This window comes from Octopus sinensis, linkage group LG20 (genome assembly GCF_006345805.1).
Source record: "Octopus sinensis linkage group LG20, ASM634580v1, whole genome shotgun sequence".
Classification (NCBI taxonomy): domain Eukaryota; kingdom Metazoa; phylum Mollusca; class Cephalopoda; order Octopoda; family Octopodidae; genus Octopus; species Octopus sinensis.
In genome coordinates this window covers 15,330,483-15,399,268 of record NC_043016.1, presented here as the reverse complement: position 1 = coordinate 15,399,268, position 68,786 = coordinate 15,330,483, and the positions used below count along the sequence as shown (strand labels likewise).

At 38.5% G+C, this 68,786-nt stretch overlaps 2 long non-coding RNA genes across 2 annotated transcripts; both read right to left on the bottom strand.

Moving 5' to 3' along the window:
• Positions 1-14,300: 14,300 nt before the first annotated feature.
• Positions 14,301-55,687, bottom strand: LOC115222633. The gene is made up of 6 exons (XR_003882738.2): positions 55,530-55,687; positions 44,719-44,743; positions 30,771-30,824; positions 19,410-19,487; positions 17,321-17,414; positions 14,301-14,479 (listed from the first exon to the last, which is right to left on the bottom strand). It is a non-coding gene; the product is annotated as an uncharacterized LOC115222633 (long non-coding RNA).
• On the bottom strand, positions 28,235-28,635 carry LOC118767269. Its single transcript, XR_005003173.1, has 2 exons — positions 28,457-28,635; positions 28,235-28,415 (listed from the first exon to the last, which is right to left on the bottom strand). It is a non-coding gene; the product is annotated as an uncharacterized LOC118767269 (long non-coding RNA).
• Positions 55,688-68,786: the final 13,099 nt, after the last annotated feature.

Sequence of the window (68,786 nt, the reverse complement as noted above, 5' to 3'; positions counted from 1 at the left end):
GAGGGAAGGGGAAGAGGGAAGGAGGGAGGGAGAAAGAGGGAAGAAGGGAAGGAGAGTAGGGGTGAAAGGATGAAGGACTGAAGACGTAGGGGTTGGGGGAAAGGTAGGTGAGGAGGGAGGAGAGGGGGGGAGAGTTGAGACCAAATGGCGTATAAGAGCGAAGAGAGAAGATTAATTCCTGTTCACAGCGCAAACGGGAATCCGGATGGCCTCTGTGTAAGGACAAACCGAACACAGATAGGTGTTGCAAGGAGTGACCGGTGGAGCGGAAATGGCGTGAGACCGGTGTGTCGTTCGCAAGGTGGATGTCACGACGTTTGTTCCGCGAACCGGTCAAATATTAAATTGAATTACTCTCAATAATTAATTCATATATATCAAAATATTGTTAGAGATAGAAACACCCACAACTTCATCAACTCCAAACGATATTAACTCTCCCAAGCCATAAAATGTTAAATAATATATTTACTATTTATATTCATAATCCCAAATTTTCCATATTACGGACTACACGTGTTCCATGAGGGTACTATGGTATTATTAAGACACAAAGTCTCATTCAAAAACTCTTATGTTTAAGCACTCCCACGTCAGGAACAAAATTGATATGAAATACAACTAAAAAATAGGAATGAAAAAAAATGAAAAAAAATTCGAATTAAAAAATATGAATGAAAAATAAGTCCAGATAAAAATTACGAGTAAAAAATATGAATAAAAATACGAAAAAATTAATAAAGTAATATAAAAAAAAGAATAAAAACGGATATGAAATACGACTAAAAAATACGAATGAAAAAATTTTTAAATGAAAACAACAGTGAAAAAATATCAATGTTAATTTATTGATGCATTTGGGCAAGTCTATGTCTGTATTATCAAACAATTGCAAAAGATTGTTTTAAAAAATTCAAAATTCTGCAAAAACCCGGTACAAATTCTTCATGGTTCAAAACATTGCTTACTTTTTACTCAACCTGACATATCATGCCTCCTAACTTCATGACAACCAATTTTAACAGACATTTTTCCATGACTGCACAGAACAGAAGACCTTCTCCTGCGCTGTGTGTCATCAATCAATACATTCTATTGTCATCATGTCCATGAGATGCCAGAAGTTTAGATGATTTCTCACCTTCACATCCCAAGTTTCCCAACTTCTTCAACAGGTTCCATTTACTATGAACGAATAGCATTTCTCCACATAGCTATCCTCCTCAAAATGCATCACATGCCTATACCAACTCAATCTCCCATCTATCACACAACATCTGACTCTCCTTATGTTTACTTTTTCTCTCGGTTCATTTGTACTCTGTCCACAACGTTACATATCCAGCTAAGCATGCTCGCTTCATTTGTTTCTCTTTGCAAATCCTCTGCTTTCAACTCCCGTGTTTTACTACAATGCTGCATCACTCTTCACATTCAAGTCTCATGCAATCTAACCTTGACCTTGAGGGAAAAGCTTTTTGTTACCGATGGCTCAGTGGTTAGAGCGTCAGGCTCACAATCATGAGGTAGTTGAGTTCGATTCCTGGGTCAGGCTTTGTGTTGTGTTATCGAGCAAGAGTAAAACACTTTATCTCACATTCCTCTAGTTCACTCAGCTGTAGAAATTAGTTGCGACATCACTGGTGCCAAGCTGTATCAGCCTTTGTCTTTCTCTTGGATAACACTGGTGGCATGAAGAGGAGAGGCTGGTATTCATGGGCGACTGCTGGTCTTCAATAAATAACCTTGCCTGGACTTGTGCCTCTGAGGGGAATTTTCTAGGTGCAATCGCATAGTCATTCGTGACCGAAGGGGATCTTTACCCTTTTACCAACAGATGCAATAACTCCCTCAACGTTTTCCAACCTCTTCTTACTCAGGCTACTATGCTTTAAGAACACCTATCCCTACTACCACACAGTGATGACTGTGCCACTGGACATGGCCCTGTACAGCTTTCATAAACCATTTGTCAACTCCTAGCTTCCTCATTGACCATAAGACCAGAAGCATGGCACCCAATCAAAGGCTTTGTCTAAGCCAATAAATGCCAGTTATAGGGACTTGCTTTTGAATAAGTTCTTTTGCAGAAGGTAGAGTGCATCTGAAGCATCATCTCCAAATTGTATCACATCCTAATCGATTGCTCCCGAACATTTTCGATAATTTTTATAACCTGATCATGGTGCATCTCCTTTAGCTTTCTAGCATTTAACAATGATGCTACTGCACAGTCACTGAGTCTGTACTGTTTCATTTATTTTGTGAATGACTCTACCAAAATTTTTAAAATAAAGAATAAATGCTGATGGACCAATTGCTTTCCCTTCTTAATCATGTCCTTAATCATGCTATATTCCCAAACTGTTGGCAGCTTCAATGACTGGTCTCTCAGCTGAATCTACTTATAAGGGCTCTCTCTCTCTCTCTCTCTCTCTCTCTCTCTCTCTCTCTCTCTCTCATCTCTCTCTCTTCCTTCTCGTTCTCTCTTCCTCTCTCTCTCTTTCTCTCTCTCCCTCTCTTTCTTTCTCTCTCTCTCTCTCTCTCATGTATCCTCTCAAAGTTAAGTATTTAGTAGGAGAAATCTTGATATTTCCGTGCATGAGAATTACGCCGTTCTCATCAAAATCCGCATTAGCTGATAATTTACTTTGCATTTATGTATACATACTATACTGCCTCGGTATTGCACCTGCTTGTATAATATGCATTGTTATATCAACCATTCGAAACAGCTGTAAAGATATAGCATAAATGTATCAAGTAAATTGTATACACTACTTTTCATATAGATACATTTCTCTATGCCTGTATCGTGTGTCTATCTTCCTGTTTATGTCAGTATGTACATACACACACATACATACATACATACATACATACACACACACACACATACATACACACACATGCGTACATACAAACATCTATGTGTATGCACAATTATGTGTGTGTGTGTGTGTGTGTGTGTGTGTATTCAGACAGGCGCGCGTATGCAGGCACACACTACACACACACACACTCACACGAAGCAGAGTTGAATAAGACATATCCATGTAGTGATATTCAAGAGGTCTGAATGCATTTCAACATGTTAAATATGACTTTTATTTTATCCAACGCTGCTCCATGCAACTTTATTCAATCCCAGCTTGAGCAAGCTTTTCTGCACATCAGAAAACGTACAATATGCTCTTCTTATATCAATCAATTCATTCTTATCCGAGCTATGAATGACAGATTTGACGTTCGTAGCTGATGAAGCAAAAAAACTCAGAAAGCCATGCATCCTAAAATCTAATGGCGTCAAGTCGCAACCCAGAATGTTTTTCACACATGCACGGGAAGATAATTTTCTCCAGCGACTATTTCTACAGTGGAAGGTCTTTTCGCATCCAAATGCACTCGAACATGTTAAATATGACTTTTGAGAATGTCTTTAACCCTTTAGCATTTAAACCGGCCATATCCGGCCAAAATATTCTCCCCTGTTTTATGGTCAAACTGGCCAGATCTGGTCTCTCACACCAACCCTACAATATCGTTTTAAAAATTAACAGCTACCTCATCAGAATCTCATAGCTACAAGATTAATGAATGATTAGTTCAAAACAATGTGGATGAAAAAGCATTAATTTTGGCAGAATAATGCAAACACTAAGGGTTAAAATCTTCACTGTGCCACTAATAGATTGGATTTAGAGAATCCGCATCAGTTTCTTCTGTTTATTCTTCGCGAAACCGAGTATTTCTAGGTTTTAGTGAAAATTTCTTGGTACATAACCTAAGGCCCCAATGATGATAGGTAAAGATGAGAATTTATAGTCAGAGCACAAGAGCTGTAAGTTCCGCATTAATTCACCATACATGTTCCCTTTTTCCTGGACTTTTGATTATACATTCACATCTGCCGGGCAGCTGACATCTACAACAGTGCATGACTTTTATTCCCTGTTCCACGGAACAATATCAGGTCTGTTATGTTTGCACTGAAATAATGTTTTTATTTAGGGGTTCCACCAGTATTCCTTGTTTTTAAAGGTATAAATACATGTTGGTTCTGACATGGCTTTTTGATATATGTGCCGGGGTGGTCCTTCCTGCAGATAGCTTTGCAAATAGTCATGCCGCAGGGGCGGATAATATCTCGTAGACATTTTTGGGAAGCTGCTGATGATGTGGGTGATATCTTCCACACTGGTATAGTAGAGCTGGCACTTTCTATTACAACGTGGTGGTTTGGTGGCATCTTTGTCCCTTTTGTTTACCAAACAAGGCATATCCTTCTAGGTGGGGTATAATGTATCTATCGAAGATATGTATGTGTGTGTGTGTGTGTGTGTGTGTGTGTGTGTGTGTGTGTGTGTATGTATGTAGTATGTATGTATGTATGTATGTATGTATGTATGTATGTATGTGTGTGTGTGTGTGTATGTATGTATGTATGTATGTGTGGGTGTGTGTATGTATGTATGTATGTATGTGTGTGTGTGTGGTGTGTGTGTGTTGTGTGTATGTATGTATGTGTGTGTGTGTATAGTTACTTCAAACATGAACAAATAGAAAACACAACAACGTAAGGACGTGGAACAAGTATAGTGTTATTGGACGCTCGGGAAAGGAATAAAGAAGGAGGATTTAACGTTTCGAGTGGAGCTCTTCGTCAGAAACATAGAAAAAGGAAAGGTCACAGAGTGCGAGAGGTATTTTAGGACATATGTGGTAATTTAATAAAACAGTCTAATCTAGCAAAAACCAAATGTATTTTAATAAGAATTTTTGCCCAAGTTCTCCATAGGCTTTCTTATGCGGTTATTCTATGACTCCACCTTCAGCTTCGATGACTGTTTCAATGCGGGGCCATGTGAAAATATTATTAAGCGATTATCACACATATAAATTATGGAACCTTAGTCTGTCATCTACGACAGGGGAGTCCAGTATACACACACACACACACACACACACACACATACATATATACTTACATACACACACACATACATACACTCACATAAATGCATATACATATATGCATCCAGTCATTTTCACCAACTATAATTCTTGGGAGGATTGTCGGGGTAGAATCCTCAAGCACCTTCTCCAAGAGGTGCTTCTGCCTGAAGAATCCATCTTGCGATCCTTTCCTGCGGCATTCTAACCACATGTGCTGAGTACCAAAGTTGTGACCTCTCAACTACCCGACCTGGTGAAACTCCCTCGTCTCCGAACTGCTCGCTGTCGGGTAACGTTACTCAAAAGATCCTTTAGGGGATAGACCATTTCGGCCATTTGTATCTACAATCGTTCTCTTTTAGTCATTTGTCCAACATTCATGCCCATTGGTGAAGATAGGCATGAAAACGGAATTGAAGGTAGTGAGTTTGGCTTTTTCTTTTATGAGCCTCTCCCCTTCTGAGATTCAAACACCGAAGCTGGTGTATAACTGTGGCAGAACCTGCAATTCTAGCATCCAATTCCTCTTCCTACCTACAATCACTCATTAATAAAGCCCCAAGATATTGAAACTTCTCCATTTGTCTCAGTAGGAAGACTTTCTTGAGAGGACCAATGTCTCAGTCTTTGCAACATTAATTCTCATCCCTGTCTTGCAGCACTTGGCATCTTGAACCCATTCAATGTATGCTTGAGATCACCTTCTGATGAACCAAGTAACACCTTGTTGCATTTAAATATCAGCCGACCGATCCTACACACACCAATTGTGATACCATTTCCACAATGGTTGTGCATGTCAATCCAGTTCATAGAAATTAGGAAACGGATAAGTGAGAATACCCCTATCAAAGCATGACACCCACATTGGGAGGTTTTCACTTAGCATGGTTTACTTGAAGACAAACATCCGGGCATTCGCACAGAGACATTACGGCAGTCAGAAATCACTGATAGATTTTGCTATCTTCCTGCACCTCTGGTAAATCCGGTGAGAATCACTGGTGAATGATGGGATCTGCGGACACTATTACATCCAAATACAGAGACCTTCCTGAACAGACTGAGAATGTCGAAATGGGGTGGAAATCTTGTTTGGCAGTTTCTTCTTCGGTCGTACAATGCTTTGAACAAAAGCGGATCAGTGCGACTCCAGCTGGTAAAAGAAATCCTTGGTTTAAACAAGAAGTTAAAGATGTCATCCGAGCAAAGAAGGAATCTTACAAAGCTTGGTTTAGAAACAAGTTTCCCCTTCTGCGCATGAGGTACACTGAGGCGCGGAAATTTGCAAGAGACTATAAAAACGTCCAAAGCTAAATCATGGCAGGACTTTGGATTTAAACTGGACTCTGACTCAAAACTGGCCAATAAAGTATTCTGGCAAACTATTTCCCAACTTTGTAAGAAGCCTTCTTACATTAATAACTTGGTTATAACCTTGGTGCCACAGTAATCCATTACAACACTTACCTAGCGCATCGAATCGCTTAGATCACCACATGCACACACAAACACAAACACATACATATACATACACACTGAGACCTGTAGTGGTTTGTTTTAGTGATGATGGTATCAGGTGTTAAAGGAGGAGGAGGTAAGATAGAGGAGGAGGAGGGGAGGAGGATGTGTGTGTGTAATGTATGCATTTATGTTTGAGTGCATGTATGTATATTATGTGATGTAGTGTAGTGAGATATGAATGTATACACACAGAGACGTGTGTGTGTGTGTGTGTGTGTGTGTGCTTGAATGATGAATAATGCCATTATACCATACAAGAATTTTGATTTATCGTAATTATCTCCCCTTCCAGAGAGGCTAGAACAGTCAACTTGATGGCAACTGGGAACAACTCTAACATAAGAGGGGAGATAATCTCAGGAATCAAAAAATGTTCAAATATTGACCAAAGATCTGATTCTTTTAGAGACAAGATGACTACTTAAGGCATGCGTTTCTACTTCAAAAGCGTCATCAGCACGGCAGTTGTACACCCTTATCTCTGACAGACACATATATCAAAAGATTCTTCCAAACCTACAGACATTAGACTGAGTCTTATCCTGGATCTGAGTAGTGACTTGAAAGCACAAGAATTCTCTCTAAACTGGATGTGATTCAATTGCAGCATTAAACCTTTCCCTCAACTGTCGTCAGCTGTAATTTTCATTCTCTCTCTCTCTCTCTCTATATATATATATATATATATATATATATATATATATATATATATATATATTATATATATATATATATATAGAGAGAGAGAGAGAGAGGAGAGAGAGAGAGAGAGATACCCCAGGTAAATTCTATAAACTACATATAAAATATTTTAGTGTAATATAACATAATTTGGCCGTCCTGTAAATATTAGATATATTAAAGAATAATTTCCCAGGCGTTAATATCATTTTATATCAAAATGGCAAAGTTTAGCAGTGTCACTCGACAGTGACAGCCATATTTTATAAATATCAAAAGAAGACTTTATGAGGAATTTAAAAAATATTATTCAAGAATAAAAGTAACTGCAGCATCACATTCTCTTCTTGTATATTAGCCATAAACTCTTAACAATAACCACTGCTATATGCCAATTGTGTGTGGAGCTAAATTGACTTCAATCATACCACAACAAGATGAGAGCAAGTTTAACCCTTATATGAAACACAGGACATATTTCCTTGGAGTGCATACATTTGATATGATACACGTTCCCAATTTTTTCAACCACCACCAGAGTAACTTAGGGACTTATGAAAGGGAAGATTTGAATCACTCAGAACAAACGAAACAAAAGCTAGCAGTTTGGATACCAGTGTTGGCGTTTAGAATAAACCCAGGAAAATGCTTTGAACAGGCAAACTGTTAATCTATGTGGTTTTAACCATGTCATAACCTTCAAGTTCATCAATAGGCGAACTAGTACTCTGCCCAGGGTCGGCTCTGGGGTTGCTGGCGCCCCAGGCTATCTGAACTTCAGCATGTACAAGCTGACGGTCAAGGAAATTTCCATGCCTTTGTCACTCCCACTTTGGCGCCCCGGGCGACTGCCTGAGTTGCCAGTACCTTGAGCTGGCTCTGATTTTGCTGTCAAAATACATTTGGAAGCTGAAGAGGCTTAATACAAACTACCTCATCAAATGAAAAGTTCTACATAAAAGAAACAATTCATATTCTAACATCGTCAAAAAGGCCATCATAAAAGAGTTTAAGACTGGATGTCCATTGACATTCCTATATACTAATGATCAAGTTCTGATAACTTTTTTTATAGTAGAATTAGGAAATTCCAGGCATGAAACCTAAATGTAAAATTGAAAGACCTTAAGTTAACTCAGCAAGGATGAGGTTTTTAGTAAGTACAATGTAAGACAGGACCCTGGTATTATGAGAGAAATGGCTTTGCTCAATTTGCAAAAATGGATTGGATATAAATTCCATATGCTGTACCCAATGTAAGATATGAATACACACGAGATTTAGTGCAATCGCAGAAAGACTATCAGAAACATACGCTTTGCATGTGATACATTACATGCACTAGATGGCTCACTAGAAGCAGCCAATAGCTTTTGTTACTTAAGAGATGTAATTAGCAACGGGAGTGATTGCTCTGAATGAATAAGGGTAAGAACTGGCTGGAGACATTTCGGTGAATGACTACCACTGTTGGCAACAAAGATCTTTTCCATAAGGGTGAAGGGAAAATTGTACAATGTTTCTGTTAGAACTGTAATGCTGCATGGTAGTGAGACATGGACCTTGTATGCAGAGGACATCAGAAGGCTGGAAAGAAATGGAGCATGCATGCTCTGTTGGATGTACAATGTAAGTGTGCATGAAGGACATATTGTGAAAATTCTGAGAGAAAAACCAGGCATAAGGGGGATCAGTTGAGATGTACAAGAAAGAAGATTACATTTATATGGACATGATGCCTATGGATGAAGACTGCTAATTAAATAAGTGCTGATTACTAAACATAGTTGGAACTTGTGAACAAAAGTGACCCAGGAAGATATGGGATGAAGTTGTAAATGCTGATCTCGGGTCTTTGAGCTTCTCAGGAGAAGTAACAAAACACGAGGACGATTGGCGATTTGTGATTCTCAGGGAGATTCACCCGTCTCAGCAAAACTGAGTTGTGGTAGAACTGTGTATTTATATTCACAACTGGAACTGTTGCCCAACTTCCTCCTTCCTCAAGACACCCACCACAACCCATCACCTCCCTATCTGCAGTTCTTCCTTGATACCATTTACTTTCCTTTCCATCCAGAACCATTTCAGTTATTATCCATCCTTCATCTATTAATACTCTTCTCTCCACCCACATTTTCAATTATCCCTGCCCCCATTGAGCTGCCAACTATCTCCCCTTCCCCATCACCATACATCTCTCACCCTTCTCATACTCTACGCATGCCTCTCTCTCCGCCATCCTTCTCTTCAACTGATGCAGCATCCTTCCTTTCTGGTCCTGAAGCAGATCTGCAGCAGAGAATGCATGTCAGTGAAGAAGTCACGAATGGTGACAAACGGATTTTGACAATTGATTAACCAATTATTAATCAAAGAATAAATTAATTAATTGGTTAACCAATTAGCATCAAAGAAGTGAGAAAGAACCAGTGAATACAATTATTATTGGTATAACAAACCTCCCAAAATACAAAATATGTATGTATAATATATATATATATATATATATTGTGCCTGAGGAGGGTCATTGCATTAATAATCATAGGGGGGGTTGGGATGCGCAGGTGTGGCTGTGTAGTAAGAAGTTTGCTTCCTAACCACATGGTTCCAGGTTCAGTCCCACAGCATGGCACCTTGGACAAGTGTCTTCTTCTATAGCCTCAGGCCAAACAAATTCTTGTGAGTGGTTGGTGATAGCAAGGGCATCCAGCCATAAAAAACATGCCAAAACAGATAGGGAAGCATGGTACAGTCTCCTACCTGGCCAGCTCCAGTCAAACTGTCCAACCCATGAGAGCATGGAAAGCAGGCATTATATAATGACAATGATACATACATACAATATATATATATATATATATATATCATCATCGTTTAATGTCTGCTTTCCATGCTCTCATGGGTTGGACAGTTTGACTGAGGTCTGGCAAACCAGATGGCTGCACCAGACTCCAATCTGATCTGGCAGAGTTTCTACAGCTGGATGCCCTTCCTAATGCCAACCACTCTGAGAGTGTAATGGGTGCTTTTCGTGCCACCAGCACGAGGGCCAGTTGGGTGGTACTGGCAACGACCATGCTCAAATGGTGCTTTTTATGTGCCACCTGCACAGGAGCCAGTCCAGCGGCACTGGCAACGACCTCGCCCAAATGTTTTTTTTCACATGCCACCAGCACAAGTGCTAGTAAGGCAATGCAGGTAACGATATATATATACACATATATATATATAAAAATGTGTATATGTATATATATATATATATATATATATCATATCATCATCACCAACATCATTTAATATTCATTTTTCCATGCTGGCATGGGTTGCATGGTTCGATATGAACTGACATGCCAGAAGGCTACACCAAGCTCCACTGTCTGCTTTGGCATGCTTTCTACATCCAAATGCCCTTCCTAACACCCTCAGCTTACCAGCACTGGTCAAACCGTCCAACACATGCCAGCATGGATAACGGACGCTAAATGATGATTATGATGATATATATAGAGAGAGGTGGGGTTGAAGTGATGTACAGATATTGTGTGTGTGTGTGTGTGTATAAAAAGATCGTTTCTCCATCCAAAGGTTATTGCAATACGTGTGTGTCTGAGTAATACACACACACACACATTTTGTAATCCTTTTATAATGACTGAAGAGACAATTGTAGATGCAACCATTTCAAAATTTGCAATAAGGCCATACAATGCTTTGTGAAATTATAAATCTAAGGGAAGTAACTCAATTTAAGGGACGTAATCTCGCAAATTTTTTTTTTTTAATGCAATACGGATATATACTATTCTTTCTTCAGTTCATAATACAATACAGCTTTACAAACTTTTAACATAGAAAGGTATCCTTCGATTCTGGCTATTTCATACAATAACTTCAGCAACCAGGACCTTTGTAATGCAGTAGCAGACTTCTAATGCAGTAGATATTGCTTCCACAGGGGTTATTTGCAAAGGATGGCATTATCACATGGCAGAAATTGTGTGGCTCAGGCTCATGATATACGGTTGTGGTATAAAAGCAAGTTCACAATGCATAATCTATTGAAAATTCAAGATCCACAGGTTCAGCAAGGATTCTCAGTTGCTCAATATGGTGTAACAAGAAGTACTGTCTCAAAGGTAATGACAGTCTTTGAGAAAGAGGGGAAAACCTCCTCATCGAAGCAAAATTCCAGAAGAAAACCAAAATTTTCAGATAGGGACCGTCAGACTCTTACGTAAATTGTTCGAAAGGATCACACAAGTACAGCACCCAGAATTACTGCAGAGCTTAATGACCACCTCGAGAACCCAGTTTCCACAAAAACTGTTCGCCAGGAGCTGCACAAAGCTGGATTTCATGGAAGGGCTGCAATCAGAAAACCACTATTTTCGAAAACAAATGTTGCAAAGCGTTTAGAGTGGAGTAAAAATCTATAGAATTGGTCCCTAGAGCAGTGGAAGAATGTTATTTTCTCGGACGAGTCATCCTTTACCTTATTTCCCACTACGGGCTGAGTATATAGGTGAAGACAGCCAAAAGAAGCATCTTATGCTCAGAGATTACAGGTATTGACAAAGATAAACCTGAGTTTATCAGGAATCAAATTTAAAGTAAACAGAAAATGGAGAAATATTGATCAACAACGATTGACTTACATCGATTATTACTAACTGCTTGATCAACCCAGCCAAGTCTGAGACTGGCCAGGAGAGTAGGTACATACTGAGGAAAATCAATATACGACGAGAGACTGTCTTACATCAGCACAGCCTTTCACTGCCACCACCACCCTAGTTTTCGAGAACTTTGTGAAGGGTGTAAACAAAAGGATCTTGAATCTACCCTAGAGCCAAGATATCTTCAACACCACTTTTTCCCTACTACAATGAGGCACTGGCATCAGATGGGTTTAAGGACTGCATCTTTTACATGCCTGGCCCTAGCACCCAGAAAAGGAAGCGCTGCAGAAATGTCGTTTGGTTTGCTCCACTCTTATCACTCGTCAAGATTTTCCTTAGATTAATAGACAAACATTTTACACAAACACATAGATACAGGCATTTGTTTAACAGAACAACCTAAGAGTTTCCTTTGTGTACCTAACAATAAGAAACATTTTATCAAGTACCCACAATACAGTGATACCCAGACCTAATATCCGTAATAACAGTAATGTCACATCAAATGGTAATATTATTAGCAGATTAACCAGGCCTCACACCAATACAATTACCACGTCCAGAGATAACAACCAAGCCGGGACCAGCATCACAGAGAGCGTCACTGAAGACCTCGGTACCACCGCCCCAGACAGTGAACGAAACATAGATGCAGATAGAGTGACCGGTACAAATACTGCACCTGGAAATAATGACCTATCCAGAAATGACTTGGAGGAGGTATCTGAAGTTCCCAGTTCCACCACCTTAGATGAGGACCATCATTGATCTTTAACACTGATGGGATGACCAGCCCCGTTCCATATGTTACCAGGAATGCACAAATAGGACCACATCCCATGTTTATAAATATATGGTTCTGTAAGTACTTAATTCAAGAAACGTTTTCTTAACCACCAATCATTCTTCAGAGTCCCAGAGACGGTTTGTCACATCCCTGGTTCGCCATGTGTGGGATCTCTCAGACCAAAGAACCACGTGTGACATCAGGTGGAAATTAATTGATTATCCAGGCCCCTATATTAATGGAAGTGACCATCGCAAGATCTGCATGGCGGAGAGAACCAAAATTCTTAAGGACTATAAGAAGCTTGGCACATCAAACAGTTGTAAAGAAGTGTTTTCTAAATGTATCCACTTCAAGCACTAATTACTAGAAAATTGGATCTCCCCATTTACTCATTAGGCCTCTCCGAGTCTATAAATTTTTTCCCCTCTAATTAAAGAGAAATAACCTGCACTCATTAACGTTTTTTCGTATTCCTCCACACACACACACGGATATACATATATATACATGTAGGTATGTATATATACATACATATGTATAAAAATATGTAGGTTTGTGTGTGTGTATATATATGCATGTAAGTAGGTGGCACATAAAAAGCCCCCACTACACTCACAGAGTGGTTGGCGTTAGGAAGGGCATCCAGCTGTAGAAACTCTGCCAGATCAGACTGGAGCCTGGTGCAGCCTTCTGGCTTCCCAGACCCCAGTCGAACCGTCCAACCCGTGCTAGCGCGGAAAACGGACGTTAAACGATGATGATGATGATAAATATATATATTAGATGAACTGAAGTAGAATTAAGAGGAATTAAACTCATTATTTTGAATTGTTAAAGAGATTCAAAGTCAAACCGGTATCGTCATTGCTGTTCACTGGATTTGAGTGCACACACACACATATATATAGTGTGTGTGTGTGTGTGTTTGTATGTATGTATGTATAACTAAGCCGTCATTCACAAACTAGAATGAACTTGTAACATGTTCTTCACTTTCATTACTTATAGAGTTGTGGACAGAAACAGACAACCTGTCTGTTCTTCAACCTTTGCCCAAGCAAAGGAGAGAGAGAGAGAGAGTGAGTGAGCAAGCGTGAGAGAGGGGAGGGGAGGAAGGGAGCTGCACTAACAGTGAGTTGGAACTCGTTAGAGCAGAGCTCGATTGGATTAACGTGAAAGGATGTAGTTTGTCCAAGGATAGAACACACAACTGATACCAGGAATCAAATCCACAACTTGATGATTGTGAACACAACAACTCCAACCACCAGGCCACACATGCACATCATCATCATCATTATCATCATCATCATTTAACATCCACATGCCATACTGACATGGTCACCAAGTAACTTGCAAAGCAAAGACTCTTCAATTGATTGGTGAGGGAAGTGGCTTTGTGCTAGGAGGTTGAGGGACAGGAACCAGTGTGTTGCTATAAAACGGATACAAGGTTAACCCAATTTGGAAAGGAAAGATGGTGGTGATGAAGTGTCAAGTTGTATCCTCAATTTAAAAGAAAGTGGGTATAAGAGAAGATAGAGAGAGAGGACTGCAAAAGCCTAGGGGAGGGGTTATATAAGTTCATTTAAGAGAGTAGAAGGAAAATGACAGACAGTTAGAAATGGTGGGGGAGGTAAGATGAAATAACGAACAAAACAAAAATAGATTATAATTAATATTCATCATTTATTTGATTTAAAAAAGTTGTTCAAAGAATTTCAAACTCGTCAGCATTGGTTAACTTGTTCGTTGAAAAGTATCATATTCATGTCATTCCCAAAAAGGGTTTTTTCCATGACTATTCATGAAGCAACAACCAAATAAACCAAAACCAAGTCATTTGCTGAAAGATAAAACAAAATAAAGTAAAAAACACTGAATTCATAAGAAATATTTCCCATGATAAACATTCATTAGAAAATGTATTATTAATCATGGGGAAAGAATTAAGATGGCTTCTTATAAAATCTAGAAATGATTTGGTTAAATTCAAAATGCTTCAAATAATAAACAAAGTTAGGTTTATGAAAACGTTTTGCAAGATTCTTGATGTGAAATTGTGTGTTGAAATAGATATTGTTATATTTGGGGGTGGTCATTTTTTAATTTTTTTTTTCCAATTAACCACATGGACTATATACTAGGTCTTCAGTTTTTTTTGTTTTTTTTGTTCTTATTTTAGTGTTCTTTGTCTGAAATCTTTCATCACACATTCTGTGACCTCTTCAACGACTCGACATCCCAAGAATGGACTAAACAAAACAGGAGGAGAAACAAAGATTTCAGGCAAAGGACACTGAAATAATAATAATTAAATCTGAAGTGAAGACCAAGTATATAGTGCGTGTAGTTAATTGGTAAAAAAAAATATGACCATCCTCAAAGATAACAATAATAAACAAAGTGTAAACAAAGAAAGGTAGGTTTTTATCACACTTCACATTAGCATTAAAATTGGTCAAATTCAGCCCAAATATTCTAACTGTTTTATGTTACAACTGGCCCAATTAAGCCTCTCACACCTATTGTAACAATGTCATTTTAAAAATAAACAATCACATCATTGAAATCTTGAATTTATTAGATAATACACAATTAACTCAAAACAATGTGAACAAAGAAGCTATGAGATAATACATGATTACTGTATTTGATGGCCTATAAGACACACCTTTTTTTACCAAAAATGGCTTTAAAAATCTCCCTGCGGTCCAATGCACTCAATGTAGGCTCAAAACTCATGACTGTCATCATCATCACCATCGCTTAACGTTCACTTTCCATGCTAGCATGGGTTGGACGATTTTGACTGAGGGCTGGCAAACCAGATGGCTGCACCAGGCTCCAATCTTGATCTGGCAGTGTTTCTACAGCTGGATGCCCTTCCTAACGCCAACCACTCTGAGAGTGTAGTGGGTGCTTTTTACGTGCCACCGGCACAGGCAGTACTGGCAACAGCCAGTACTGGCAACAGCCATGCTCGAATCGGCCAAAATTATACATCAGAGATCACATAGATGTAGCCTAACCCAACTCTAGGCTACGATATTGTAATAGCCTATTTTTTCAAAAAAAAACATTAGATTATTATCATTTATCATCATCACGATTACTATTGCTAATGTTATAATTATTATATATATTGAAATTAGACTCATGTTCTACTTTCTTTCCCCAATTGTTGTTTGTATGTACCATACATTACTAATGATGGCTTGTTTTTTATTATTTTTTCCCTAACTTTGGAGATAAGAGTTTTTATGGAACATTATTATTTTTCCAATATAATACTGTTTTTTTTTTTGTCCTATGGTATAACTATTGGATTTGTTAGTTCATATGATGCAAATAGCAACTAATGTTTACCATAATTTGGGGGGGAATATACCGTAAAATATAGTATCATTTATTATTATTATTGACAGTAGTAAAAGTGCTTGTAACAGTAAATAATTTACATAAAGATCTGAGTAAAGAACTGCCAATCTCTAATTGCAGAGGGAACCTGTGGAAGAGGTAGACCCAAAAAGACATGAGGCAAGGTGGTGAAGCATGATCTTTGAACTTTGGGCCTCACGGAGGCAATGACTAGTAACCGAGACCTTTGGTGATGTGCTGTGCGTGAGAAGATTGGTCAAGCCAAGTGAAATCGTAGTCGTAGCTGATGCTGGTGTTACGTAACTGGTACTCATACCGGAAGGACATAAAAAGCACCTTTTGAGCGTTGGCTCACATGGAGACAAGTGACTGATGCCGGCGACACGTGGAAAACTCCTTTCGAGTGTTGGGCCTCATGAAGGTAATGAGTGAAACCTTTAGCATTATGTCGTGCTTGAGAAGAGCCACGTAGCCAAGCAAAAGTAAAAGCATTCATTACACTCTCGGAATGGTTGGCGTTAGGAAAGGCATCCAGCCATAGAAACCATGCCAAATCAGACTGGAGTCTGGTGCAGCCTTCCAGCCCTGGTCAAACCATCCAACCCATGGACAACGGACATTTAAATGATGATGATCATCAGTGACAAACAAACAAGAAAGGTATCAGGTGGTCGTAAGATGTGCTAAAAATACCAGCTAAATCTTCCTTAAATCACACACACAAAAAAAAAAAATCACTTGTTTTTATTCATAATTGTATGAATATCTGTGTGTAGAACACAAATTTGCAAATCTTTTCTGAAAATTCCCCAAAATAAATAAGTTGTGAGTGGTTATATGGGGTACTTAACCCAAAATTTGATTTTTAAAACCCACAGCTTGCCTATAATACACCCGATGGAATAGACCCGAAATACTTACCTTTTTATGATTAATTAAAATGAACATAGTGTTTCTCAACCATTTTGTTCTATATGAACCCCCTTTGATCCCTATTTAATTAAAGTGGACCCTCTTAGTCATTCAAGGTTTTGAAAACCTATTATATTTTCATAATCAAATATTAGGAATTGTATTTAAAAGACTGTTACAATATTTTGTGTCTTGTAGCAGTACAAGCAATTTATTGCAGATGAATTTTAACAGCAAAATCATATACGGATCCCCAAAGGGCCAAATGTAATTCGGTTGAGAACCCCTGGTTTAACTTCTTTTTATTTTTTTAAATTACATTCCTGGATAACAATTACACGATTCTCACTGATTTTAAAACACATCAATAAATGTTTAAATAATCACAACTTACACTTCTTTTTCAAAAAAGCAACTCACGCAAGTGCTTTCGTGATACCACTTGCTATTTTGTCATATTTTGCTTCATTGATGTAACCATCTCCATTCTAAAAATAACAAAAAATATAGACTAAATAAGAATAATATACAAAATAATCTACATTATAAACTTTAAACACTGAATTCATTTTAATATTTGTTTCAACTGAAGTTTTTTTTTTTTTTAAATTTAGTGTAGAGTAAATTATTGTTAAAATTCTAAAATAAAAAAAATTTAAAAAACCTGTATTGTCATTGTTTTAGGAGTTTCCTCCCCCACCCCCATGTTGGTATAGGGTGGAATGGACAAGTCTTCTGCACAATATATCTTCAATAACCTCAATTTTAACTAACCTTTATTTCTTCTCTATAGCAACACTAATCAGATCATTTCAGAATTATCTGCAACATTTTTATAAACCAAATGAGTCGTCCAAAAACTTTTTGGTCATTCTTTTTTACTGCTAACAATTCAATGAACAGCTAACACAAATTTTGGTTCCTAACTAATTAATTTGAGTCGTTATTTTTGTGTGGATCTGTATGATTTAAAATGATTGATTTCCAAGCAAATGAAGTTTTTTTTACATAGATTCAAACACTGCCAGAAAGGACCAATTGGATTAGTCCCTTCAAATGAAACGGTAACTATTTTCACTTCAGAATGGAGTACGAGTTACAATGGCTGTAATACACAAACATCATCATCATCATTTAATGTCTGCTTTCCATTCTGGTATGGGTTGGACGGCTTGTTTGAAAACTGGTAAGCTGGGGAGCTGCACCAGTTCCCAATCTGATCTGGCATGGTTTCTACAGCTGGACGCCCTTCCTAATGCCAACCACACGTGCCATTGGCACAGGTGCCAGTTATGCAGCACCAGCATCGTCTACAACTACAATCTCAATACATATATAAAACAGCCAATTTATAACTTTTACTTTTACTTGTTTCAGTCATTTGATTGCAGCCATGCTGGAGCACCGCTTTTAGTTGAACAAATCGACCCCAGGACTTATTCTTTGGAAGCCTAGTACTTATTCTATTGGTTTCTTTTGCCGAACCGCTAAGTTACGGGGATGTAAACACACCACCATTGGTTGTCAAGCGATGTTGGGGGACAAACACAGCAACACGAACATATACAAACACACACACACATATATATATATATATACGACGGGCTTCTTTCAGTTTCCGTCTACCAAATCCACTCACAAGGCTTTGGTCGGCCCGAGGCTATAGTAGAAGACACTTGCCCAAGGTGCCACGCAGTGGGAATGAACCCAGAACCATGTGATTGGTAAGCAAGCTACTTATCACACAGCCACTCAAATTTACAGAATCATCTAAGCTATAAGTACATTGTGAAACATCTCTCATTTCACTTATTGGAGATATTCAACTCTAAGAAGGTATTCTAAGAACCAAAATGTGTTGACTGATTACTGCAATTGATAAGAATGATCAGATCTCAATCAATGATTGATCACTGATAACAATATAACTAGCAGAACGGATTTATCACAAATTTTCAATCAATTTACTGCTCAACAGCATTTTAATATAATCACTTTTTATCTGCTTTATGTATCAGATATGAAAGTGTTGTATTGCACATTTGACATACGATCTAATGGGATAATAATAATGCCTCGCAAATCATTCTTCTCAAGATACTGATAATAACCCTCGACAATACGCAACTTTCAGCTTTACTCTGCTGAAGGCTCTCTGCATATGTCCATTTATAATTGTGGCACAGTCCATTAGGAGCCAACCAATAGGGGTGTTCTACTTCCCCACAACAGAAAGCTAAGGAAAAAAGTCTGAGCTCTTTTGCTACCATATTGCTATTGATTTTCACTGCTTTGCTCTGATTTATTTAGAAAATAAAGTATTGAAATAAATTTGTCATTATTAAGCTATCAGAGTTTGAAATGTAAATTAATGTGTGATTTTGATGGAAGATTTTACTTTAGATCATTTATAAAAAATGTATTTGGGTCAGAGAGTCAGGGGCAGATTCAAACAGATTGGTATGAAAAGGGTTGAAATATACCTTTTTGGAATGAAGAATTGTACCATCTTCTAAACTCACTTCAAGCCAACCAGTTTGACTCCGAGTGGCTTCATAACTCTGAAAAACAATTTGATTCACATTTCAATGTTTGTTTTTATAAAGCTTATTGAAATTGAAATTATTACAAAGCTACAACAACAATGAGAACAATACATAATCAATTAAGGTATGTTGGAAGGTCATCGATGCTTTAACCTTTTAGTGTTCGCATTATTCTGCCACAATTAATCCTTTTTTATCCACATTGCCTTGAACTAATCAGGCATTATCTTGTAGTTATGAGATTTTGATGAGGTAGTTGTTAATTTTTCAAACGATATTGTAGGGTTGGTGTAAGAGACAAGATCTGACCAGTTTGAGCATAAAACAGGCAGAATACTTTTGGCCGGATATGGTTAGTTTAAATGCTAAAGGGTTAATCATAGATGGTCCTCCCAAGTAAAGAATGGCAAACTGATAATAGAAATATATACACTGAAAAGCTTAGGTAATATATAAATTTAATAATGAAGAAAAAAATTTACCTCAACAATATAACTAACAAGAGCACTGAGAGAGCACAAACCTCCTCCAAGGCAACACCAACGTCCCCTCAATGATTAGCCGGAGATGATTTTTGAAATGAGAAAATCTGAAATAAACTCAACTGCTCTCACAAACGAGAATACTAAAAATGAACACGACCGTTCTCAAAAATTAAGTAAAAAGACAGGAAAAATAGTCCAGAATCCTTGTCCGGTACCTGATCAATTCCAAATGTAGTCATGGAATGTGAAGGTGGCCATGCGGGCAGTGTTTGTAATGCTGTGTGTCATCTGCAGTGGGAACAGGGCCGTTTTTTAGTTTGTCCACTGATATAGTGTCTTTACGACCATTAAGGTCTATAGTGAAACATTTATCCACGCATGAAAGAAAACGGAAAGGACCTGCATATGGTGCTGTTAATGGAGGTTTAACATCATTGCGTACAAAAACGTGAATCCAAGAAGTAAAGCTTCCTTCAAGGCAGAGCTAGTAAGGCAATTGTCAAGTAGGTAAGAGGTTTTAAACAGAAATGATGTATTCAAAATCGGTAAAACTAAAAATTGTCGAGGATAAATTAAGTATATATTATTGTTACTGAATATGTTAGTGTTATTTAATTTCCAAACAGTTTTGCTGCCGTTTGTTTATGTAGTTTGATTTCTTTATCCATCAGTTTCTACTAAGATAGAGGCGGGAGTGCAATTAATAATAGAGAAACAGCAACACTGCCACAACTTATGTGAATGGTTTCAACGGAGATAATCAGAGAAAGACTTGAAAGTGAAAGTAAGATCATAATACTTCATGGAAAGTAAATATAACAAATGATCCAGAATCCTTGTCCAGTACTGGATTGATCTCAAAATCTAATCAGTTCATGCCAGTCATGAGGCCAAATATCCCTGAAAGTTTCATCCAAATCCATCCAGTGGTTCTTGAGATATCTTGTCCACAAATAAACAAACGACTGAAAACAATACTCCTGCCATCACTAAGGTGGAAGTAATAAAGGAAATATATACATGGATATCCATGCTAGCATGGAAGGCAGATGATAAACAATGATGATGATATATATATTCAGAAAGGAGCATTCAATGCATTAGTTATGTCTTTCTGTCCATTTGTTTATTACTATATGTGGCTGACTTCTGAAAATATTTTTCGCATAATGCAATGCACTCCTTATTTTTTACCTACACTTATATATGTATACACACACACACACACACATGCATACAGGGTGCAATGGGTAAATTGTTGCCATTTTATATTTTTAGTTTCACACATGCACGTTGTTTTTAATTTTGTTGACTACACAGTATGGTAGGGTCAGGTGGGCACCATTTGTGAGCAAAACAGCACCATGACGTAATTTTAACAGTATGGTAGGGTCAGGTGGGCACCATTTGTGAACAAAACAGCACCATGACGTAATTCACTCCACCAGAAATTTGGAAACGACAAGCTGTACTGCTTGGTATTCATGCCAGAAGCTCTAAGATGAACATGTGTTTGTGTGTCAATCTGAGGACATGTACCGAGAGTGATAGAAAAAAATCAAACATCCAGTCAACATAGTGGTATTTGGAGTGATCACTAGTGATGGCAATGCTATGCCTCCTTTCATCTTCCCACATGGCTTCAGACTCGACATGGAGGTCTACATCAAGTGCCTGGAGGAGGAAGTGCTGCCCTGGGTCAAGAGTGGGTAACAGGACTGCACCATACCACACAAACAGAACCCAGTCATGGCTGTCAGACAATTTCTGTGACAACATCACCCTGGCCACCTAACTCCCCAGATTGCAACCTCTTTGATTATTATGTGTGGGGTGCAGTTGATCAAGAGTAACAAAACTCCTTGTAACCCCAAAGATGAACTGAAGGCAAGAATTATGGCAGCATTCACCAACTTAAACAAGGAGACCATCCAGAAGAGTTGCTGGAAATTCTGAAGCCGTCTGGAGGCCATGGTTGAAGCCAGTGGCGATTTTATTAAACAAATTTGCTCTTTAGTATTTCAAGATATTTTTATGCTAAAATGAGATGTGTTATTTTCATTTTTGCATAATTTAGACAACAGTTTATTTCACTGCAACCTATATATATATATTCTTTTATTTTTTTACTTGTTTCAGTCATTTGACTGTGGCCATGTTGGAGCACCACCTCAAAGGGTTTTAGTCAAAGAAATTGATTCGAGGACTTATTCTTTATAAGTGTAGTACACATGTTATCAGTCACTTTTGCTGAACTGCTAGATTACGAGGACATAATCACACCAGCATTGATTGTCAAGTGATGGGGAGGAGGGGACAAACAGACACAATGACACACATACACATTTATATATGATAGGCTTCTTTCAAATCCTGTCTACCAAATCCACTCACAAGGCTTTGGTCGACCCGAGGATATAGTAGAAGACACTTGCCAAAGGTGCCACATGGTGGGACTGAACCCAGAACCATATGGTTGGGAAGTGAGCTTCTTACCACACAGCCATGCCTGCCCCTATATGTACATACTACTCTGCTCCTGTAACCTATCCGAATGTCCTCTCTCTCTCTCTCTCTCTCCTTCTCTTGAACCATGCTGTTACTATCCCTGTGATCTCCCCAACTTGTAAACCTCTCCTTTCAATCCTTACAGACGTTGCCTGCCTCCTTCTGCCACTCCCCATATCTCTTTCCCCCAACACACTCCAGAAACCCAACCATTCCACCAAGCACTACTACACCTGCTACCCGAGGAGCAACCTGGAAACCTCATCACCACTGTCTATTTCCATGGTGCCACCTCTAATTCATTCTCACTCTCTTACCCCTACATGTGAGTAGACATGGAGATCCTCAACTGCATGAACTTGCTCTACTCCGACCTCTTCTCTTCCATTCCTTACCCTGCCCACCTAGCACACAGAGGCAACATCTTCCTTCCATTGGGATTGATGTTTTGTGAACTACATAGTGACCTCATTAGCGCCAGGGGTATGCGAAAGGCATTCAGTACACTCCATAAAGTGGTTGGCATTGGGAAGAATATCCAGCTATAGAAACCATGACAAAGCAGACATTGGAGCATGATGCTGTTCTTTGACTCACTGAAACCTTGTCAAACCACCTAGCCCATGTAGACATGGAACAAACATGAATGCTAAATAATGATGATGATGATGTGTGTGTATATATATATATATATATACACACACACTCACACGTATATACATATATGTATATATACAGGTATATATAAACACATATATACATATACGCACACACATATGTACATATATTTACATATAGATAATATACACATATACATACACACACATACACATATATACATCTATACACATCTATATACACATATACATATTCATGTACATATGTATGTATATGTATGTGTGTGTCTGAATATGTGTGTGTGTATGTGTATATATATATATATATATATATATATATATATATATATATATATATATATGTATGCATGCGTGTATATATATATATGTATGTGTGTGTGTGTATGGAGTGGCTGTGTGGTAAGTAGCTTGTCTACCAACCGCATGGGTCCGGGTTCAGTCCCACTGCGTGGCATCTTGGGCAAGTGTCTTCTGCTATAGCCCTGGGCCGACCAATGCCTTGTGAGTGGATTTGGTAGACGGAAACTGAAAGAAGCCTATCGTATATATGTATATGTATATATATGTATGCGTGTGTGTGTTTGTGTGTCTGTGTTTGTCCCCCTAGCATTGCTTGACAACCGATGCTGGTGTGTTTACGTCCCCGTCACTTAGCGGTTCGGCAAAACAGACTGATAGAATAAGTACTGGGCTTACAAAGAAGTCCCAGGGTCGATTTGCTTGACTAAAGGCGGTGCTCCAGCATGGCCGCAGTCAAATGACTGAAACAAGTAAAAGAGTAAAGAGTAATATATAAATGGCAATTTGTCTGTCTTTCTGTCTCTCTGTTACTAACTTAATGCCTAAACCACCGAACAAACATTCACAAAACTTTTCATACATGTTATACTAAGATCCAGTTCAATAACAGGCTAATTGAATTTCAATAAAAATCTATAATGTTCCCTCCCAGGGGCATTGGGTGAATTATATAATAAAATGAGAAGATTACAAAAAACTTAAGTCATAGAGAAGGTGACATATCAGTGAAGTGGGTGGGGTCTGTAGCACATGTTTACAAATCCGTTACAGTAAGCTACAACATGCAACAACACCGGCAACAATATGTGGACTATTTGTCAATGTATTTGTATTCAGAGTGCCAAGAGTAGAATGAAAGGAGGAAAAGTTGCTGCTGGCCCTGACGAATTTATCTCTAAAGTTATCAAGAGGTGCAATCTGGATGAAATAATACTGAATTTTGCCAACAAGATCTTGCAGGACCAAAATATGTCCAGATCAGTGGTCCAAGATTGACTTGATACCAATCCCAAAGTCAGGAAACCTCAACAATGAAACTAACTACAGAGGAATTGCATTGTCCAATATCTCATTCAAAGAGATCAACCAAATGACTTTCAACAGGATTAAACTGGTGCTTGATAGCCATCTGGGACCAAATCAAAATGGATTTAGACCAAGGAGATCCACAACATCTTTCTTAGCCCTGAGTCATATCACAGCAGTTAAATCAAGGTTGCCATTATAACCTTCATGAACTTCAGTAACGGATTCAACAGCACCCATTATTACAAAATACTGAAGTTCCTTCGAGTATATGGCATTCCAGAAGAACTAGTTCTTGCTATTGCAAAGACCTATGAGACGACCAGAACTTGTATGTTGTCATCTGATGGAGAAAAGGAATTCTTTTGAAATAGCTGTCCCATATACGTTGGAATTTCCCCAATTTTGTCAGGATTATTGCAAAACAATGAAGGGAAGCTTTCTTAAAACAGGTTTTAAAAATCCAGGTCTTTTAATTGTTCGTCTCTGTCCTCTTCCTTCCCCTCACACATATCATGCTTTTGGAACAACAACCACCACTAAAATTATATATATTTCTTTTTCGTAATTTTCTGTCCTTTTTTTTTTGTATTCTACATTGTGAAACATTTGTAACTTGAATTAAAAAGGAAAAAAAAATCTTACATCCTTCTCCCCTCCATTGTACTTTTCACAGAACATAAAAACAAAATGCACAGACAAGGGCAGGTAATTATCTCGAAACTTGAGCAGTGGTTGTTTCCCTTGATAACCATATTTTGCTGTTCTGTTATGGAGATTTAGTTCCATGTATTTGTGCACCCACAAATGACGAGTAACAAATGTTTATGAATGCTCCATGCAAATCTATAATATATATATCTCGCCTGGCCCTCGTGCCGGTGGCACATAAAAAGCACCATCCGTTCGTGGCCGTTTGCCAGCTCTGTCTGGCACCTGTGAGGGTGGCACGTAAAAAGCACCCACTACACTCACGGAGTGGTTGGCATTAGGAAGGGCATCCAGCCGTAGAAACACTGCCAGATCTGACTGGGCCTGATGAAGCCTTCTGGCTTCACAGACCCCAGTTGAACCGTCCAACCCATGCTAGCATGGAGAACGGACGCTAAATGATGATGATGATGATGAATATATATAATAATGCCATATATATATATGTGCATTATATTCACTCCGTATTTATATGGACGTGTGCTTACAACATTCATATGTGTAAAAATGTACTTAATATATCTGTAGAAATTATGTGTGTAGAAATGTATATATTTTACTTGTATGTACAAATACACATATGTGTATATCTTAAATAGTTTACACACACACACACATTATAATATCAAGAGCTATTACTGTGCATAAAAGCCACATGCTTTAATGGGACTGATATTATAATACCCTTGGTATCATAATGTATTTCATATATAAAGGAAAAAAAATTAGATACCTTGTATTAATTTTTTTTTCCTTAATTGGTTTACACACTAGCTACTTGATAAAATCTTATATATATTGTATCCTTATATTTTATATATTTAGGTAGGGGGTGCTCCGAAAGGGGTCTCATGGAGTAGCATCCCTGCCTGCCTGAGCTAGTTTGCCACCATATTTCTTAAAAATCCTGATAGATGCCTTGGTCTCAGGACCACTCATGTCTAGAAACTGAGGTTGGAGGTAAGCAAGGGCATGCACCCCATAGAAAAATCCAGCTCCAAAAAAGCCTCATAATAGCAAAGGAGAATGGACACCAGCCAGCCCAAAGGTTGGAGTGGGCTGCACCTGCCTACCTCAGTTGCTATGGTATCAAGGTAGATCTGCACACCACCCCCACCCCCGTTAACAAGGACAAAAACCGAATTTAAAACACACACCCTCTTTCGCTCTGCCTCACTCTGTCTCTCTTCTAATTACCACTTGGTTCACCAAGACTTCCTCCACCCTATATAAACTAGTGCACGCACTCGGATTCCCCTACATGAGCTTTTAATACCTCTGCCAAAACGATACAAATCTCAGAAGATGCTCAGATAAGAAGCTTCATTTTTTTCAATCTTGTTCGTCTACTCTTCTATTTCTGCACAGATCATAAACCCCTTATTAGTTCTTTTCATTATTCTGTCGATTTCATTACCATGTCAATGTGTAAATATAGTTTCAATAGTTTCATCTTCTTCGATCTGTAGAAAAGGTGTAGGTAGAAACTCTATAAGATGTACCCAGTGTAAGCTATGGACACATAACAGGTGCAGCAATATCAAAGGAAGGCTAACTGGGAAGATAGTTTTTGTATGTGGCAGATGCTCAGGAACAATAAACACTGAAAATGTGCAGAGAACAACTTCTTTCACATTCCATGGAAAAAAACTACAAGTAGTTGATAGCTTCCGTTACCTAGGTGACCAAGTCAGTAGCAGGGGAGAGTGCTCTGAAAGTGTAGCTGCTAGAATAAGAATAGCCTGGGCAAAGTTCAGAGAGCTCTTACCTCTGCTGGTGACAAAGGGCCTCTCGCTCAGAGTAAAATATAGACTGTATGACATGTGTACAAACAGCCATGCTACATGACAGTGAAACATGGGCCGTGACTACTGAGATGTGTGCAAGAGAGACGATTGTGCTGGTATGGTCATGTGGCGAGAATGGATGAGGATAGCTATGTGAAAAAGTGCTACACTCTAGCGGTTGAGGGAAACTGTGGAAGAGATAGAATTAGTTTTTCACATTCAATTTGCTTTTTAATTTAGGTCTACATGCAATTCCGAGAAAGATATCAAGTGGTTGTGGGATGTGCTAGAAACAAGTTAAATTTCCCTTAAATCACACATCTTTTCATTTGAAAATATTTTCAAATTTTTTTTTTAACCAAAAAATTTTTCCCATCGTTTTTGAACCCATAGTGCAAACAAAATTGGCCAAAATCATTCCAGAGATGAAGATTATCACCTCAGTTTCTAAGATATGACATTTAAAAAATATGGCTAATTATTCATTTAAGTTAATGAGGCAAGATTTTGAACATTTTGCTGACCGTTCAAATTGTCATATTTCCTTTTATGTTCACCTGAATTTCATAAATCAGGCATCAGAATGTTTCTTTTGGATGCAATCCAAGAAAGAGTACAGTAGGAATTACATTTTAAAATTTTCAAAAATTAATAGTGATACCTACTACAATTGCTTCTGGTAATTAGTATCAGCTGGTAATTGCTGAGTGTTTTGCTTCATATACTATACACATTCTTGCATTAATATGATCCAATAATATCTGTGTACTTGCACACTTTCAGGTGAATAGGTTCACAATCACTGCTATATATATATATATATGTAGGGACCTCGCTTTGCCCTGCTGGAGATTTGAAACCAAATCCATTCGCTTGTTGCTTGTCAAAACGAGCAGGAAATCCTTTCCACATCAGATGACTGATGAGAAAACACTTGACCCCTAGGACCTGTACTGGTCAAGGAAAGTCAGTCCTTTGTTTAAGATTTGACCTACATTACTGACCATAGTCTATATAACAGAGAACATTTCCTATCTCTTTCTCTTTTGTGTCAGTCAGGCCAAGGAGAAAGGTCAGCACTTTCCTTTCGGCCACAAGAAAGCCAATGCCACTGTAGCATACGCTTGAAGCAAATTTCTTTCTCTCTGTTATATATACATAAATACAGACGTAGTAGATGACAGCTAGCCTTCGGCCACCCTTTTGGACCCTGTTGTGTCCACTACTCTGATTGGTTGGTATTGGCGCAATTTGTCTCTTGCTCTATTGCGCGCCAATATGCAACCCAACCAATCGCAGCCTTCTGATAAGGTCACGTGAGACAGTCTCTTCTAAACCTTCAGTGAGCCGACTGCACCCTATAAAACTCTAGCTTCACATCGAGTTGAGGTCTTTCGGTTCCAGACCTTTTGAGGTCTAGTCACTGACCACACAGGACACAGCCAGTTCCAGCGACAACACAACAGCAGTCACATGGAGACTCATCAACTTTGTCCAGCAGCATTCAGGACCTCCATCTCTGTCGCCACCATTCGTCCTAACATCAACATCATCTCTCTACGTACACAGCAACAAGCAATGTACTCGCACAGGTTCCAACACTGCACTGTTTGTGAATTACTTCACCATGGTTAGCAGCAAATACAACCTGTGAGAACTCCTGTACCAAGGAACCCAGGCAGCAGCATTATAGCCACAACTTTGTACAATACGTACCGCTCTGACTCTGCATTATCGCCACAACTTCTTGATACAGCATTTCAACTATCGTGTCCCTTGACTACGAACTGGTATTTGTCATCCTTGTGTCTGAACATTCTTCTAACGTCATATTACAGACTCTTTCAATGCTCTGTATTTATCGCACACGCATACATCTGTGTTTGTACACACACACATTTTGTTCTCTTGACGGCCTGTCTATTATTATGCATATATGACGTACACACACGTTTACCTATCAATAAAATCTTCTCTTAAACATTCCACCCGGTTGTGTCTCTCTTTTCCTTCTGGCACACATACGCATTTATTCTTTTCATATATATTGTATCAGCCATGTGATGTACAAAGGAGCAATTCTCGTCACCTCACTTTGCACGGTCGTTTACACCACCTTTATCCTTTCTGGTCAGCACTGTACATTCCTTACTCTTTCACTCTCTACTGACAGACAATCTTTTTCTACACTATTAGCTACTAACCAGCAAGCCAACTTTTCTATCACTATCACTACAATTACTACTGTCTTTTTAGCTACGTGTTGGGCAAACAAACAAATATATGCAAATAATATTTCTTCGTTCTTGACGTTGATTCTTCGATGTTCACCAACTACTCCATGAGAACTTTTAAGCATTACATCTATACACTATATTTGGTAGTGGGCCACATCACTTTTAGCCTGCTTCATATATGTTACACACATCAGTGCAAGCTTTGCAGCACCGATGTGTGCATGTGTGTGTGTATATATATGTACATATTACATTAAGGGTTGTTACTATAATTAAAGCCACACGCTGGAAAGGGACACTAAAGTCAAACTACTTTATCAAAATATACACGTGCTGTGTATATTTTGATAGTGGAGTTTGAGTTTAGCATCCCTTTAATAACGTATCTTATAAAAAAAATTATACACTTAGTATTAATCTTTTTACCTTAATTGGTTTTACATGCTGGCTACTTGATAAAATCTTATATAGATTTTATCCTTATATTTAACTGATATATATATTATCATTTAACGTCCGTCTTCCATGCTGGCATGTGTTGAATGGTTTGATGGAGGACTGGCAAGCCAGGAGGTTGCACCAGGCTCCAATCTGGTGTGGCAAGGTTTCTATAACTGGATACCCTTCCTAACACCAAGCCCTCTGAGAGTGTAGTGGGTGCTTTTTATATGCCACCAGCACGGGGGCAAGTCAGGCAGCACTGGCATCAACCATGCTCAAATGGTGCTTTTTACACGCCACCAGCACAGGTACCAGTCAGAGAGCACTGGCATTGGCCACTACACTTGAATTAACAGGTCTTCTCAAGCACAGCATATTGCCTGACAATTGAAAGGTACTTTTAAATGGACCGTTTATGTGACACTAGCATCAGCTACAGTCTCACTTGACTTGCTGGGTCTTTTCAATCACAGCATATCTCCAAATGTCTCAATCGCTTGTCATTGCCTTTATGAGACCCAACATTCAATGGTCATGCTTCACCACCTCATCTCATGTCTTCTTGGCTCTACCTCTTCCACAGATTCCTTCCACTGTTACTGTGTGACACCTTTTCACACAGTTATCCTCATCCATTCGCAACACATGACCATACCAGTGCAGTCGTCACTCTTGCACACCACATCTGATGCTTCTTGTGTCCAACTTTTCTCTCAGGGTGCTTATACTCTGTCGTGTAAAGTCCACAGATTTCTTGCTTCTCAACTATATGGTCTTTGGTTGTGTCCTACTGGATCATGCCTTGAACAAGAGTCTTCTTCTACAGCCATGGCCCAACTAAAGCCTTGTGGATGGATTTGGTGGATGAAAACTGAAAGAAGCCTGCTGTGTATGTGTGTGCATTTGTGTCTGCTCTTCCCAATACGTGACAACTGGTGCTGGTTTGTTGACTTAGAGATTCAGCAAAATGATACCAATAGGACAAGACTTTAAAAATAAGTACAAGGTGGGGAACGTTTCAACCAAACCTCACACAATAGTGCTCCAGCATGGCCACACTCTGATGCCTGAAACAAGTAAAAGCTAGAAAAAAACTAAAGATTAAAACATTTCAAATTATGAAACACGAATGAAAATTTTTTTTAAAATATGTTTAAATACTCACAAACTCAAGTTGACCAGGAAAATCACTTTCCAGCTGATCTTTTAGAGTTTTATACTGTTTGGTTGGAAAAAGAAAAAGAGAAAAAAAAAAAAAATTAATAATTATGACACTTAATTATTAGATAATTAAACTTATTTACCTAAAAACTTAATAATGGAAAATAAGTATACATACTAGTGCTGTCAAATCAGACATATCTAAATTGGGTCAAGCTCACACACTTTTAAAGCAGAAAATTGGTTAAGTGACAAGTGAAACAAAATCATTTTAAAGATAAGGACAGAGTCCGCTTTCTATTTATATGTTTTCATTTATTGGAATCACATCAAACATTTTGCTAAATTTCTTACCTATATACAGTTACCTATTTTGTGTGTTTTTACTATTTTCAGCACAAAAACCCATCAAATTACATAGATTTAGTCATCTTTTTTATAATCTATTACAAAAGATTTTGCTTTTCCATTAAAGTGAAATAATCTTCTGTCCAATGTTCTATCAGGAAATTTTGTGAAAAGGAAAATTATATTTCAAAAAACTTTTAAAGAAATTTGCTTTTAAAGTTCAAAGAGTTAACAAAATCAAAAATTTGAAATATAAACACAAGACTTCCCCACTAAATTGTAGAAGAACCTGCAGCACACCTCATTGACCCACTCTGATTGATAATTATAATGCGAGAAGGAAAGGAATTGAATGAAAATGATTCAATGCCGGATCAATTAGATCTAAAGCTAAATATTGGTTATAATTTGTAGAGAGAAATTTTTACTATGAAACTTAGACTAATACGATAAATTTTGTTATCATTATAAACCAAAAAATAAACTGATAAAGAAAATTGGATCCATGGATTCTTAGAAATCCTGTAAAACAACCTCTATATAAAAAGAAATTGATTGGGAAATATTTGAAAATATTGTGGGGTAAAAATAAATGTAATTATGTCAATTTAATTTTAATTTAATTAGAACTGAAATTTTCCACAAATCTTTTTTGATATTTACACCTATTTATGTGATTTTCAGTAACTTTCATTTTTATTGCTATTGAAGTCTTTTGCTTTTTGAAATATCAAATTGGGTCAAGCTCACACACTTTTAAATTAGAAAATTGGATAAGAAGAGTAAATAAATGTGGAACGTTAATAAAACAATATTTTTTTTTTAAATTAGGAAAAATGTAATTTTAAAAATATATGGATTGTAATAATTAGTCCAGTATCCAGTTTTTATATATATTTACACATATTTTAATTCATTGGCATTACATCATTTATTTTGCTAAATTCCTCATTTGCAAAATACAGATTTTTTTTTTATGAACACTTATCTCATATACATGCATATATGTTATATATAGATATGTATCATCATCATTCCCCTAGGACAAAACCCCCTCTGACTATCCCCCTCCTCCGACAAAACTCGTGTGACGTTTTTACCTGGGTTCGGTTTCAACAGCCCTTCTTAATGCCAAAAAGTATTCAAGTGTTATGGGTGTTTTTTAGGTGTCAGTCACATGACACTGGCATCAACCACAACTATGATTTCATTTGGCTTGATGGGTCTTCTTCTCAAGTGCAGCATATCTGCCAAAGGTCTCGGTCATTTGTTATTGCCTCCATGAGGCCCAACATTAAAAAATCATGCTTCACAACCTTGTCTCATGTCTTCTTGAGTCTACCTCTTCCACAAGTTCCCTCTACAATTAGAGATTGGCACTTCTTTACACAGCTGTCTTTATCCATACACATCACATGCCCATACCAGTGCAATCATTCACCTCTTGTGGGCACCACATCTGATGTCTCTTATGCCCAACTTTTCTTTCAAGACACTTACACTCTGTCGTACATGCACAATGATATTGCACATCCAGTGAAGCATGCTAGCTTCATTTCTTTCAAGCCTTCACATGTCCTTGGCAGTCACAAGCCATGTTTCACTTTCATGTAGCATGGCTGTTCACACACAGGTATCATACAATCTACCTTTCACTCTGAAGGAGAGGCCCTTTCTTACCAACAAAGGTAGAAGCTCCCTGAACTAAGCCCAGCTAATTCTTATTCTAGCAGCTAAACTCTCAGAGTATCCATCTCCACTAATGACTTGGTCACTTAGATAATGAAAGTTATCAACTACCTCTAGGTATATCCCCTGGCATTTGATGGAGTCTATTTTCTGTATACTCATGCACAAAAGCATAACTTTATAAACATGCATGAATATATGTATGTGTGTGTGTGTCGGTTAGACCTCACAGAGGAATGCCAAGTGACCAAGACCTTTGGTGATATGCCATACTCGAGAAGACCCGTCAAGCCAAGTGAGACCATAGCCATGGCCGATACCAGTATCCTGTAACAGGCACATAGAAAGTACCCTTTAAGCATTGGTTGATATGCAGTGCTTGAGAAGACCTATCAAGCCAAGTGAAATTGTTGTAGCCAATGTTAGTGCCATCTGACTTGGAACCCATGCCGGTGGCACATAAAAGCACCATTCAGGCGTTGGGCCTTAAGGAAGCAGCGACAAGTGACCAAGACCTTTGGCGATATACCATGCTTGTGTAAACCAGTCAAGCCAAGTGAGATCATAGCCATGGCCAATACCGGTGGCACCTGTGCTGGTAAGGTGGTGAGAGCTGGCAGAATCGTTAGCACACCGAACGAAATGCTTAGCAGTATTTTGTCTGTCTTTATGTTCTGAATTCAAATTCCGAGGTCAACTTTGCCTTTCATCCTTTCAGGGTCAATAAATTAAGTACCAGTTGCATACTGGGGTTGATCTAATCAACTGGGCACCCTACCTCCCCAAAATTTCGAGCCTTGTGCCTAAAGTAGAAATAAATGGCACCTGTGCTGGTGGCATGTGGAAAGCACCCACTACTCTTGGAGTGGTTGACATTAAGAAGGGCATCAAGCCATAGAAACCTCACCAAATCAGATTGGAACCTGGTGCAACTCCCTGGCTTACCAGTTTTCAGTCAAACCATCCAACCCATGTCAGCATGGAAAGCAGACATTAAATGATGATGATGATATATATATATATATATATATATATATACACACACACACATTCATCATTGGTTTAATACACACTTTTCCATGCTCACATGGATCAGATGAAATTCCATTGAAGCAGATTTTCTAGTTGGATGCCCTTCCTGTCACCAACCCTCACCTGTTTACAGGTGAGGTAATATTTACCCAGGACTGGACATCATGCAATGTCAAGGCAAGGAGACAGTCACCCACACAAAAATTTCACCACAAGTTTCTTTCAGTTTCTATCTCCCAAATCCACTCACAAGGCTTTGGTCAGTCTGGAATTATAGTAGAAGACACTTGGAATTTCTTTAATTCAACTAGAGTTTCAGCTATAAGAACAAGGTCATCAGTATAGAGGAGTTCCTACGGGCAGCCAGCCATAAATTCCACTGTTACGGCTGGGAGGACTGTGAAAAAATAAGAGGAAACTGTTAACTGAACCCTGGTGAACTCCTCCCTGAACACTAAATTCATCGCTGTACTCATTTTTAACTCTCACTTTACTGACAGCATCTCTGTACATAGCCTGAATGGCTCTCACTAGCCATTCATCTACACCTAACTGTCGTAACAAGTAGATGGGGTGGGGGGGTCACCCTATCAAAGACTTTCTCCAGGTCAACAAATACCAAATACAATAATTTACTCATAACTAAGTTCTGCAGCTGTCTTGGAAGACAGCATTAGTACTTCTCCTTAACATGAAACCAAACTGCACCTCATTGAAGTTCACTCTGTTTTAATTACGTGGGTTATGACTCAATGACTTGTCACAACCTGGCCCAATAATTTGATACCATGCAGTCACTTCTCTCTAAGGTATCTCTTTTACTCTTGTAACAAATGACTATGATGCTACTACACAAGTTATTGAGTATTCTACCTTCCTGCACAATCTAATTTACTATACAGGTGTTCATTTACTCTGACCACCAAGTAAATGCTACTGTGGAGGGAACCTGTGATCCACTTTCTGAAGATGGGCCCAAAACCAGCCACCTCAGGAACAGCTGCCAAGTATTGATGGTTGAACCCATCAAACACAAGTGATCTAAATTGATCAGACCCCCCACCCATAACAGGTTCTTTACCTACCATTTCTATGAAGCTTCACATGAGGTAGAGACTGTCCATTTGATGTGGTGCATGCCTATGCCTCACCTACCAAAGAACCAATGACAAGCACCAACCTCTTTGCTAACACCTTGGCCAAAGTCTTCAACTCGGCATTTAGCAGAATTATGGAGCTGAAGTTGTTAAAACTGTCTCCCTTCTTTGGGTCCTTTCTCACCTACACTACTCCAACTGTTTACCCAGAACAGGGGTTTATCCCATTCTATTAGTTCAGTGGCCACTTGGCAGATATCAACTGGCAGTAGATATCTGCCTAGAGGATCCTGAACAAGTTTGGCATATGACAACAAGCTCATTGGGCAGACTATACAGCTTCAACAACGCCATCGTATGACCTGTTATCATTTCCCATTTTCGTCAACTGTTATTAGCTTTTCACGAAACCCTTCGTCCCGAGCTGATAGCCACAGCAGGCCATTGAGGTAGTTGGTAAAGTCCAGCCCTATCTCCAGTCAACCATCTGCTCCAAACAGCTGAACAGAGTGGTGCCACTAAAAACTTGTACATATCATGGAATTAAGCAGCATGTGCCCCTTTTGATCTATCAAAAACTGAACTGTGGGTTTGTTGCGACACTGCTCCCAGGCCCATCAAAAGGCTTTTGTTCCTTCATGCCTTAGAGAATGCACCCAAGATCTGACAATGCAACTTTCATGTTTAACACTGAAGAATCAGTCAAGGGCCACTCTTGATGCTATCATGTCTGTTGCAATGCCTTTTCTAAGTGCCTCTTCTAGGTTTACCAAACCCATACACAGACCATGTGTACATATCATCATCTTTATTTAACATATTGGGTACAAGAGGCATCAGATGTAGAATGCAAAGAAGATTACGCAGGTGTGGTCATGTGATGTGAGGACAAATGCACAAAGATGGGGAGGGAACCTGTGTAAGAGGAGCCAAGAAGATGTGGGACAAAGTGGTGAGAAATGATCTTTAGATGTTGAATCTTACAGAGAAGACAACAAAGGATCCAGGTAACAGGTGAGAAAACCTACCCAGCTAATTAAAGGTACATCCTTTATGTATATAAATATATCAGACTTGTCCTTTCTCTCCCCAACCCATGCCTTTTCTTCTTCCTCACAACGATTAATGTCCAAAACAATAAAACCCTTTCCTTTTAAGCATTAAGCTAATACAGTATTTGTTAAGCCTTATCCATTCTGGGGGGTTTTTTTTCTAATATTGTTCAATGCAATTACAGCATGTTTACTTCCCAACAGCACAGTCCCACATTCAGTCCATCTGTATGGCACCTTGCACAAGTGTATTCTATACTACAGCTCCAGGCCAACCAAAGCCTTGTGAGAGGATTTGAGAGACAGAAACTAAAAGGAGACCATCGTGTGTGTGTGCGTGTACATGTATATATTTGTGTGTGTTCCTGTCTCTTTGTCTTGACATTGCATAACAATTGTAAAGGAATGTCACTGTCATACAACAAGTGTTGTTCATTTCCAAAATTCTGTGAGAACACATCTGGCAATGAGGAAATATGAGACTTTGTTTGGAAACAGTTGAGGGTTGGTGATAGGAAGAGCATCATCTGGACATAAACCTGCCTCTAATAAACTCTGTGCAACCCATGTAAGCATCAAAAAGTAGACATTAAAACAGATAGTAATGATATGCATGTGCTTACAATATATACATATCATCATCGTTTAACGTCTGTTTTCCAAGCTAGCATGGGTTGGATAGTTCAAACAGGATCTGGGAAGCCAGGAGGCTGTTCCAGACTCCAGTCTGATTTGGCAATATTTCTATAGCTTGATGCCCTTCCAAACGCCAACCACTCCGTGAGTGTAGTGGGTGCTTTTTACGTGCCACTGGCAGAGGGGCCAGAGAAGGCTGGCAAACAGCCACTATCGGTTGGTGCTTTTACATGTCACCGACATGGACGCCAGTCAGGCGGCACTGGCATCAGATACGTTCGAATGGTGCTTTTTACGTGTCACCAGCATGGGTATCTTAACTACATTAGTGAAAAATGGTTGAGAACCACTGGAATGCATTTTTACCAAGAATGGGTCAAGAGTTAAAAAGCATTTTTATTTTATTATTTACCTATTTATTTGTTTATTTGCTACTAGAGTGGCTGGACTTTATTTTGTAAAAGCAGTTTTGCTGCCAGCTGATTAAGACATCATTAGAGCAGCTTTAATGAAATAACATGAGCTTTTATATCAAACAGATGTGATCAACCCACACTGAACACCTTTTTGATCTCCATGTGTCTAACACACGTGGACATGCCTACAAAGTCAGAAAACAACACAGCTCCCATGACTTTCGGAAACATTTCTTCACGCTCAGAGTTGCTGAAGCATGGAATAAACTGCCTGCATCAGTTGCTGACTGCCATGACACTGCATCCTTTAAGGCCCTCATGCTTTCCGAAATCCGCCAAAACTACACCTGATTATATATACACTTTAGATGAGTTGTAGTGCACCTGAGCACTGTACACAATTATTATTATTATTATTATTATTATTATTATTATAACCCATTATAAACTTTACATCAATCTTACGTCAAATTTACTATTAGGTCACGCTGACCTTTTTATTACATATTTATATTGCAAAACGTTTATTTGGGCTCAATTTGTAATGAATTAAAACCATTTTTGTTTTGCTTCACCCTACTACCCACCACTATATAATGCTGCTACATGTTTTAGCGAATCATGAAGTACAACAAACGGGCTCAATAGGAAGCGTGGTGCTTATTTAAGATTAAGACACTTAAAAGCACAGGAGTGGCTGAGTCGTAAGAAGCTTGCACTGCAACCACATGGTTCCAGGTTCAGTCCCACTGCGCGGCATCCTGGGCAAGTGTCTTCAACTGTACCTCGGGCCTACCAAAGACTGTGCACAGATCTGAGAGATGGAAACTGAAAGAAGCCTGTTGCACACGCACGCGTACACATGTGTGTGTCAGTTCCCCACCTCTCTCCACCACTTGACAACTGGTGTTGGTGTGTTTACATCCCTGTAACTTAGCAATTCAGGAAAAGAGACCAATAGAGTACCAGGCTTTAAAAAAAAAAACATAAGTACAGGAGTCGATTCATTTGACTAAAAATTCTTCAAGGACAGTGCTCCAGCATGGCCACATGACTGAAACAAGTGACAGATAAAAGAAGTATAAGGTTTCTTGCTTCTGAATACACAACTAAAACTCTTTAAGCTTTACAAATGCTTTAACCTCATAATTCGATAATCTTTCATAGTTATAAGCTTTCTCTTTAAGGCCAGGAAATAGATTTTTATTACAAACAATCAACACAAAATGATGCAACATCATCATCATTTAACATCCACCTTCCATGCTGGCATGGGTGGTGGAATGGTTTGACAAGAGCTGGCCAGGCAGAAGCCTGCACCAGACTTCTGTGACTGTTTTGGCAGGAATTTTACAGCTGGATGCCTTTCCTAACACCAACCACTCAACGGAGTGGACTCAGTGCTTTTTACGTGGCACAAGCACAGGCTAGGTCAATTCTGGCAAGGTTTTTACAGCTAGCTGCCCTTCCAAACCCTGACCACTTTACAGTGTGGATTGGGTGCTTTTTAAGTGGCACTTGCACTGACAGGGTCACCAAGTACTTGTAAGACATTAAGAAAAAAATCATTCTTTAACATTCATGCTCCATGCTGGGTATCAGTTGGACAGTTTAAAAGAACCTGATAGGTCCATGGAATGCCATGTACTCCAATCACTGCTTTTAACTCGTTTTCTACAGCTGGGTGCCCTTCCTAACAGCAATCACTTTACAGAATGTACTACATGTTTTTTACATGATGCCAGCCCCCCCCCCCACACACACACACACACACATGTGGACAAATGAAAGGAAAGGGCACTCAACATATTTTGTAGGAGTTATATGTATTATTATTCTTGAAAATAGTCTGAGCTGAATCAAACTGTTTTAAATAATAATTATATATAATATCATTACCATCGTCATCATTTAACATCCATTGTCAATGCTGGCATGGGTTGGACGGTTTGACCACAGCTGGGAAGCTGCACCAGACTCCACTCTGATTTGGCATGGTTTTTACAGCTGGATGCTGCCCTTCCTAATGCCAACCACTTTACAGAGTGTGCTGGGTGCTTTTATGTGGCGCTACATGGACACTTTCATGTGGTGCTGTACAAGCGTTTTTATGTAGCATCACACAGGTACTTTTACACAGCATAGCATGGGTGTTATTTTGTGGTGTCGCATGAGCATTGTTACATGGGACCACACAGGTGCTTGCATGTAGCATCCCACAAGTGGTTTACACCACCAGAAGAATTGGTCTTGACATTCGTGCTGCAGAATACAGGTCTTCATAAGTCTGGCAAAGCAGTCATCCTGGACCTTTGTCATCTCGCCTGAAAGGTTCAGCTTCACCTGTACCCTCTGACGCTGTTTTCATGACTGGTATGTAGGTAGGTTGAACAATCCAGACTCAAGTTATGGGCAACAAGAATCAGCAGTTGCAACACCATATGTACTTGACTATTTTCCCCCATCACACAAGGTCATTCTTCAGTACTTCATCACATGCCTTCCACTTCCTCATGTCCCATCCATTTTGAGAGATCAGCACTTCTTTATGAAGCTATTGGCATCCAACCGCATCACATGATCAAACCAGCACAGTCGTTTCTCTTGCACACAGCAACTAATTCTTCTTCTCAAAACACTAGCACTCTGCTGAACATGTACACTTACATTACACATCCAGCAGAGCATACTAACCTCATTTCTCTCTAGATTTTCCTTGTCCTCTACATTCAGGGCCCACGTCTCACTACTATGTAGAATTTCTGTCTGTATACATGTATCATACAATCTTCTTTTCATTTCGAGAGAGAAACCTTTCATGGCCAACAGAGGTAACAGCTCTCTGAATTTCTTCCATCCTATTCTTATTCTAGCTTTCACACTTTCTGTGCATCCTCCTCCACTACTAATTTGTTTCCCTAGGTTACAGAAATTATCTACTACCTCTGACGAGCCACCAAAGCTTTTGAGAGAATCAATTTCCTGAGTCTCTAAAGTTTTTATGGATCCTTGCATCTTCCTCATTTGAAAACTATCTTCTGATAACCCTCCAATTAACTCACTGCTCCTTTTGTGTGTCTATAGCTTACACTGAGTACACCATATGGAGTTCCCAGCAACACCTTTCCTACAAATTGGACAGGGCCACCTAACTGAAGGCTTTAGGATCCTGTCAGTTTTCTTGCTTACTAGGACTTTGTTAGATTAACCTTAAGGCCCTTACATTCCTGGTTTTGCTTTGACACGTGGAATTTCTTGTCTAACTCTGATATGGAATTCACTATCATCATTTAATGTCCGTGTTCCATGCTGGCATGGGCTGGATGGTTAAACTGATATTGACAGATCTTAGAACAGCATCAAGCTCCAATGTCTGCTTTAGCATGATTTCTACAGCTGGATGCCCTTCCTAACACCAACCACTTTACAGAATGAGCTGGCTGGTTTTTTCATGACACCTGCACTATTCAGGTGTATTCAGCTTACAGAACTATGAACCTGGGGTGAGTCAGTTTCATGCAAGTGGACAAGGAGAGTGAACTAAGAGAAGTTGGGACAGTGAAGGTTGTTGTAGGGAATCTTCATGGCTCCTCACATCTGGTAGGGGAAGGGCAGAAAAAAGAGAAAATGAAGAGCAAGAGTTTCAAGGGATTAATTCATTTTGTGTTCCACAATTAACAAGGTGAGCTGAAGAATTAGTTTTCAAGATTGCATGGAGAGAATGAGGGGGATGAGGAAGCAGACTGCCAAATATGTAGGGTTGAAGAGTGGATGCGCAAGGAACCACGAGTTGGGGGAGATAGAAGCAAGAACAGTGGAGATGATACAGTCGTAGGGGGCAGAGGAGAACGAAAATGGCTGATAGTTTGCAGGAGCTGGGGGGGATGGGAAGCTTCCCAGCATACATGACAACAAACTTTCAGAAGCTCGTGTGATGGGGGAAAAAAAATCGCAGCTGCTGATTCTTGTTGCCCATAACTTGAGTCTGGATTGTTCAACCTACCTACATACCAGTCATGAAAACGGCATCACAGGGTACAGATGAAGGAACTGTAGCAGGATCAATAGAACAGGAAACTTGAAGATTATTAGCCAAGTGATTATGTGAAGATACTAGCAAAGTAGGTGGTGCAGAAGATAATGACCAAAGAGGAGTTTATTATAGTTGTAATCACAGTGAAGAATACGAGTCATTTAGGATGTCATAGGAATTTAGTCATGATACTTGTGTGTCTCTTGTGCTGCATGTATTGTTTTTGTACCAGGATGCAGTGTGCACATTGAAGTCTCCTCAATGATAGAGTTTGTAAGTGCACCAATGTACAGATATAAGAGTATGAGAGTTGGCAAGGTCTGTGCTGGTTTGTATAAAAAAAGGGCCCATACTGTCCTTCATGCTACAAGTTTTTTTTTATTTTAAAATACCTGCATTTCTAGTCGTAACTTTGTAAAGTTTGAGTATCATGTGTAGTAACTATGTACTAGGTGTATGAGACTTCCACCACTATCATTTAACTAGTACTGCCTTACTAAGCATTAGGTGTGTTCTGTGACTAAGTATTAGGTGTCTTCTGTGTTGTGGTTGCAGAAATGTTTTCTCAATTATCATGATCTGAACATCATAAGAGAAGATAACACTGTTTTGTCCCAAAAAGGAATTTAAGCTGTTTTATAATAAGTTGAAGAATCATTTAAAATATTTGCATTAAATCAGTAGTTTACATTATGAACATCTGTGCATGAAATGCTGTGATTTTCATTTTGTTTATATTCTTGCACAACAGGTCCATTGTTCAGAAGAATAGCATTGAAACCCCAAAAGCAGTCAAGCTGTATCCCCAAGGTTAAAAAAAAGAACCAACTATAGAGACACAGCAAGAGCCACCAAACCAAACCAGAAGTACAAGAAAAGTGGACTGGAGCAACGTGAAATGAAGTGTCTTGCTCAAGAACATAATGCATCAGTTAGTCCAGGAATTGAAACCACAATCTTATGATCATATATGTATAATAATAGAGAAATTCTGTCTGTCCATTCATCTGGGATGCTTGTATCTCAGCCTACATTTGCTCTACAAAGATATATTATACCTTTTTGGAATCAGGATGATCCCAGGATTCGAAATCTGCCCTTTATTTGGTTCTTGAACATCCAGCATTGGGATCTGACTTAAAAAGCATTTGGGTTGCTATTTCTAGCAGGTAAAGCTTTGCTGATTCACGCCACCTTAGTTGCCATTTATTGGAAGAAAGGGGGAGATAAATGACAATCACTTCGTAGAGATAAGAACTTTGGGACAAATTGGCCAACAGTTGAAATTCAACTTGGGACTGGAACAATAGAATGATTGCATTACAGAATTCATTCTTATCTGTCCTTAACCTCCAATAAAACACCACCAAGTCATATAGCAATTAAAGACGTATTATAGTCATGCTATTTAAATGTCTTTAGTTTTGGGCCACAGGCCCAATTAGCCCTCTGTAGGAACTAGCTTAAAACTCTGCACAGAGGGCAGATAGCTTTAAGCTAGTATGTATGTGTGTGTATATATATATATATATATATATATATATATATATATATAAAAGAGCATCCAGCTGTAGAAACCTTACCAGAACAGATTGGAGCCTGGCTTGCAAGTTTTCAGTCAACCATCCAACCCATGCCAGCATGGAAGCAGATGTTAAATGATGATGATGATATAGGATGGTGGTGCTACTACTACATCCACAAACATCCTTGAATCAACAAGAGAGCAGCTACAAAGTTGCTCAACTTCCAGAGCTAAATCTCACCTCAGTTTACACCTTACCACTTTAGAAAAGTAGAAAGTAATCTTGAGTGTATCATGGCTGGGCAAAAATGGATAGTCACACCTGTACTCTTTTACTTGTTTCAGTCATTTGACTGCGGCCATGCTGGAGTACCGCCTTTAATCGAGCAAATCGACCCTGGGACTTATTCTTTTGTAAGCCCAGTACTTATTTTATCGGTCTCTTTTGCCGAACCGCTAAGTGACGGGGACGTAAACACACCAGCATCGGTTGTCAAGCAATGCTAGGGGGACAAACACAGACACACACACACACACATATATATATATACATATATACGACGGGCTTCTTTCAGTTTCCATCTACCAAATCCACTCACAAGGCTTTGGTCGGCCCGAGGCTATAATAGAAGACACTTGCCTAAGGTGCCACACAGTGGGACTGAACCTGGAACCATGTGGTTGGTAAGCAAGCTACTTACCACACAGCCACTTAGGTCTGCATGATTAGGACTGGCTTGGCTAAAAGAATAAATATTCTAGATTTCACTCAAAACAAGTGGAAGTAAATGCAGGCCATTTTGGATGGGTTAAAATTCTCACTCTGCAACAACTAACCGAAAGACACACTGCTTCTCTCTTCAATAGATTCCATAGCCAAAGTTATCTCAAAAGGCAAGGATTTCTCTTCAGGGCCAGCTGTACACCTCATACAAGAGTGCTACTCATATATCTGGGATGAAATAGCTTAGAAACAACCAATATCCAAGACTATCCAAACGAAAGACAGTTCGTCTGATTGGTAGCCTTCGTTCACTGAGAAAGACTACAAACACTTGGACACTGACATACAGTGTTCTTTCTGCTCCCTTCCATCATTACTGCAATAGCTTCTGCCACTCTCAGCTAACATGCAATATACTACCTTCACCTAAGCCCACTCGAGTGGCTCATCTTCATATTCTCATCATTTCCATAAATTGTAACATACAAACAAGAAATCAAATTAAACATTACAAACAGGCAGTTTGATAGCAAACTCCCAATCTGTAAGGCAGAAACCGAGTGATCATCATAATCACATGTAAGTAATTTTCATACATTATGATTCTCATACCAGTGGTAGTGCTTCATATCTAAAATAACAACACTGCTTTTACTAAAATTCTCAATGGTAACAAATAATTGGAGAATGATGTAGAGTAGTAGATCTTGTGGTCTCAAGGAGATAATTACGCTCATTTCTTGCTAATTACACAGTACTGGATTAACCCTTAAGCAAAATAAGCATATGCTAAAGGCGTTGGAGAGCAAGAGGAAGTAGAGGTCCACAGTAATAGTAAATGATTTACAGCACAAAAGAAATCACTTTAAACCTGCTAAAATAATATTTGGGATGCCTTTATCTCTACTGAGTATAGATGCATATGTGTTACCTAAGGTTAATTTTGAGGATCTGATCAAAGACTTTGCAATTAAAAAAAGTAGAAAACTTTTCAAATATAAATAAAGTGGAACTATACAAAAATAAACATGGTTCCGAGTTCAGTTCCACTATGTGGCACCTTGGGCAAGTGCCTGCTACTATAGCCTTAGGCTGACCAAAGCCTTGTGAATGGATTTGGTAGACAGAAACTGAAAGCCCAGTGTGTGTGTATATACATATATATATATGTATGTATATATATATATATAACATATATATATTTACTAAAGGGTTAAGCACGTTTCCTGTGGTAGCAAGGCTAGAAAGTAACCTTTTCTTTCTACCAATAGTTTCAAGGAAAAGATGCTTCATGTGAGTTTCTTTGTGATTAGCTGGCACCTAACACTAGAATTTTGTCTACCAAATACCAACTACCAAAAGTACAAGGTCAAATGCAGGAATAAATAACAATTCATTACCTTCTTAGCGTACCCTCACGCACCACTGAAAATAGAAAAGAAAACAGTTTGTCATCATTAAATTATTTTAAAAATACATAACTTCAAATATTTTCTTTCATAAAACAAAATTTACATTTAACAACTGGTGCAGTAAAATGAAAAGTTTACCCAACAGTTTAAGGTTAAGCGTTTTAAACCAACTTATCTGGCTGAAATATTTTACCTGTTATATGCTCAAACTGGCCAAATCCGGCCTCCTACAGCTACCCTAAAATGTTATTCTAAAAATTAAGTCACATCATTGAAATCTCAAAGCTACAAGATAATGCTTGATTAATTGAAAACAACATGGATAGATAAGCATTATTTATTCGCAGGAGTGGCTGTGTGGTAAGTAGCTTGCTAACCAACCACATGATTCCAGGTTCAGTCCCACTGCGTGGCATCTTGGGCAAGTGTCTTCTGCTATAGCCCCGGGCCGACCAATGCCTTGTGAGTGGATTTGGTAGATGGAAACTGAAAGAAGCCTGTCGTATATATGTATATATACGTATATATGTATGTGTGTGTGGGTTTGTGCCCTTAGCATTGCTTGACAACCGATGCTGGTGTGTTTACGTCCCCGTCACTTAGCGCTTCGGCAAAAAGAGACTGATAGAATAAGTACTGGGCTTACAAAGAATAAGTCCCGGGGTCGATTTGCCGCAGTCAAATGACTGAAACAAGTAAAAGAGTAAAGAGTATTATATTGGACAGAGTAATCTGAATGCAAAAGAGTTAAATTAGATTCTTCTCTGAATACCAATAACCTAAACACAAACACATAAACCCTTAAGGCTTTCACTCACAAACTTTAGCCTGATACTCTCCTGTGTAGTGAGGCAGAGACAGATGCTCTTTCTGCCCTTCCACCCATTGATCCAAAACAACATCAAGTACCAGCCAAATGATGGTACACATTTTCAGCTGAGTAGACTAGAGTAATGCGAAATGATGTGCTTTTAATGAGTGACACAATGTACTACACAGTCCAAGGATTGAACCTATGACCCTTTTATCATAGTGAGCTGAACACTCCTAACCACTAAACCATGCATCTTCATATATGTGTGTGCGTGTGTGTGTGTGTTCCGGTGGCACATAAAAAGCATGAGCCGATTGTGACCAATGCCAGTGGCACGTAAAAAGCACTATCCAAACGTGATCGATGCCAGGCCCGCCTGATTGGCTCCTGTACTGGTGGCACATAAAAGCACCCACTACACTCTCAGAGTGGTTGGCATTAGGAAGGGCATCCAGCTGTAGAAACTCTGCCAGATCAGATTGGAGCCTGGTGCAGCCACTGGCTCTCCAGATCTCACTCAAATCGTCCACCCCATCCCAGCATGGAAAACAGACATTAAACAACAACGATGATGATGATGATGATCTTTTGCAATTGATGGACCTGACATGAAGGTAATTACAGATGTTGAGTGGATTCTTAAAAGGGTTTCACGAGACCAAAAAACCTGTTGGATAAGTAGCCAAAGCATTAGAACTTATTAGTCATCTGAAACATCATGACAGAGACGTCCGCATCTTCTATGGATGAAAAGAAGTTCATGGTAGACGAAGTTGCAAACTGTCAAAACTCCTAAGTGATAGCGTACGACCCTTCCCAAGTTCCTTCAGCTCTGCATAGCAAGAATCCGGCTTCCATTATGGTCTTTGGAATTGTTGCAATTGATGGGAAATTGATGCCTCCTCATTTTATTGAAGCGGTTCTTAAAATCAACACAGCAGATTATCTCAAAATCTTAGAAGTTTTGTTGCCTTGGATTAGGAAGCATTATGATCCAAGCCAAATCATATTTGTACAGGACTCTGGGCTCGTCCATTCTTCAAAAAGAGTGCAAGAATTTTTGAAGAAGAAATTGTTCAAGTTTGTCCCTAAAGATATCTAACCCTCTAACTCACAAGATTTTAATCTGTGTAAGTTTTGGCTATGAGGTGCAGCTGAAGCAATATCCAACACAACTTCTCACAACTGTGGGTCTTCACTGAAGGTTTCAATCAAGCAAGCATTCATTAAAATGAAAAAGAAAGAAATTGTTAAAGCAAGCGCATTATTTCTTAAACGGATTGAACTGGTAAAGAGATCAAACGGCAGTCACACTGAACTGAAATAAGTGCTAAACACTCCACAATAAATTGGCAGAAACATTAAATTTGCAGTGTTTGATTTTCCCAAGTTATACCAGTTATATTAAAGATATTTAAATGGTCCCATTTAACCTGGTACACCCTATATATATATATATATATATATATATATATATATATATATATATATATATTATATATATATATAATGTAGATAGGATTAAAATCCAAACTGTATTATTTGATTCCTTTTCTGAAGAATTTCTAATAGGAGATATCTTACATGTTTCTCCTATTAGCAAATGAAACACATGTAATGATGAATAAATAAAAACAAAGAATTTTCCAATCTTCCATTCTGATACACACACACACGCACTCATGTACAGACAGATGGTAAATTAGCAAAATTGTTACTTCATACCAAACAACTCATAGTATTTGGATCCTAGTTGCTTATCCACCAACTTAGATTTTTGTGTTACTAGAGCTTATAAAATACAATACCAGCCAACTACTATTAAGGAAAATGAGTAATGGTAATGCTGGTGGTTTGAAGTGGAAGAAGCTTCAAGTTTATTGTTGTTGATGTTTAATCTCAAATCAATCCTTATTGACCTAAGATCAAACAATTAATGGCATCTCTCAGTTCTCAAGTAAGAGACTGCAGCCTGAAAATTTCGAGTAAATTTTCTTAGTATTGTTTCTTCTTTAAGGGTCAAATGAGGATGTAAAACCCAACGGCCAGAGTATTCCTGTGAGAACTACTGACTCCAAATATTATGAGTTTCAAAAGACTTGATAATGGAATAATCCAAACAAGTTACATAGTGTGTCCAGGGCAAGTCAACTGAAGACAATACATACACACACACAGGTAAACATGTGTACACATATATGCACACACACACACACATATTCACTTTGTATCTTGACCTCACATCTCTATCTATCTATCTATCTATCTCTTTCCAGGGAGTGCAAACCATGTATTCACCTCTTCAGCAATATATTTGAGAAAAATTGTGCACCTTTATTATTTCCCCAACCAGCCTTTTTAAGCTTAACCCTTTAGTATTTTAAACTGGTCATATCCAGCCCAAATATTCTACAAGTTTTATGTTCAAACTGGCCAGATCTGGCCTCTCACACTTATCCTACAATGTCATTCTAAAAATATGTAATTGCATCACCAAAATCTCAAAGCTATGAGATAATGCATGATTAATTCAAACCAATTTGAATAAGTAAGCATTATGCTTGAGAATGTAATCTGAATGCTAAAAGGTTAAATTGGGAAATGGTTAGAATTGGAGTTTCTCTAAAAAGAAAACATATAAGAAAAATGGTAATTAAGGATATCAAATATAAGAGGAACTTTACCATTATTAAAATGGTTGTATGCATGCAACACACAGCCAATTATTTCGCCATTACTGGTCAATTTATTAAAGCACATTATACTAAGTACATATTTTCAGCAGTTAATGGAGAAAGAAGGTTTTGAAATGAAAAGATTCTATGTGTTGTAGGAAATAGCATTTTAAATGCGAGTCTAGGACATTTACCCCCCATGGACAACAGATGATGATTTAAAACTTCTTAATATATGAGAGAGGGCGTAATTAACCGGGGGGGGGGAACTGTCCTATGAGGTAGTTGTTATCAGGGGAATTGTCCTATGGGGGGAGGGGGAAAATAAATCCTCATCATCATTTAATGTCTGTATTCCATGTTGGCATGGACAGGATGGTTTGATACCAACTGATAAGTCAGAAGACAAGCGAGACAAATATTGGAAAATAAGGATGGTATTTCTAAACCTTGCCAGATTTTATTGTAGCCTGGTGCAACCTCCTGACTTGCCAGTCCTCAGTCAAACCGTCCAACCCATGCCAGCATGGAAAGCAGATGTTAACGATGATAATGATGGGAGAGAGAGGGAATACAAAAAGAGACAGAGAAAACAGTAAAATTCTAGATAATATTAAGAGTCCTTTTCAACTCAACATGCATTGTGTTGTGCATACACTGCAATTATAGGAGGAACGATCGTTATGTAATTACTCTCATTAACAATTTGAGACAAGCAGCTGGAGCCCTTAAAAAGTGTGCTATTCTCTAGAAAAAAAATTGCTAGAAAAGAAGTCCTTTTGGGTCAAGCAAGAGGCAGTATTTGTTCGATGAACAAGCATTTGCTCAAATTAAAAATCTTGCTTGAAGTTCTGGATAATGAAAATTGGTACAAGTGATACAATCTTGGAGTCTACTTTCTCGTCTTTTCACTATTACCATTGAATTACCATCCCAAAATTTCACACCTGAAAGATTTCCGTTGGAATGGGAAAACTTGACTTAATGCTTGAATATATTCATATGTAAAGGCCAGAGAGAAAGGAGACATACATGCTCTACTTGATGTGAAATAGTGACACACATGAACAAAGAAGTATGTCAATGAAGGGTGTGAGAAAAATTAGAGGTTATGTCAATGAGAGAAAACTGAGCTAGTAAATAGAGGTAATGGCAGTTGAGTAAAAAGCATATTTATTCTGGCCTGGCAACCAATATGTTCGATTAGTAAATATTATTTATAGATTTACAATAAGAGAAACATCGCTTCCTAATCAGTACAGAGTTACCTCTCTTAGTATCTAGTGCTGAGAGAACAAACAAGTTCAAAATGCATCCATCAGCCCAATAGAGGGCGCTCTGAAATGACTTTGGTGTCTACTTTTTATATACTTGCACAAGTCAAATGGAATTTATAGAACAGTTATTCTACAGTTGGATGTCCTTCCTGTCCCACGTCTCACCTGTTTAAAAGCAAGGTAATATTTCCGCAATGGCCAGATATGTTTCCACAGAATATTGGAAACAAACAACACTGCTTGTGATGACAAGAATACTAATTTGCAACTACCATGCAATAAGGAAACAAACACACACATACATCTATATATATATATATATTATACCTATACATGTTGTGTTGAGGAAAGATCAACAAAAAAAAAGGTACCCCATCTAATGAAAGATAAATATCATTTAATGTATACAGTTTAAAGAGGAGTTCCTTGCTTTGGAGATGTGGGTTTGGACAGGTTTTTATAACATGCCTTCAGGCTCTGAACACATACCAAATTGAATAGACTATGTGCTCAGAGCCTGAAGTTTTCTTGGAGGCACAAGACATGTTATAAAGCCCTGTCTAGAAAGACGTCTTCAAAACAAGAAATCATTAGCAGCTTGTATCTTCTATATTGTGTACATCAAATGATCTACATGTATGCATGTATATGTGGCTGTGTGGTAAGAAGCTTGCTTCCCAACGACATGGTTCCGAGTTCAGTACCTCTGCGTGGCACCTTGGGTAAGTGTCTCCTACTATAACCTCGGGTCGACCAAAGCCTTGAGTAGATTTGATAGATGGAAACTGATAGAAGCCCATCATATATGTGAGTGGTATATATATATATATGACCTTGCTCTAATTGCTGAGTCGCTATCAGAACTGGAGGAGAAGTTTCAGGTGTGGAAACAAGGATTAGAATCGAAGGGCCTCAGAGTCAATCTAGCTAAAACCAAAGTCGTAATCAGTAGGAAGGTAGACAAATCACAAACACCTTCAGGTAGATGGCCCTGCTCGATCTGTAGAAAAGGTGTAGGTAGAAACTCTATAAGATGCACCAAGTGTAAGCTATGGACACATAAGAGATGCAGCATGTCAAAGGAAGGCTAACTAGGAAGATGGTTTTTGTATGTGGCAGATGCTCAGGAACAATAAACACTGAAAATGCTCTGAGACCAACTTCCGTCACTTTCCAGGGAGAAAAACTAGAAATAGTTGATAGTTTCCGTTACCTAGGTGACCAAGTCAGCAGCGGGGGCGGGTGTGCTGAAAGTGTAACTGCTAGAGTAAGAATAGCTTGGGCAAAGTTCAGAGAGCTCTTACCTCTGCTGGTGACAAAAGGCCTCACGCACAGAGTGAAAGGCAGACTGTATGATGCGTGTGTACGAACAGCCATGCTACATGGCAGTGAAACATGGGCCGTGACTGCTGAGGATATGCGTAAGCTCGCTAGAAATGAGCCAGTATGCTCCGATGGATGTGTAATGCCGGTACTCACACTCGGCAGAGTGTAAGTACCTTGAGAGAAAAGCTGGACCTAAGAAGCATCAGTTGTGGTGTGCAAGAGAGACGTTTGCGCTGGTATGGTCATGTGGCGAGAATGGATGAAGATAGTTGTGTGAAAAAGTGCCACACCCTAGCGGTTGAGGGACCTGTGGAAGAGGCAGACCCAGGAAAACCTGGGACGAGGTGGTGAAGCACGACCTTCGAACTTTAGGTCTCACTGAGGAAATGACTAGAGACCGAGACCTCTGGAAGTGTGCTGTGCGCGAGAAGACCCGGCAGGACAAGTGAGTCCACAACCCATGGCCTTCTACATGGGATGAAGCCAGCCTACGTATGCATACCTTCCCTTCTTGGGACACAAAACTCTACTTGTGAAGACGTGTTGAGGCAAGTGAGGATCAGAATCGAAATCGATCAATGGAAATTGCTGATGTGCTACCAGTGCCGGTGGCATGTCGAAACTCTGCTTGTGAAGACCCATTGAGGCAAGTGAGGATCAGAATCGAAATCGATCAATGGAAATTGATCAATGGAAATTGCAGATGTATTACCAGTGCCGGTGGCATGTAAGAGAACTTTCCGTTTCGCGACCGTTGCCAGCACCGCCCTGTTTCGTATCCGTTGCCAGCCCCGCCTGGCCCTCGTGCCGGTGGCACATAAAAAGCACCATCCGTTCGTGGCCGTTTGCCAGCTCTGTCTGGCTCCAGTGCGGGTGGCACGTAAAAAGCACCCACTACACTCACGGAGTGGTTGGCGTTAGGAAGGGCATCCAGCCATAGAAACACTGCCAGATTTGACTGGGCCTGATGAAGCCTTCTGGCTTCACAGACCCCAGTAGAACCGTCCAACCCATGCTAGCATGGAGAACGGACGCTAAATGATGATGATGATGATATCTGTGTGTGTGTGAAGGGCACCCAGTTGTAGAAACCAAGTCAAATCAGACGGTGCAGCTCCCCAGCTTGCCACCGCTAGTCAAACCGTCAAACCCATGCCAGCATGGACAACGGCCAATAAATGATGCTTGTTTCAGTCATTTGACTGCGGTCATGCTGGAGCACCACCTTCAGCCAAACAAATGGATCCCAGGACTTATTCTTTGTAAGCCCAGTACTTATTTTATTGGTCTCTTTTGCTGAACTGCTAAGTTATGGGGATAACAAAAACACACACTGGTTGTCAAGCAATGACAGGACAAACAGACACACCAGTATGGTTGCATTCAACAGCTTGTTAAGCAATTTCAATTCACTGGAAAGGTCCCCTGCTTTTGCTGTAATGTAGTGATTCTCAGAGACACTTACACTAGAATATTGGGCAAATATTTTGTCCTCATCCTCTTTCTTAAGAAAACAAAGTAGAATTTTCTGCAACGTAACTCCACTTTCTTTGCCAGGGCATTGGACAAGTTTTAAATGTTTCAAATCATCATCATCGTTTAACGTCCATTTTCAATGCTGGCATGGGTTGAATGGTTCAACTGGAGTCTGGGAAGCAGCATGCTGCACCAGGCTCCAGTCTGATCTGGCAGTGTTTCTACAGCTGGATGCCCTTCCTAACACCAACCATTCCGAGAGTGTTGTGGGTGCTTTTTACGTGCCACTGGCATGGAAGCTAGTCAAGGCAGCATTGGCATTGGCCATGTTCGGATAGTGCTTTTTACGTGCCACTGACACATGGATTTCAACTGCAATTTCCATTTGATGTTAATGTACTTGACTCAATAGGTCTCCACAAGCACTGCATGTCACTCTACAATCCAAGCAAGTTTTGAGTGGGCTGGTTATGCAACACTGGTGTAGGTTACAGATGTGAACTCACTTTATTTGCCGGGTCCTCTCAGTTACAGCATACCTCCAGGTCTCGGTCTTTTGTCATTGCCTCTGCGAGTTCCAACATTCAAAGGTCATACTTCACCACCTCATCCCATGTCTACCTCTACCCTGGATTCCTTCCACTGTTTGGGAGTGGCACTTCTTCACACAGCTCTCCTCATCCATCCATAATACATGACCATACCAACACAAACGTTCCTCTTGCATGCCACATCCAACGCTTCTTATGTCCAACATTTCTCTCAGGGCGCTTACACTCTGTCGTGTGTGCACTTGTCCTATTTCCAATCCTTACAGCATAGTGTCACCACCACTCCTTCGATAAACTGTCATAATGTATCCTGGATATGAATGGAATTATAATAAGTAACTAACAGAGTGGAAGAGTACCTTTTTGGTCAGGAGCAAGACCCAATTGCACGTCCATAAGAATCTGTAAATATGCATCTATCAGGAAAATGTATCTTTTACTTCACAAAATATGTTTATGAAGGCTGGAGTGTGTGTGAGAGACAGATCGAAGACAGATTTGTTTTCAATCTAAACAACGGCAGCAATTCGTTATCGATATTGATAAACGAACGAGGAGGGTTGTGTTGGCATGTGCTGGAAACAACAGCCATATATCTTAAATCAATGAATTTCGTCGCCCAATAAAAATATTAACGATATTTTTTGAATATTTTCTTTATTTTTTTTTTTACCAAAAAGGCTTCTCCCATGGTTTTGAAGGGCCAAAAACAACAAAAACAAAACAATAATATGCCTAAATCGGTCTAGACTGGGATATGAGGGTGCGTGGAGTGTGGGTCGTATTGTAAAAATTTGCGAAATATTTTTTCATAAAAGGATGCCCCAGCTTGTCGGAGGCTGTGATATAAATTGGGGAAAAAATCCTCGACACCAGTGCGTAATTGGTACTTAATTATTCGACCCCGAAACGATGAAACATTGATCCCCCATTTCTGGTTTATGTGTAAATTTCTGGTTTACGTGTAAATTTTTGTGTAAATTTGTTCCGACAAGGGGCAAAACACAGAGGGGACAAAGTATGAGAGACAAAAGTAATTAAGTCGATTCTATCGACACCAGTGCGTGCGTGCGTAACTGGTACTTAATTTATCCCTAACCCTATCTCGTGACAGCCTTCCGGCATCGGTCGCTAGCTTTGGTTAGGTTTAGGGGTTAGGGTTAGAGATAAATTAAGTACCAGTTACGTAATGGGGCCGGTCTAAACAACGGCAGTAATTCGTTATCAATATTGATAAATAAACGTGAATTTACTAATAATCGTAAATTTTAAAAAATCCCACCGTGGGGCCGGTAGGTTGGCCTGATATCGAACTCACGAACGCTACATTACGAACAAAACGATGTTGTCTCATTTTTTAGACGCAGTAAATGATTTCAGCTCAAAAGAGAGCATAGAATTGGCTAAAATTCGAAAAATTAAACTACGTTAAACAAACGAATTACATATTATCAAAAAACCCAAGTGAAAATAATGTTTTCTTTTGACACATTCTACCAGTATACGAAGTTTTAAAGTGTTTAGTTAACTAGAAATTGTGTTGAAATCTGGCTATCAAAAGGAAAAGATGCAATAAAACACAAAAACACAAAGTAAATAATTTTTTTTTAAACAAAGGATCGACAAGTCACGACTAGCTAGCCGAGTGCGCGCACCGGGACCACTCTTCTTAAATATTAGGTTGTCCCAAAAGTTCGTAAACACTTGCGAAAATTGAATTTTTACTCGCCAAGTACTAACAAAAATTATTCCTCAAAATAAAGACCATTATTTTCCAAGACTTTCTACGAACGTTTGGGACAATCTTATAGTATCCGGAATAACTAACATCTACTAAACTATAAATTGCGTTTATAAACTATTTACTAATCTTTCCTGTCTGACAAATTATATAAAACTCCAAAGAGAAATTCTTGATGTTCTTGTCCCAAGTCTAAGTTTAACCTCGATTACCTCCCCTACACAAAACAATGTGCTTTCGACTTGACTTTCTTATATAACAACATTCTTGAATATTCGTTTTGGGATTTGGTTCGCAAGATTCTTTACAAAAGTAAAACACTGTCTTCATTTTTAAAATATTATCGGGAACTGTGCGTTGGGAACGGCTACCTTACGCGTTTAGTCGATCTTCAAATAATCTCCTGGAAATAACACCATGGTTGCTTTAATAAAAAAAGTACTGATTACATAATGTGGTGGTACTCTATGACTTTTGCTAGTAAAGTAAAAAAAAAAAAACCGAAAGAGAAAGGAAAAGAAGCCGGCCGGTCGCGATGGAAAAATCTTTAATGTCTTTGTTCGTAGGTTTGCGGACCAGAGACTAAATAAGGATAATCATTGAAGGGAGAAAGACCAGATTATTCGTTACAGGAGAATGAATTCTCACCTCGGTGCAAACAACGTAGACTTCAAGTAGAGACCGGATTTGTCGGCAGACATTAAGAATCGTTAGTTGTCAACTAAAGTTGTCTTAAGTAAATATATTTAGACAGATAGGCCCTTTGGAATTTCTAGACACTTCATTGTAATATTTCTCGACTTCAAATACGAATTTCTTTTCCGAACTCACAAGTTCCTCGGTTGAAAAGAAAACTTTCGTGACTAAAATATATTTTATAAATAATATTAAAATTGGTTATTATTGAAAAATTATGTAAATGGAAAAAGAAAATCTTACCAGTAAACAACGTGGATTTTCAAGCGTTTTCTACCAGAATCGGACATTTTCTGATTTAGGTGACGAAGCGCACTCGGATATTAATTGCTAATAGAAAGATAAATTAATGAATGAAAAGCGAGGTTCACTTTTTTTTTATATCCGTGTATGTCAATGTATATACAGCCACAGTTTGGTATCGAAGACTTCAATTAAAAAAGTGTTCCTTAATGAATAAGCTTCTAATTTTTTTTATTTTGTACAGAAATAAAGTTAGCATTCATAATAAAGTGATTTTTAATTTTTTTTATTTCATAAAACTATGCGATTCTCGAGTTTAAGAGTTCATTTTCGCGTCTTGTCAAATAGTTTTTACTATCATTTCACTATTGCGGTTGACAGATTCTTTTGTCAAAGTACTGATTTTTTCTTTTTCTCTACGCTATTTTTTTTTTTTTTTTCATATCAGTATATTTATACTAGTTTACCCATATCAGAGCGAAGGTAAAGAATACGCACACCACCCGGTTTTCGACGAAACCCTTTACCTCCGCTTTTATTAGCAATAGGGACGGTAAAATTATCATGAATGGACTGGAAAATGATAAATATTTTTACTCACAAACATGCATGTATATAATATATATATATATAGACACACACACACGCAATATCTTAGGTATCTTTTATTAGACTACGGCCATGCTATCGCACAGCCTAGAGGTATTTTTAGTCGAATAAATCGCCCCAAGTACTTATGTCGTTTTGTTTTATTTTGTTTTTTTAAATCTGCTACTTATACTATTGGACCCTTTTGCTGGGGACGAAAAAAAAACACCAACACTGGCTATCAGATAATGTGGAACAAGCACACACACACGCACAAGTGTGTGTGTATATATATATACATATGTATGTATATATATATACATATGTATGTATATATGTATATATATATATATATATAATATATATATATATATATATATATATACACATATGTATGTATATATACAGGGTTGGACAGAATAATGGAAACACCTTTAAATTTCAAACAAATTTATTTTCATATGGGGTAGGACCGCCTTTGGTAGTAATTACAACTTGAATTCTACAAAGTTTAAATTGTTTCCATTCTCCATCTAAAACAGTCTCCGGTTCTTGTAGTGATGATAGTGGAGGATATCGACTCCTTACTCATTTTCTAAAAAACACCATAAATGTTCAATAATATTGATATCCGAGGACTGTGGTAGCCAGATAAGATGTTCAACTTCACTAGAATGTTCCTCGTGCCATTCAGTAACAACTTTAGCTGTGTGAATTGGTGCATTATCATCCTGAAAGATTGTGTTTCCCTTCAGAAACAGTTCCGCAACCATAGAATGAATTTGATCAGTTAAAATGCTTAAATGGTCTTGACTATTAATTCTGCCATGAAGGGAAACCATTGGGCCGGCGGATTTCCAAAATATAGCCCCCCCTCCCCCAGATCATCTCGGATATTCCTCCATGTTTAACAGTTGGAAGAAGGTAGTCTGGATCAAAGTCTCCACGTATACTCGACCGGTGGACGGAAATAGGGTAAAGGATGACTCGTCCGAGAAAATAGCATTCTTCCACTGCTCTAGGGACCAATTCTGTAGGTTTTTACTCCATTCTAAACGCTTTGCAACATTTGTTTTTGAAAGTAGTGGTTTTCTGTGAAATCCGCCTTTGTGCAGCTCCCGGCGAACAGTTTTTGTGGAAATTTGGTTCTTAAGGAGATCATTAAGCTGTGCAGTAATTCTGGGAGCTGTACTTTTGTGATCCTTTCTTATAATTCGTATAAGAGTCTGATGGTCCCTATCTGAAAGTTTTGTTTCGACGAGGAGGTTTCCCCCCTCTTAAAGGCTATCATTACTTTCGAGACAGAACTTCTTCATACACCAAACATTTCGGCTGTTTTCGTTACGCTAACGCCCTGCCATACCAGCACCAACAATTTCACCTCTGAAAATCCGATAGATCTGTCGTTTTAATAAATTTTAATTACCTCTTTTCTGATGATACCTGAAAAGAAACAGCAAATTTAGCAAAACATATTAAGTAACACAAATAATAAATCAAAAAGCATAAAAATAAAGAAGCTTTTGACGGTTTTATAGATATTTCAAAATTATGATGCTATGATGCTAGGTGTTTCCATTATTTTGTTCAACTCCTATATATATATATATATAAAATAAGATATGTCTTGTTATATTTGTACAATATAATATCATTGCTATTGTGTAGTGAGTGGTTTAATAAAGTATTGATTCGGTATTATCTGATAGTTGATGATTGATTTAGATATATTTCTCCATTTTCTCATTTTGTATTAATATATATATATAATATATATATATATATTATATATATATATATATATATTATCATCATTTAGCGTCCGCTTTCCATGCTAGCATGGGTTGGACGGTTCAACTGGGGTCTGTGAAGCCAGAAGGCTGCATCAGGCCCAGTCTGATCTGGCAGTGTTTCTACGGCTGGATGCCCTTCCTAACGCCAACAACTCCAAGAGTGTAGTGGGTGCTTTTTACGTGCCACCAGCACAGGTGCCAGACGGAGCTGGCAAACGGCCACGGACAGATGGTGCTTTTTACGTGCCACCGGCACGGGGGCCAGGCGAGGCTGGCAACGGCCACGAACGGATGGTGCTACGTGCCACCGGCACGGGGGCCAGGCGAGACTGGCAACAGCCACGAACGGATGGTGCTTTTTACAACCGGCACGGAGGCCAGTCGGGGCGGCGCTGGCAACAGCCACGATCGGATGGTTCGCTTACTTGTCACCGGCACTAGTATCACAGCTGCAATTTCCATTGATGTTGATCGACTTCGATTTTGGTTCTGCTTTCTGATATCTGATTTGATTTGGTTGGATTTTGATTTTGATTTTTTGATATATTATATATCTATAACTATCGGACGATTCAGGTCCCTGTTAGCGTATGTTTTCATTCATGTGCAATAACTACAGCATTAAAACATTTTAGCTCTTATTTCTAGCAATGTAGATGTTTCTTAACACCCTAGTCGCATTTGGTGACAATTATAATTCTCCTTTTTGGTAAAACATTGCATCCTGCTGTTTATATTAATTATTATATATATATATATATATATAAAAGCAACAACATGAGAACAAAGTACATGTAAAGTACTTTGTAAAGACGCTCAAGGAAGGAAAGAAAGATGGTTTAACGTTTCGAGCAAAGCATCTCTTCAGAAACAGAGGAGAGTTCAATAGCGAAGGAAGTGTTTGTGTGTGTGTAAATTTACAACAGGCTTCTCTCAGTTTCCTTCTACTAAATCCACTCGGAAGTTTTTGGTCAGCCTGAGGCTACAGTAAAAGACACCTGCCCAAGTTACCACACCCAAGGAACACAGAACCATATTCACAGATTTATATCTTTATGTTGGCACTGATTATTGCCTAAATGACTTTCATTAGTCAAGTATACACATTTATTTGTTTATACCAATGGCATCTTTCTGTCAATGCATTGACCACTTTCACTTTTAGATTTATTCTGTTCTGTTCCTATTTAAGTATTTATAGGTTATGATTGCTGGCTTTCTGATCATAGCTATCTTTATATATTATCTTCTTTTCCTTTTCCAGCCTCTACTTCTTTTCCCTCCCTCTTCTCTGAAATTTCATAGAGACCAGTGCTATTCTGAACAGTTTTCCTTCAGTTATTTTTCATAAATTATAATTAGATTTACAATTAAAGCTAATATTTTGTTGGTTCTTCAATAATTGATTGGAGCACTTTAATCACTCAAGAGGAATTAAGTAAATGAATAAGTAATGCTGGAATTAATTAACCATGTCACTTTTTTAATATACTAAGCAACAAAACACAGTAAACAGATTTTTAGTGAGTTCCTTCCTTTGTTGGTAAATAAGGACCTCTCCCTCAAAGTGAAAAGCAGATTGTATGATACTTGTGTGCAAACAGCCCTGCTACATGGATGTGAAACATGGGCTGTGACTGCAGGGGACGTGTGAATGCTTGAAAGAAATGAAGCTGGTATGCTTCACTGGATGTGCAATTTCAGTGTGCGTGTACAACAGAGTGTAAGTGTTTTGAGAGAAAGGACAATCATAAAAGGCATCAGATGTGGTATGCAAGAAAGACGAATGTGCTGGTATGGTTATATGATGCGTATGGATGAGGACAGCTGTGTAAAGAAGTGCCAATCCCTGACTGTGGAGGGAACCTGAGGAAGAGGAAGACATGGGGCAAGGTGGTGAAACATGATTTTTAGATGCTGGATCTCACAGAGGCAATGACAAACGATCAAGACCTTTGACAGTTTTCTGTGCTTCAGAAGACTCATCAGGTCGAGTGAAATTGTAGTCATGAACAGTGTAGGTAACACGTAAAAGGCACCCGTGATGGTGACACATAAATGGCACTTATGACATGTAAAAGGCAGCCATGACAATGACACATAACTGGCAGCTACTACACTCTTGTGGTGGTTGGAGTTATGAAGGACATCCAGATGTAGAACCAAGCCAAAATAGGACCGGAGCTTTGTACAGCTCTCCAGTTTACCAGTTCCAGTCAAATTGTCTTATTTATGCCAGCCTGGAAAGTAGACGCTTAACAATGATGATGATGATGAACTTCAACAATTGTCTCTAAATATGTTTTGAATGGATCAAATACTGTACTTAGCTCCTGCTCTCTGCTAGTATGAAAGCCTGTTTTGCCTTTATGAGTGAGGTCACAAAGTTTAATGACACCTTTAGAACAGAAAAACCTTTTAGCTATTTAATTTACACCCTCACTTTACTATCTTCCCTTGTGACTGACAGATTGTAATCGCACTGACTTTACATTTCATAAATGTTGGTAATTCTTATTTCTTTACTGCCCACAAGGGGCTAAACATAGAGGGGACAAATAAGGACAGACAAAGGGATTATGTCGATTACATCGACCCCAGTGCATAACTGGTACTTAATTTATTGACCCCGAAAGGATGAAAGGCAAAGTCGACCTCAGCGGAATTTGAACTCAGAACATAGCAGCAGACAAAATACCACTAAGCATTTCACCCGGCATGCTAACGTTTCTGCCAGCTCACTGCCTTGGTAATTCTGATTAGAAATTTCCCTTCTTGGTGATCTGTTGATTAATCAACATGTCACTGCATACTTGTTTATTCGATAGCCTGATGAGTTGAGAGTTATGAAACAGATTACATAATTTTATGGAAGATGTGCATGCTGCATGCCTGACAGTATCATGTTTACATCACTACAAAAGGTCTTAATGAAACAATTGTAGCAGTCCTGAATAACTCGTTTGTCTATTCTTAATATGTTTTTACGGTTCCAGTAATCTTTGGATATAATTGCGGTTGTGGATTACCTAACAAGAGTGAATGTCCTTGAAGCAATGATTTCCATGATATGATAACAGATTACTTAACTCTCTGATTTGCATCATTCTGTCAAGCCAATAATTGAGGCATGCCTCACTTTGATATGCCTTGATCCTTTACAAATTCCCCTTTAGTCAAGTACATAAGCATAGAGAAAGAGGGAGAGAGAATATACAAGGTGCTTTTGTCAATTGATGTAATTTAATAGGTATGTACTATGAATGCTCAGTTTGGTTTACCACTAAAACTCCAACTTGAAATGCAACAGAAAATTGTGGTACCGAAGATGCCAACGAAAGGATCGCAAGAAATAGTTTCTTCTTGAGCAGGCGAATATAGATTGAAAAAGGAAATGAAATTGCAAAACATTTGGCATCACTTGAAAAACATTTAATATAAACAGATAAAGTCCCTTACAGCTGTTTCTAGAATAGACAGGCACATGGATCTTCTTTCTTCCCTTCATATTGTAGTATATTATTCCTACTCAACCCTAATTTACTCTGTATACAAAAATGGAACTGGAAACTTCCATTATCCTTTGCTGTGGTTTATCATCGAATCTTTGCTTATAGAATTGCTAATGGACCTTACCTAAAACTTAATTATTTATTTGATTATGAAAATACCTAATGCATAAACGTTTCATTCTGATCCCTCTGTACCCTGAGGGTATGCCCTGGCACTTGACACCATCGATCTCTCTCTTCCTTTACTCTTCCATCTCATTTATATTCTGTTCCCCACTCCTTCTGAGTATATCCTGGCACTTTGCCAGCATCTCTTTCTCCTATTTTCTCTCTCTCTCTCTCTCTCTCTCTCTCTCTCTCTCAATCTATCCATCTATTTCTGGCTGTGTAACCAAGTACCTCCTCTATAGCAATACACCTGTTTCTGTCTTTCTGTCTCTCTGTCACACTCTAGCCTTTCACCATCTGACACAAGATCACCTCCCACTATACCCACCTCCCTCTCAAAAGATTTTTGTCTTGCAAGTTATGTGGTGATCCTGCCAGTACTGGTGCCACATAAAAAGCATCTAGTCCACACTGTAAAGTGGTTGCCATTTGGAAGGGCATGCAGCTGTAAAAACCTTGCCAAAATTGACAGTCAGAGCCTGTACAACTCTCCTCCCTGGCCAGCTCCTGTCAGACCATCCAACCCATGCCTGCATGGAAAGCTGATGTTAAACCATGTTGATGAGGAAGATTTAAACTAAATGTTTTTTGAGTGATTCCAAATGTTTTGCTTTTTCCTTTTCTATCTTAATATATGAGGTGGTAGCAAAAAGTTCCTAGACTAGTTATGTTTAATAAAAAGTCATTTATTTACCAAAGTTTTAACATCATCTCCTTCGAAATAGTCACCTTGCACAGCAATACACCTGTCCCAGCATTCCTGCAACTTTTGGAATCCGGCCTGGAGGTCATTTTACCTTCAGTCAAGGACCTTCTGCAATTTTCTCTTGATCTCAGCAACATTATTAGAACAGTGACCTTTGAGCTGCATTTTAGTCTTGGGGGAAGAGATGGAAATCCACAGGTGCTAAATCTGGCAAATAGGGTGAGCGTTAAATCTAGAAAAAAAAAATTAGTGAGGAGAACTCAGTGACAGGGTGCATTGTCGGTATAAAGAATTCGATTCTTTGTGCTCCACAGATCCGGTCACTTCCGTCAAATGTCATCCCTCAAATGCTTTAAAACTTCACAGTAGAACTTTCAATTGACAGTTTGGCCCTGGGGCACAAATTCTCAATGCACAATACTGCAGATGTAAAAAAACAAAAGCGATGAGCACACTCTTGATTGAGCTGCTGTTCTGTTATGCCTTCTTTGGACATGGAGATGAAGAGCTCTTCTATTGTAATTGATTGCTGCTTCATCTCAGGGTCGTACTCATAGACATAACTCTCATCACCAGTGATGATTCACAGCATGAATGATGGGTCATTAGCGACACATTGACAGAGATCTTGACAGACTTTGAAACATATATGATAAAATCGCAGTCAATAGCATACACATGATCACAAAAACCCAAATTTCACAACTTGCAAAGTAAATACAGCAAATGTCACTCAACACACTGCCTCAGGAAGGTTACTGCTAGCTATCACTGTGCATGCAAGTGTGTGCAGTCATCTGCATCTGTTGGAGTACTACAGGATTAATCTGGGAACTTTTTGATACCACCTCATGTATATATATATATCATCATCATCATCATTTAGCGTCTGATTTCCATGCTAGCATGGGTTGGACGGTTTGACTGGGGTCTGGTAAAGCCAGGAGGCTGCACCAGGCTCCAATCTACAGCTGGATGCCCTTCCTAACGCCAACCACTCCGTGAGTGTAGTGGGTGCTTTTTACGTGCCACCGGCACAGGTGTCAGGGGAGGCTGGCAAACGGCCATGGTCGGATGGTGCTTTTTACGTGTCACCGGCACAGGTGTCAGGGGAGGCTGGCAAACGGCCATGGTCGGATGGTGCTTTTTACGTGTCACCGGCACGGGGGCCAGGCGAGGCTGGCAATGACCATGATCGGATGGTGCTTTTTACGTGCCACCTGCATGGAGGCCCGTCGGGGCGGCGCTATATAGGGTGGGAGAATTTCCTGAGATCCATGGATGAGTTCTTTCCAGTGGTCCTTGTCCCTCGTCATTGTTGCCATGTCCTGTGTCTCCCAGAGACCAGTGTCTGTCCTTAGGGCATCAACATATGTCATCCTTGGTCTCCCTCTTCTAGTGTGTCCATGCAGGGGCTTCCGCAGGTGCACTGAATGCAGTATCAACTCTTAATAATGGTGAGCATGTCCAGCTAATCACAGTCTACTCTGTGTTATTTTTGAGCTAACTATTGGGAGGCTCTCGTACGGCTCTGAGTTCTTCATCCTCAGTGTATACAGGTTAATGTTCAGAGCCATCCCTAACTGCAGCAATGAAGAGATGGATCTTCAGGTCCTTACGAAAGTCCAACTTCTATACAGATCTCAAACTGTGGCATACCACACAGGCTTTGCTCTTCCGCTCAACTATATATAACTATACATACATATATATATATATATTATTATTATTTGAGGGAATAAAATCCAAACTTACAAGGAAAAAGAATTCAATTTAGAAATACTAAATCAAATTCTACACAATATAATATATATAAATATTAGAAAAAACCACCTTTTATCAATTCAAAATGAATAATTAAATTACACCCTCTAGAAAATTACAAATAATAGAAAAGTTAAAATTAAAATAACAATTAAAAAGTAAAGATTAAGTAAATTACAAGAATAATGTAATGTATATAATAGGTAGAAAAACGACACGTGTTTCGCTGCTATATTTAAGAAATGATTATAGTAGTAGAGAAATCACTTGCATATAAATATAGTCGCTCATCAGGTTAAAATATAATAGAACAGTAAAATAATTAATTAATAAATATACTTTAATATATACATATATATACACATATATATATAAATATATATGTATATGAAAATTCTAAATATACATAATTGAAAAATAAAATAATAATTCAATAATCAAATACTTTAAAATTAAATAAAAAACACAAAGCTATAAAAAGTCATTAAATTGTAATCAAGATAAGAAATGTGTCAAATTTAGACAAACTCCTTACATAAGCTAACCATATAATAAATATACATGTGTAGTATCTATGGATTTAATATTACAAACTATAACAAATAGACTAAATATCAAATAATATAATACCTAATTAGCTTCAATCTAGTATTACAAATACATAATCCACCTATATATCAATAAATAATAAAATATATTATATAATATATATATATATATATAATAGTGAGAATAATATGTTAATGGAAAGTTCTAAAGGCCAACCACTTTACAATGTGGACTGGATGCTTTTTGAGTGGCACCTGCACTGACAGGGTCACCAAGTACTTGCAAAACTTTAATATTCATTGCCAGATATGATATTTGTCTGTGCAAAAGGTCAAGGCTGTCTGTTCAAATACCAGTATTTGTCTGCCTAGCAGGAGGTGAGGCATGTGAATCAGTTGGCCACTCTGTGGAACAGGCCAACAGACTGTTTTGCTAAATGTGATTAGTCAGAAAGAACTGAATAGCCAGAACCAGTTGATTGATCATATCAAATACCAGTCAAGTAGGCCAACAAATTTTTCGTTATATATCAATTGAAACTGGTCAGCCAGAAACAAATATTTTACTTAGATATAAACTAATAAATTTGCTATAAGGTCAATTAGAAAATAATCAGTCAAAGCTGGTTAATAAGATCATTAAACAGCATGCAACTAGACCAATGATTTTCACCTGATATTCAGTCAGAGATGGTCATATGAAAGTCTGCAGTTTAATCAAATATTTCAGCCAGTAATCAAGACTTATAAGATGAAAGAATAAAGTTGTCTCAATCTGTTTGAAGTTAAACTAGTGCCACGAAACACTGTTCAGGCAAAGGATGCTTTGTCTGAAAAGAAAAAAAGCTAACACTTGAGGATATACAAGGACATTGTGGTGAGTTCAGTGCCAAACAGGTTTCATAAGGTAAAAAGAGGTTAAATTTTAGAACATCCAAGTAATCCATATCATGCCACTACCTCAAGCCAATTAGTCAAGCTGTAGATCAATAATAAAAATCTCTGATGGCTCATTAATGGTGTCTAACCAAATATCTAGCAGTTAGGGCTCAAATACCTGCTCATTCTCTCTTTCTCTCTCTGTTTCTGTCTGTCTGCCCCTCTCCCTTTCTCTCTCCCTCTCTTCTCTCTCTCTCTCTATATATATATATATATATATGTATGTATGTATATGTATATATATATATATGTATATGTCTTTCAAAATGTGACCGCGTGTGTACCGTTGGCGATTTCTTTTCCTCTGTCTTCCCTTCTCTGGATCTTTCCTTCTCCTATGTTTCCGACGAAGAGCTCTGCTCAAAACATTAAACCCTCCTTCTTTCCTGAGCGTCCAATAATACTATATTTGTTCCACGTCCTCGCGTTGTTGTGTTTTTTTGTGCTTTCTTGTTTGGATTAAGTATATATATATATGTATATCATCATCATCATCGTTTAACGTCCGTTTTCCATGTTAGCATTGGTTGGATGGTTCAACTGGGGTCTGGGAAGCCAGGAGGCTGCCCCAGGCTCCAGTCTGATCTGGCAGTGTTTCTACAGCTGGATGCCCTTCCTAACGCCAACCACTCCGAGAGTGTAGTGGGTGCTTTTTATGTGCTACCTGCACAGGTGTCAGACGAGGCTGGCAAACGGCCACGATCAGATGGTGCTTTTTACATGCCACTGGCACGGAGGCCAGTTGGGGTGGCGCTGGCAACGGCCACGTTCGGATATGTATATGTATATATATATATATGTATATGTATATGTATATGTATATATATATATATATATATATATATATATATGTAGGTATGTATGTATATAATTGTTAAAAAGGACAACAAACATTAAGGCAAGGCAAACATCTCAAGTCATATACATTATTATTATTATTATTGGAAAAAATTCAAAGTCTTACAGATGTTTCTGGGATATCCCTGAGTATGGGATATTCCATCATCAAAGACAAATAGGGAAAAATGAGAAGGGTATAAATTACTGAAATGACAACATGGAGGACAGAAGTAAAGGAACATTGATATGTTCACGTCTTTTTTTCTGGATGTTTACAATATCAGGTCTTTAACCTACGTGAATCTACATAGGATTGCACCTAAGGACTTATGCACCTATTTCTACAACGTCAGAAAGTTGAACTGTGAACTTTTACCCTTCTAAATGTATCCAACTAAATGTATTGAGTGCTACTCTCTTTTTTGTATTCACTAATTCATTTATATATGCATGCGTGGCTGTGCGGTGAGTAGCTGCTTACCAACCACATGGTTCCAGGTTTAATCCCACCGTGTGAAACCTTGGCCAAGTGTCTTCTGCTATACCCTTGGGCTGATCAAAGCCTTGTGAATGGATTTGGTAGACAGAAACTGAAAAAAGCCTGTTGTATATATATATATATCATCATCATCATCATCATCATCATTTAGCGTCTGTTTTCCATGCTAGCATGGGTTGGACGATTCAACTGGGGTCTGTGAAGCCGGAAGGCTTCATCAGGCCCAGTCAGATCTGGCAGTGTTTCTACGGCTGGATGCCCTTCCTAACGCCAACCACTCTGTGAGTGTAGTGGGTGCTTTTTACGTGCCACCCGCACAGGTGCCAGACAGAGCTGGCAAACGTTTGTGGTCGTTTGCCGTCTGTGTTTGTCCCCCCCACCATTGCTTGACAACTAATGTCGGTGTGTTTACGTCTCTATAACTTAGCAGGTTGTCAAAAGAGATCGATAGGATAAGTACTAGGCTTACAAAGAATAAGTCCTGGATTTGATTGCTTCGATTAAAAGGTGGTGCTCCAGCATGGCTGAAACAAGTAAACAAGTAAAAGAGTAAGAGAGTGTGTGTGTGTACAAGATATGCAACATATTTCTGTCCAAAGATTGAAACTTCTTCATTCACATTCATTTCCATTCTTTTCCAAATGTTCCCTTAATATCCATTTCTTAAATCAGCCAGAAATTTACCATATCTTAGATTTTACAGAGGTGAATATATATATATATATATATATATATATATATATATATATGAATATAGATAAACCGAATTCAACTCCCTATTTTAGTGACCTAGTTCAGCTTTAATACAGGTATTTATTCAAAATACCTGTAAAAAAAAAAAAAAGACATTCTCTTCTGTCACCTTTATTCAGTGACATATTTCTGAACTATTTCACTCACTCATTCTCTCTCTCCCTCCCCCTCTCTTTGTCTCTCTCTCACACACACACACACGCACTAATTAGCTTTTCCCATGGCAGCCTTGTACACTGTCAGTCACAATTAGGGATTGAATCTTTTCTTTTTGGTTTTATATTGGGTGTAGCCAGCTTTATTATTATATATGTACAAGTATAATGAATGTATAAATAATTACGTAGGTAATATATACATAGTGCGAGTTTGGAGGGATATATTATCTGCCACCCCCCCCAATACCATGATGGCTCTCAGTTATGTTCCAGGTTACAGCTAACCACATCGATTAGTATTTCATGTCTATGACTACTATGTGTGTGTGTGTGTGTATATATATATATATATATAAATATATAACTGTTTTGAATTTTAGCGTAGCTTATCAACAGTTTTTCCTTCTCATGAACTGTTTTGAGGCAGGCTATCTCTTTAACCCTGAGTAGTGGTAGAGACCTCTGATGAGAAGCATGATCATTCTGATCAAATTTCAAAATCAATTGATAAGTTTTGTCCAACTATTTCATTCTGTGAGTTCTCACAAGGGAAAGATCATTTAGCTTGCTGTGCCCGAATCCTGTAAATACCATGAGGTTAGTGTTTTTAGTGGCTTTCCAAGTTAAATTTTGACTCTCATTTCTAGCATTCACAAGAGCTATTTTGTACCTTCGTTTCTTAATTCCTTTTTGCTTTTTAATGCTAATGAGCCACCGATATTATAATGTATTTTATACATCTTAATATATTAACAAATCATTGTAATATCTTATTGTATTGATATATATGTATATATATATATATATATATATATATATATATATATATATATATATATATCATCATCATCATTACTAGCATGGATAGGACGATTTGACTGAGGAGTGGCGAACCAGATGGCTGCACCAGGCTCCAATCTTGATTTAGCAGAGTTTCTACAGCTGGATGCCCTTCCTAATGCCAACCACTCCAAGAGTGTAGTGGGTGC